The sequence below is a fragment of the Lolium rigidum genome, chromosome 1 (assembly GCF_022539505.1).
Source record: "Lolium rigidum isolate FL_2022 chromosome 1, APGP_CSIRO_Lrig_0.1, whole genome shotgun sequence".
In the NCBI taxonomy this organism is placed as follows: domain Eukaryota; kingdom Viridiplantae; phylum Streptophyta; class Magnoliopsida; order Poales; family Poaceae; genus Lolium; species Lolium rigidum.
Window position 1 is genome coordinate 115,786,363 of NC_061508.1, and position 62,214 is coordinate 115,848,576.

General features: G+C 45.4%; 5 protein-coding genes and 1 long non-coding RNA gene across 8 annotated transcripts; 1 reads left to right on the plus strand and 5 right to left on the minus strand.

Annotated features, from left to right (window-relative positions):
- Positions 1-18,215: 18,215 nt before the first annotated feature.
- Positions 18,216-21,092, minus strand: LOC124650513. The gene is made up of 2 exons (XM_047190025.1): positions 20,987-21,092; positions 18,216-18,871 (listed from the first exon to the last, which is right to left on the minus strand). Exons 1-2 carry the CDS (start codon positions 21,090-21,092, stop codon positions 18,216-18,218), a joined length of 762 nt encoding a protein of 253 aa, XP_047045981.1.
- A 4,228-nt stretch (positions 21,093-25,320) lies between these two features.
- On the minus strand, positions 25,321-26,013 carry LOC124680555. The gene has a single exon (XM_047215610.1). The coding sequence runs from the start codon at positions 26,011-26,013 to the stop codon at positions 25,321-25,323; it is 693 nt and encodes a 230-aa protein (XP_047071566.1).
- An 8,017-nt stretch (positions 26,014-34,030) lies between these two features.
- LOC124680563 lies at positions 34,031-34,723 on the minus strand. Its single transcript, XM_047215623.1, has one exon. The coding sequence runs from the start codon at positions 34,721-34,723 to the stop codon at positions 34,031-34,033; it is 693 nt and encodes a 230-aa protein (XP_047071579.1).
- A 1,062-nt stretch (positions 34,724-35,785) lies between these two features.
- LOC124680570 lies at positions 35,786-36,496 on the minus strand. The gene has a single exon (XM_047215635.1). The coding sequence runs from the start codon at positions 36,494-36,496 to the stop codon at positions 35,786-35,788; it is 711 nt and encodes a 236-aa protein (XP_047071591.1).
- Positions 36,497-42,429: 5,933 nt separating this feature from the next.
- Positions 42,430-46,848, minus strand: LOC124661013. Of its 3 annotated transcripts, none has more exons than XR_006990092.1 (4): positions 46,564-46,848; positions 43,899-45,213; positions 43,689-43,787; positions 42,430-43,104 (listed from the first exon to the last, which is right to left on the minus strand). It is a non-coding gene; the product is annotated as an uncharacterized LOC124661013 (long non-coding RNA). The 3 variants fall into 3 exon arrangements; XR_006990076.1 differs by lacking the exon at positions 46,564-46,848 and having other exon boundaries at positions 42,430-42,469; positions 43,006-43,104; positions 43,899-46,270; XR_006990075.1 differs by lacking the exon at positions 46,564-46,848 and having other exon boundaries at positions 43,899-46,270.
- Positions 46,849-49,610: 2,762 nt separating this feature from the next.
- LOC124680579 (basic blue protein-like) lies at positions 49,611-50,118 on the plus strand. Its single transcript, XM_047215647.1, has 2 exons — positions 49,611-49,782; positions 49,913-50,118. The coding sequence occupies exons 1-2, from the start codon at positions 49,611-49,613 to the stop codon at positions 50,116-50,118; spliced, it is 378 nt and encodes a 125-aa protein (XP_047071603.1).
- The last annotated feature ends 12,096 nt before the right edge of the window (positions 50,119-62,214 follow it).

Consider the following 62,214-nt stretch of genomic DNA (forward strand, 5'->3'; position numbering starts at 1 on the left):
TGGGGGAAGGGAGCGCCACCGCTGCCACAACCGGGGTTTGGCCCGACGGCGCCGTCTGGAGGCAACGAGGAGGGGGCCTAGTAAGGAGAGGCTAGCGTTCCCTCCCATCGCGGGATGGAGGTTTTTGTTTTGACAAATAGTTATTCTTAGGTTAGGTTATATACTCTTGCTTATACAATCATTTTTTAATGCTCCTACTCAATAGCATAATGTTTAAATATAGTGTCATGCCCATGCATAGTCTAAACTACGCGAAGACGCGCGTGGCGAGCGCCCGTCTGCATTTCGTTTTGGCATGTTAAATATATAAGCAAATTACCATATGCAATAATCCGAACTAATAGTTGACTAATCATAACTACAGAAAAAATAAATGAACTAACCATGCAGATCATAGTAGATGAACAAATATCATCTAGACAAGATAAATCTATTGCATGTACTTCAAACAACAGTACTAGAAACTCTAGTAAGATCTGAAACGAGGAGGTAAAAAATGCCACTACTAGGAAAATGCTTAGTGTCGACGCACCAAAAAGCACTACTGCCGGCGCACCAGCGCCCGCCGGTGGGAACGGGCCGGTGGTAAAGGCTTATTGCCGGCGCACAATCTAGTTCGCCGGCGGTAACTCGATTTATCACCGGCGCACCAGCCTAGTGCGCCGGCGGTATGTTTTCCAGGATTAAAAAAGCAGATCTAGATCTAGATCTAGGTCGGTCGTGTTCTAGGTCGTCGGTCAAGTTCTAGGTCGTGTCTTGGAGATGTACCGCCGCCACCATGGTCATCTGCTTATAAAGAGGAGGTGGTTGCCGGTGTGGTCGTCGGTGATCGTCGGGGTGAGAGGAGGTGGCCGGACCAGGGGTGAGAGGAGGTGATGCTTGAGGAGGTGCTCGCCGGTGAGTAGCTTGAGGAGGTGCTCGCCGGTGAGTAGCTTGAGGAGGTGCTCCGGTGAGATAGCTTGAGGAGGTGTTGCGGTGAGTAGCTTGAGGAGGTGCTCCGGTGAGTAGCTTGAGGAGGTGCTCGCCGGAGGGAGGGATTAGAGGGGTAAGAAGGTAGAAGAGGGGGAAAAGTGGAGGAGAAGAGAAGGTGGCCGGAGGGAGGAAGAGAAGAGGAGGAGGAGAAGTGAAAGAGAAGATGGGGGAAATGGAAGAGAGAGAAGGTGCGTCGGGCTGGTATGGCATATATAGCCTAAGTTACTGCCGGCGCACCTGTATGGCGGTGCGCCGGGGGTATTTTTTTATTTTTTTCATCAAAATCTAAAAACCTAAAAAAAATTCCTGTATCTGTTTTCCAATTGAAGAATCCATTTTTTGTCCAAACGGCCGTAGGCGGTTGAATTCGGATAGGAAATTTCGCGTAGATAGATTTTAATATAAAAAAGTTTTTCATCGGAGGTCGTATGCAACTAGAAATCCCGTTTTACCGAAAGATGACGCCATTTTGCATAATATATCAAAATTCATTTTTTAAAATTTTCACTAAACCCAGATGACATATTACATGGGCATTTCAAAGGATTTAATTTTTTAAATTTTCTATCATTTTTTCGAAAACTGAAAAGGTGTCCCGGGGGTGGGGAACTAAAATTGCAGCTCCTCTTACTGCCGGCGCACCACCATGTAGGTGCGCCGGTGGTAAGCAAATTAACACCGGCGCACCAACATGGTGGTGCGACGGCAGTAAGGGGAGCTGCAATTTTTAGTTTGGCCCGGACCTGATTCTGCCTTATTCCCGGCGCACTATTTTTTTCCTGCGCCGGTAGTATGGGGTCATCACCGGCGCGGCCGAAACATGGCGCGCGGTAGTATTTAGCACCGGCGGGCATCCTTTCTGGTGCGCCAGCAATACTATTTGCAGCTATAGGTCTTTTCCTAGTAGTGTGCATAACGTCCAGCGTTGGCCGTAACAGCAGCAACGATATTGGCAGCAATAGGATCATGGTTGTCCCCCATGTTGAGGTTGCCGAAGAGGTTGTCGATGTCCGGGAAGAAGTTGTCGTTTGGGAACTCGTCGTTGGACGATGTCGTGTTGCCAGTAGTCGCGCGTAAGCGCTCCCCAAAAACCTGATTGCCCCTCACCCGTACAGGTCTACGAGAGGCAGGGGTCCGGAGGCCTACTGTCCCGCCGCTCGGTGCACGCCGAAGGACAGGATGAGGAAGGCGAAGGCGGCAGCGCAATGTAATGGAATGAGGCGGTCGCATATGGTTTCTCGTACAACCTAGGGTTATATAGTCCGGTTCGGGAAGGTCATGGGGCACAGCTCATGTCCGAGTCGGCACAACCACGATCCAGAAAAACTGAAACGAAGTTAACACACCCGTTAATGACTCGTAATTAATCACACGATTAATTTTCTGAACAGCAAAAAGATAAAGCTCGGCTCGGCGAGATTCCCGCATCCCTCGTCGGGACGAGGCGAGCGGCGGAGGAGGAGGAGTGCGCGAAGGCTCTTTCTTCTCACTCACTTACAAGGACTAAAACAGTCCACCTTATATACCACTCCAACTCTCTCTCAACTAGGAATGACTTTAGTCCCACCTCTTGCTATTTTCACATGTGCCAAGAGAATTTCAGAATTTGTATTGGGACATGGGATAAGACCCAAAGCCAAATTCCAGCACGGCATGACGCGGCGAACTGATAAGTCATCTTACATGGCATGATATTGGCATGAAACACCAAACCAAAAATAGAAGCAATCGTCTTACACATGAAATTTCCCCTCAAAGCTTTGACACTACGACACATGAACAGCTTAATCAATATAATCTTATGTCTAATGATTACCCAAGTTCTTCACTAGAGTGGAAAATATATTGTATTTCTTCGCACGAGAACATTGTGTTTGAAGGAAGAACCTGAATCATCAAATGGTATTGATGATTTTACAGGCTAGGGCATATACCTGGGAAAATGAGCGGAAAATACTATTGCATCGTCTCCTGCTCTTCACGCGTTCTTCAATAAAGAAATCACCCCATGGGAAAGAAAATGTGGATAAAACTAAAATAGAAGTGAGTGTATGTACGTATTTATGAGCATCTACGTTTGTACTGTGTTTCACAAAAAAAAATAAGAAAGAGAAAGTGGACAAAATTAAAATAGGTCGTATAATTTTTTATTATATTAGTAATTAAGAAATTAGTAATTAAGAAACAAAGGCATCACAAAGGTCTTTGTGGCAGCAGCCTCCTCCTCCACTCCACCGCCTCCTTCCTCTTTCAGTACGATAAACTTGAGAATATAAAAGCAATTGAAAATTATAAAACCAAGGACAAGGAAATTCCGGTTTTTTTTTAGAAAAAGGAAATTCCAGTTGAGAAATAAACGAATGTTTCAGATGACTTTATGGGCCAAGCTTACCGGGCCAAATGGAAGCCCAAGGGGGGTACTAGCTTCTCCACTTCCTCCGCCGCCGGTGAGGGCAAGGAAAAGCGGAGACGGAGAAACCGCGCCGGCGCGTGGCCCCCCCCCCGTAGGTCTGGACACCACGGCCGCCGGAAGAGCTCGAGACCTTCATAGTCCGACCGTGGTACTGGTACGCATCTAGCTAGCTCTTATTTCTCTATGTGCTGCAAACCAAGTGAATTTTTCTAATTCATTTTTTCGACTGTTCGCAGCAGTGGGAGATGGACGACTTCGGGCGGCGAGGCGTTAGGCGACGCGGGTGGCGGCGGCTTGGCGCCACGACGGACGAGTGCCCCCTGCGACGACCGGCGAGATTGTCACACCTGACGGTGTACCGTAGCTGGACCGTGTACCGTGGTGGACTAGAGTTTCAGGATTGTAAGCGTTGTGTGTGTGAGTGTGTCCCGGGCTGTCTGGCTCGGTGGGCATATATGCCACTGGTTGTATCTGAGACAAACAACCCTAAAGAAATAGAACAGAGTTCAAAACTTTTTTGCTCTCCTTCTTGTTTCTCTCTTTCTTCTTCCTCACGAAAGAGGAGAATCCTAGCACCTCACGCCGGCGATCACTGCCGGCAAAGGGGATCACTACACTTGGTATCAGATTTGGGCGAATTCCTGGCTGCTCTCGCTGTGATTCGTGGGGTGTTTCACTCTTGATCTGAGTTGTCATTCCAGGGTCGGGTAGCGCGATTGGGGATCTCGATCTCGATCGAGTTCGTCAAGCGGGCAGTAAATCCTCGCGCTGGTTGCTCGATTTAGCAGTTGTTCACCACGGCTCCAGCGAAGCCCTCACCACAGACCCAGTTCGTCTTGGACGCGATGGGCGAGGCAGCGGAGGAGACGCGTACGACGCTCGACCGCCTCCAGTCCAGTCTAGATCTCTTGCACGGCGTGGTGGCAGGGATCGACACCACCCAAAAGCAGATGCGCGTCCAGCAAGAGCATCAGGCAGCGGCGATTGATGCGAGCGCCGCCAAGCATGACGACACCGCGCGCATCCTTCAGTCGCTGCTCCTCAAGCTGAACCTCCTCGACAAAGGTGAGACGACGAGGCCACCGTCGGACGACCACAACCCCGACTCAAGCATCCTCATCAACGCGGGTCACTCCATCACCCAGCCTACGTCTCCGCACTGGGTGGGGGACACGGTGGGCGCCACGTCGAGCGGTGCCCCAAAAGGGAAGGCGGTGGGTATAGGCCCTGAATTTGACCCTGGTGGCGCTGGATTTCTGGGAGGTGGAGCCATGGGAGGCGTTGGCGGTGGTGGATTCGGAGGCGCTGGTGGCGGTGGTTCTGGAGGCGTGGGCGGTGGTAGATCAAGTTCTGCTCAGGGAGATCAGGGAGGGCGAAATCACATGCCGAAGATGCCGTTTCCTCGCTTCGATGGAGAGCACCCGAGTATCTGGAGAGATAAGTGCTATGACTATTTCCGTGCATTCAACATTAGTGCAGCTCTGTGGTTAACAACAGCAACGCTGCATATGGATGGGAACGCTGCAATTTGGCTGCAATCTTACAAGAAACGCCATGAGTTGGGGAACTGGCCGCAGTTTATTGCAGCGGTGGAAGCTGAATTCGGTGCAGATGACAAACGTCGCAGCATCAAAGCATTGCTAGCGCTGAAGCAGTCAGGCACAGTGGAAGAGTACCAGAAGGAGTTCCAATCTCTAGTGTACCAAGTCTCCATGTACAATCCTCATTATGATGAACAATTTTTCATCTCACAGTTCATTAAGGGACTCAAATCAGAACTGCGCGGTGGCGTGGAGTCTCAAGTGCCTGAAACTCTGGAGTGAGTATTTTTGCCTGCACGAGTTCAGCAAGAGGTCTTGGAGGAGACCAGGAAGAAGGGTTACAGGGCAGTACCGCATGCTCGAGGAGAAACAGTGAGAAATCGAGCTGAGGTTCCGAGTCTGCATTGAAATTTGCTACCGGTGATCTGTGGAAGGACAGACAGCTGAGGGATTACCGTCGCGCAAATAACTTGTGCTTCAAGTGCGGCGACAAGTACGATCCCACGCATCAATGTGGTGCCAAGCCAACAGCAGCAGTTACAGTACATGCTATGGAGCAACAGGAGTGTCCCATCCTGTTATCTGAAGAAGTGCTCAACATTATGGAGATGCACGATATCGCAACAGCACAGCAGCTCAGTTTATCTCTCAATGCCATGGCAGGTTCGGAAGGATCAAATTGCCTACGACTGCGTGCTCTCGTGGGCAATCAGGTTTTGCTGATTTTGGTAGACTCGGGGAGCAGCACCAGTTTTCTGAATTCAAATATGCTGTCCCGAATCAACTGTGAAACAGTAGAGGCACATCCAGTTGCTGTCAAGGTAGCCAATGGGCAGTTTATGTATGCAACAAAAATGGTGCTTGCCTTGTCCTGGTGGTCACACGGTGAGACTTTCCACACACCAATGAGGGTGCTGGATTTGGGAGGATATGATGCAATCCTAGGTATGGACTGGCTTGAGTCCCACAGTCCAATGACTACAGACTGGGACAAGAAGTACAATGGCAAACAAGTCACACTTCATGGCGTTCCTAAAGCCAAAACTGAAACTGTCCACGAAATGTCAGTGGAACAACTCGCCAAGTGGACTAAGGGCAACGATGTTTGGGCCATGGCCGTGGTGCACCAGGACAAGATCACAACGCTGGATAGTGACATGGACATCTGCTCGCCAGAAATTACTGCTTTGTTGACGGAGTTCGACCAGGTGTTCGCTGAACCCAAAGAGCTGCCTCCACCACGTCAGTATGATCATGCGATCACCCTCAAACCTAACGCAGCTCCTTTCAACGCGCGTCCCTACCGCTACTCACCTGCTCACAAAGACGAGATAGAGAAGCAGGTGGCGGCCATGCTCGCAGCGGGCATCATTGTGCCGAGCATGTCGTCGTTTGCATCCCCGGTGCTCTTAGTGCAGAAAAAGGACGGCTCCTGGAGATTCTGTGTTGATTACCGCCGACTCAATGAACTCACTATCAAAAACATGTTTCCCATGCCCGTCATTGATGAGTTGCTCGATGAGCTCGCTGGAGCCAAAGTGTTTTCCAAATTGGACTTACGAGCAGGCTACCATCAAATCCGTGTGTTGCCAGCCGATGAGCCCAAAACGACCTTCAAGACACATCAGGGACATTACCAGTTCCGCGTCATGCCGTTTGGGTTGTGCAACGCGCCGGCGACGTTCCAGTGCGTCATGAATTCGGTTCTACGCCCATGCCTGCGCCGCTCAGTGCTCGTCTTCATGGACGACATCTTGGTGTATAGCTCGTCCATAGAGCAACATCTGGAGCATCTCCGGGAAGTCTTGGCCCTGCTCCGCGATGAGAAGCTGTTTGTCAAGCGCTCCAAATGCTCATTCGCCTGTCAATCACTGGAATACCTGGGACACATCGTGTCAGCGGATGGCGTCTCTACAGATCCTCGGAAGACGCAAGCGATGCAGGACTGGCCACAACCCACAAATGTTACTGAGTTGCGTGGATTTTTGGGATTGACCGGGTATTACCGTAAATTCGTCAAGAATTACGGGATAATTGCTCGCCCCCTGACGAATTTACTGAAGAAGAAAGGGTTCATCTGGTCTGATCAAGCAACTGCAGCTTTTCTAGCGCTGAAAGCGGCTATGACCTCCACGCCGGTATTGCAGTTGCCTGATTTCAATAAGCAGTTCGTGGTTGAGACCGATGCATGTGACCTGGGGATTGGTGCGGTTCTCATGCAAGAACAACATCCACTGGCGTTTCTCAGTAAACCTCTCAGTACGGCGCATCAGCAGCTATCAATCTACGAGAAGGAGTTTCTCGCGCTTTTGATGGCAGTTGAAAAATGGCGACCTTATTTGCAGCGAGGCGAATTTGTGATCAAGACTGATCACCATAGTCTCAGCTACCTAGATGAGCAGCACTTGCAGACACCGTTACAGCGCAAAGCTATGGCACGCTTCATGGGTCTTCAGTTCAAAATAGTGTACAAACAGGGTGCTCAAAATCATGCAGCTGATGCTCTGTCTCGTATTGGCCATCTCATGACTATCCAAGGGTGCTCTGAAGTGAGGCCAGTCTGGATGCAAGAGGTACTTAATTCCTATGCAACTGATCCTGATGCCCATCAACGACTGGTTCAGTTAGCTTTAGCTAGTCCAGATGAACACGGATATGAGCTGTCGCAGGGATTAATCAGATTTAAGGGGCGCATTTGGTTGGGGGCTAACTCAGCACTGCATACTAAGCTCATCTCTGCACTTCATTCAAGTGCCGTTGGAGGACATTCTGGGACTCAAGCCACATACCAGCGCATGAAACGCCTTTTCGCGTGGCATGGCATGAAGGCAGCTGTTGAAGACTTTGTGAAACAATGCAGCGTGTGCCAACATGCAAAACACAGCAACACACACCCGGCTGGTCTGCTTCAGCCTTTGCCAATTCCAACTGGCGCCTGGCGTGATATAACAATGGATTTTGTTATGGGGTTGCCCAAGTCTGAAGGTTTTGAGGTTATCCTTGTTGTCGTCGACCGCTTCACAAAATATGCGCATTTCATGCCAATGCGTCATCCTTTTTCTGCTCCAGGGGTGGCCAGAGTCTTCGTCGACAACATTGTCAAGCTACATGGTATGCCGCACTCCATTACCTCCGATCGGGACTGCATCTTTACAAGTAACTTTTGGAAAAAACTGTTCGCCACTTTGGGTACGAAGTTGCAGTTTACCACAGCCTATCATCCACAGACCGACGGACAAAGTGAGCGGGTAAACCAGTGTTTAGAAATGTTCCTCCGTTGCATGGTGCAAGAAAATCCAAAAGAATGGAAGAGTTGGTTGCCATTGGCAGAATTTTGGTACAACTCGACTTTTCATACATCACTTGGCTGCTCCCCCTTCAAGGCGCTGTATGGTCATGACCCAAACCTGGGTGCCTTACCAGCAGTGGATGATCAGTCACCAGTATCTGGCATGATCACAGATAGGGCAGCTCAAGTTGAGGCACTCAAACAACACCTGGAAGCTGCACAGAACCGCATGAAGATGTATGCTGATAGTAAGCGCACCGAGAGACAGTTTCAGGTGGGAGACAAGGTGCTTCTGAAACTACAACCGTATGCTCAATCAACGGTCGTCAATCGCAAGTACCCGAAGCTGGCTTACAAATATTTTGGGCCATACAATGTTTTGGAGAAAATTGGACAAGTCGCTTATAAACTACAGCTACCTCCTACGAGTCAGATCCATGATGTGTTCCATGTTTCACAGATCAAGGAGTTTCGGGATGATTACTCGCCGGTCTTTGCAGATCTCCCTAGACCTCCAGCCCTGGATGTCATTGATACAGTGCCGGAGATGATCCTTGATAGGCGCCTGGTAAAGAAGGGAAATGCTGCTGTGCCCCAGGTTTTGATCAAATGGACGAATGTGCCGAAGGATTCTGCTACCTGGGAAGATTGGGATACTCTGAAGACGAAGTTTCCGCTTGTACTGACTTGGGGCCAAGTCAGTTCTTCAGGGGGAGGACCTGTCACACCTGACGGTGTACCGTAGCTGGACCGTGTACCGGGGTGGACTAGAGTTTCAGGATTGTAAGCGTTGTGTGTGTGAGTGTGTCCCAGGCTGTCTGGCTCGGTGGGCATATATGCCACTGGTTGTATCTGAGACAAACAACTCTGAAGAAACAGAACAGAGTTCAAAACTCTTTTGCTCTCCTTCTCGTTTCTCTCTTTCTTCTTCCTCACGAAAGAGGAGAATCCTAGCACCTCACGCCGGCGATCACTGCCGGCAAAGGGGATCACTACAGAGATCCTGGCTCCGTAGCGCCGCCCGGCGGGTCGGCCTCTGCCCCCGGCAACGCTCGACAGCCAGGTAAGTTCTGGGCCCTCTCTGCTTCTAACGAGGAGGAGGGCGTGGTGGTTTCGGCATCTGATGGCTCGGAGGAGGAGGAGACGGACTCCGACCTCGAGGCCCTCCGGCGTAGACGGCCGGCCGCCAGCATCCTGGAAGATTTCATCCGTCGGGCTCAGGAGCTTGGGGGCTCCCTGCAGTCCGTGCGTTGGCCGTCCTTTGCCCCGGGCGGCAAAGGATCGAAATTTGGGGGCTCGGCCCCGCCGGCGACGCCGCGGTTCCGCGGCTTGGGAGGCCACGCTAGGGTTGCGCGCAGATCCGCCTCCGCGTGCTCTTGGCAGGCACGGCCTCCCCCCTCGCCGGTTTCGAGCCCTCCTGCCTCGATGGGGGCTCCGCCGTCGGGGCCTTTGGACTGGCCTGCCCTGGTTCCTAGCAGGATCGGTTCTGCTTCTGACCCGCGGCCTGGGGGTCCCGCGGTCGGCGGCGCGCGGGGTAGGGCCTCGTCGCCGTAGGCGTTGCCGGCGCCAGGTGCCTGCTGGATCTGGGAGATCCAACATTTTTGAATTCGGTGGGCCTTGGGGACGACGTGCGGGAGGGCCCCGCTGATGCCGCGCTGTCCGTTGACTGCGTCGACTCCACGCCCACGGCTCTGGAAGGTGGGACCATCCTCCCCCTGGGCTGTGCGGTTGGCTGGCCTAGTTCGACGGTTTCGACCCACTGCCTCAGCCCACTGCCCAGCCAAGTGGCCCAGCGACCCTGCCCAGCCCGTCAGCGCCGCTTTACTTGGCTTTGGTTGCCCAAGGGCTGCTCAGATCCCAGTTTAGGGTTTCTAGCCAGATCGCATGAAGTTAGGCAGCGCCTCTGCGACCCCTATGCGTTGCGACACCACCTCCTTCGCCCAATCCCTGCTCCGCCGCCGCTCTCCCGCTCCTTTGCGGCTACGGTCATGGCGGGCGGCTACGATGATGGAAGGAAGCGTCGCTTCGAGGAGGGCGAGACGGCGAGGCGAATGGCGGAGGCGGCCGCCGCAATGACGGTGGACGCGCGTTTCGACAGGATGTGTTCGCCAAGACGGCGGCGGGCGCCAGGACGGCGGCGGGCGCCAGGAAGGGGGCGGACGCCAGGACGGTGGTGGCCGCCAAGACGGTGGTGGACGCCAAGATGGAGGCGGGCGGCAGGACGGTGGCGGTGGCCGCCTCGACGGAGGCTTCCGCTACCAGGTAGGCGCTCCTCGCCCGGACGCTGGTGGCTCCCGCTACCAGGATGAGGACCTCCCCTGCCGCGACCAGGAGGGCGGCCGTGGTTTCGACTACGGGTCCCCGCCACCGTGGTGGGACGAACAACGCTAGAGGGAGGAAGCGCTGGCAAGCCGTCGTGCAGAAGGGGCACCGGCCAGGGGCGGCGAGCGCTTTGGAGCTGCGGGTCAGGGTGACCGCGCAGGGCAGGGCCAGCGTCCTCATCACAAGAACAAGGCCAAGAAGCCTCAGGGCGTGGGAGGCCAACAACAGGCAAAAGGGAAAGCCAAGCAAAACCCTCCGCCACGGACAGGGGCTCCGGCGGCGGGGGAATGCTTCAAATGCGGCAGGGTAGGCCACTATCAGTCGGACTGCACATTCGAGCCCCTGTGCGTCGTCTGTAGCGGCGAGGGCCACTCTTCGACCAACTGCCCTTCGAGGGGGAAGGTGCTGCGGCTCCAAACCATGGGCCACGCCATCACCGGTGGGGGTTTCTACAACATCGACGCCGAACCGCTGCGCACTGGGCTGGGCAATGGGGATGTCTTTGCTGCCATCATCAAGTTCAACTCGACGCCTCTGTCCGAGTCACAGCTCTCTGACGAATTGAAGCACCTGGTTGACGAGCTTTGGGACTGGCAAGTGCAGCGGCTCTCCGACTCCGAGTTCTCGGTGGTCTTCCCCACTAGGCAGACCCTGAGACTGAGCACCGGGAGCGGGAAGCTCCACCTCCCCCTCAGCAAAACCGACATCGAGATCCGTGAGGCCTTCCTGGCCCCTAAACCGAGCCTGGTTCTCCCCTCCACCTGGGTGCGCTTGTCGGGGGTTCCAGAAGATCTCATGACCAGGGACCGTCTCATGGCGGGGTTCACCATGATTGGGAGGCCGTTCGATGTGGACGAGCTCTCTATCCTGAAGCGCGACCGGGAGCCTATCTGTATGCGTTTCCACTGTCGCTTTCCCGACCGCATCAAAAGGCTTAGTCCAGGTTTTCGTGAATGGAGAAGGCTACATGGTTGGAGTTTAAGCGGAAGCACCTCCTCGTGATACTCCAGGTGGTGGCTCAGGGGACCCTCCACCGCCACCCAACAATGGCCTTGACAATGACGACTCCGATGACATCCCTTCGGATAGCGAATGGAACAAGCACCGCCACAGCCAGGACAAGCACAAGGAAGCGGCCAAGGACAAGGGCGAGGCGTCCGGACCATCTAGCTCCAACCCCCAGCTGCTGTGCTTGGCACGCAGGGGCTGACAGCCAACCCGCCCCGGCCCTTGTTGGATCCGGGTTGGATCAATATGGCTCAAACATGGATGTTGCTGCGGAGATCCTTCCCTCCCTCTCCCTCCAAGAACCTGCCAGGGGCAAGCTGCTCGTGCACCTCGTGCTGACGAGCGTGGTGGAAGGGTCCATCCCCCTTGGCGACGACTCCATGGACTCCGCTGATCTCGACTCGCAGATCACCGACCCGGTGCCCTCGTGGGTTGACGACAGCCAGCAGGCGGAGGGCCCGCCTGCCAAGCTGGCCAGGTTTTCGCCGGCTATGAGCCCTACTACCTTGGATGATGTGGAAGTGGTGGACGCCTCCGAAGACGAAGAGCTGCCGCGGCCCATGGGAGATGGTGTCCACAACAACCTGCTGTAGGAGATGTCCGAGGCTACCCCTCTGGTGCAAGCTCGCCGATCCAAGGCCGTCTACTCCAAGCGGGCGACCTCGGCGTTGGCGGTGAGGAAGAGCTCTCGGACCCAGGGCGCGGCCGCCGGCACCTTGGCCCTCCTTCGTGCTCAGCGGCTTACGGCTGAAAAGAACCTGGAGGGCAAGGCCGGCAACAACACCGTCAAGGACAAAGGTAATGACTTCGCGATCCTCGACCTCCTCCCCGATGAACACTTATCCTCGGTTGTTCGCGATAGCTGCTTAGTTTTCTCTCCCAAGTTGGGCTGTCCGGGTGAAGCCCTATCCATCATTAGGGCAAAAGAAAAAGTTCAAGCGGCGCTTGCTAAGACCTCGCGTCGCCTAGAACTGGAAGCCAAGGCTGCCCCTGCCGCCAAAGTTGCAGCTACTGCCGGGGCTTTGGTGGAGGCTCCTAGGGTGGAGCTTGCCGCGGGCGAGGAGGCTCCTTGGGCGGAGCTTGCCTCGGGCGAGGCCGCGCCTCCCGGCAAGCTGGACATGCACGGGGCAGGGGCCCCGGCGTCTGCTTCTAAGGCGCACGCGCTCACCGCGGGGCCGGATGCTGTGTCTGCGCCTCCATGCTCCCGTTCAAGACGTACGTGTGCTAAGGCCCTTGCTCTGGCTGTCTCCAAGAGACAGTACAAGAAGCGCGCTCCTAAATGAAAGCCCTAATCTACAACCTTCGGGGGTTTGGGGCACAAGGGCGTCGCACCCAGCTCCGCGAATACATGCAACGCGACAAGATTGACATTCTAGGCCTTCAAGAGACGGTCCGACAAGATTTCTCGGACTCGGAACTTCGAAGCCTGGAATGCGGCGGCCAATTCTGCTGGAACCGGTTGCCGGCCACAGGACAATCCGGGGGGATGCTCCTGGGGTTCCGCGACGAATGCTTCGAGGTGGGGACCTGGAGGAAGGGGAGGTTCTTCATTAGCGCCGACCTCTTCCATCGCAGCCGCATGGTCAAGTGGACTTGCATTCTAGTCTACGGCCCGGTTGATCACTCCAGGACTAGGGAGTTCTTGGAGGAGCTTTCTTCCGAGGTGGTGAGCTGTAGGTTCCCTCTCGTTGTTGGGGGCGATTTCAATCTCATTCGTGGACCGGGGGATAAGAGCAATGACAATATTAATTGGCCAAGGGTGCGCCAGTTCAACGACGCCATTGCTTCCCTTTCCCTTAGAGAGCTCAACATGACAGGGGGCAGGTTCACCTGGACCAACAAGCAACTCTCCCCATCCGCTCGGTCCTGGATAGGGTCTTCATCTCTCCTTCTTGGTAGACGCTCTTCCCTCTGTGCTCTCTTACGGCGGTCACTCGAGTGGGATCCGATCACAACCCTCTACTCCTTGACGACGGTGAATAGGGGATTCGCCGGCCGGCGAGATTCTTCTTCCAATCTTGGTGGCTGAGGGTAGCCGGCTTTGAGCAGATGATCAAGGATAAGCTGATCTTCTGCATCCAGGAGCGGGGGCCTCACCGATGCAGCATTGACCTTTGGCAGTGCATTGCGAGATGCCTCCGCCAACACCTCCGCGGGTGGGGGGCCAATTTAGGCAAGCAAAAGAGGGAGGCGAGGGATAACCTCCTCTCCCAGATTAAGGAGCTGGACACTCTTGCTGACTCCTCTGGTCTAGATGAGGAGGGTTGGGCTCTCCGTTACTTCCTAGAGGATCAGATTGTGCAGCTCGACGGCATAGAGGAAGACTACTGGAGGCAGCGCAGCAGACTCCAATGGACCCTTAAAGGGGATTCATGCACGGCCTTCTTCCACGCTTTCGCCAATGGGAGGCGCAGGAAGTGTCTCATCCCTCGCCTGGTGACTGATGACGGGGAGATTTCGGACCAGGTCGATATGATGGGACACGTCTACCATTTCTACCAGGGCCTAATGGGCGCTGAGGGGGAGGAAAGGGCTTTCTCCCTAGCTCAGGACCTTTGGCCCTCTGTCCAGAGGATATCCGATGAGGAGAACAGGAGTTTGGATCTCACCTTCACTCCGGACGAGCTGGATGAGGTGCTTGCGGGCATGAAACCAGACTCGGCCCCGGGCCCTGACGGTTTACCGGTCCTCTTCTTCAAGAAATTCTGGGACATTCTTAAAGGACCTATCCTCCGGATCCTCAACGACTTTGCCCTAGGGAGGGTCGACATCGCGCGCCTTAACTTTGGAGTCATCTCTCTTATTCCGAAAGTTCAGGGGACGGACACCATCAAGCAGTTTAGACCTATTGCGCTAATCAACGTTATTTTTAAATTCGTTGCTAAGGTTTACGCTACCCGCCTCGCCCCTCTTGCGCATAGGACTGTCGACTGCAGCCAATCGGCCTTCATCAAGGGGAGGTGCCTGCACGAGGGCGTGCTCGCCCTTCATGAAATCGCCCATGAGTTGAGGGTTAAGAAACTCAAGGGCCTCCTTCTCAAGCTAGACTTCGAGAAAGCCTTCGATCGGGTCAGCTGTGAATTCCTGAGAGAAGTTCTGTTGAGGAAGGGTTTCTCCCCCATGATCGTTCATCCCATCGCTTAATGCAGCTGGTCTCGGGTGGCCAGACCGCGGTCAATGTGAACGGTGTTATTGGGGAGAACTTCAGGAACGCCCGGGGTGTGAGGCAAGGGGACCCTCTCTCCCCAATCTTGTTCGACTTCATGGTGGATTCCCTGGCGGCTATCATCGCCAGGGCCACCGAATCTGGGCACCTCAAGGCAGGGGCGGGCCCACTTCAATTCAAGGGTATTCAGTTGAATACCCAAATACTTTGAAAAATACATTGATATATATATATATAAATAGTGTACATAATATACAAAAAGTAAAACGCTCCTAGAATTGCATGATTGTTGAAGTAGCACAAATGGTTTGTAAAGAACTGTCTATTAATTAGGTCTTGAGTTCAACCCCCATGTTTGCATTATATTATTCATTTTTTGCAAAATATCTTTTGTGCATGTATTTTTGTTATAGGAAGATCATATCGTGTTTTCTCTACTCTTACGTTTTCATGTTTACTCCAGTTGTTAGAAATATGTAAGAATTTACAGATTCGATGAACTTATGTTGGTAAATTCATATGTTTCTAAAGCAAAAGTATTCTTCATTGCGAGAGTTTATGTTGTGTTATGGAAGATCATATAGTGTTTATTCTACTCTTAATTTTTCATGTTAACTCTAATTGTTACAGTTTTGTAAGAATTTACACATTTGATACACTTATTTTGGTAAATTCATATGTTTCTCAAGCACAAGTATCCTTCATTGTGATGGTTTCTCAAGAAAATACGAGATATACGTGATCATTATTTCATACTCAAATAATTTTATAAACTTTGTTTCGTATAATAATTATTTTTTATAATTTTGAATACCCATAATCAATATTCTGGGCCCGCCCCTGCCTCAAGGGTGTGGTGCCCCACCTGATCCCGGGAGGGATCACCCACCTCCAATATGCGGATGACACCTTGATTCTGATTGAACCATCCGATATTGGGTTGGCCAACCTTAAGCTCATGCTTCTCTGCTTCGAGAATATGTCAGGGCTTAAGATCAACTTCGCTAAGAGTGAAGTCGTCGTGACAGGGGTCTCCGACATGGAACGTCAGAGGGTGGCTGACGCTCTTAACTGCAAGCTGGGGAGCTTGCCGTTACACTACCTCGGCTTACCTGTCAGCGATCGCCCCCTCTCAGTTGCTGACTGGAACTTCCTCACTGAGAAGGTTGGCCACAGGGTGAGCCTTGGCAGGGTCTGTTCCTTGCATCAGCCGGCATACTGGAGCTCACCAACTCCTGCCTCTCCAGCCTTCTGATGTTCGCAATGGGTCTCTATCTGCTGCATGACAGGACGCATGCGGTAATGGACAAACACCGGTCCCGCTTCTTTTGGGAGGGAGTGGGACCCAAACGGAAGTACCATATGGTGGACTGGGCCACGGTGTGCAAACCACGAGAGTTTGGAGGGTTGGGGATCCTCAACACCAAGTTCATGAACATCGCCTTAATGTTAAAATGGATCTGGAAGATCTATCAGAATGTGGAAGGCCTATGGGCAGACCTTCTTAGGGCCAAGTACCTGGGGGACCACGACCTGTTCTCCCCTGCGGTACCCACCAAAGGATCACAATTCTGGAACGCCATCCAAAAGATCAAATGGTACTTCAAATTGGGTGCGAAGCACCAGGTTTGCAGTGGGCAGAGGACCTACTTCTGGTTGGACTGGTGGACGGGCATGGGGCCCCTTCGCTTTACCTTTCCTCGGCTGTTCGCCTGCTGTGACAACCACTTCGCGACCGTTCAGGGGGTTAGGTCCAACGGTGGCTGGACGATTCGTTTCCGGCGCACCTTTGGCCTTGCAGAGAGGGTGGAATGGGACAACCTCTGCAGAATCTTCGACCTATCGCCGGCCTCTGAGGGCGATGACGTGGTTCGATGGGCGCTAGAGCCATCTGGGGAGTACTCCACCTGCTCGATGTACTCCAAGTTGTCCCGGGGTGGGACGATTACACACTTTAAGGAAATTTGGCGCACTAGGGTTCCGCCAAAAATCCGGGTCTTCCTCTGGCAACTCATCCGGGGGAGACTTCCCTCGGGGGACCAATTAGTCAAGCGGCATGGGCCATCGAATGGGCGATGTGCCCTATGTGGCGAATGGGAAACTTGCGACCATATTTTCTTCACTTGCCACATCGCTAAATTTATGTGGGCAGGAATCAGAAATCTCCTCTCCTGCTCATGGAACCCCCAGCAGGGGCTGCGGACTTTGTCGCCATTGCCAACGGCTTGTCGGGTAGACTCCGTAGGATAGCTTGGTTTACTTTCGCAGCGCAATGCTGGGCGCTCTGGAACATCCGCAACAAGCTAGCTATCGAGGGCTCCCTCATCTCCAGCCCGGCTGACGCTATCTTCAAAATGTGTATCTACATGCAGAGCTGGAGGGTACTGGTCAGACCGAGGGACCGACCACTGCTGGACGTAGCGCTGGACGAGGTTAGGAGGCTACATGCGCGGATCCGGGCCGGAGGACACTGACGCCGTCGACGACTGCACGCTGCCTCTCCTACCCGCTCTGTGTGCTATAGTTTCCTTATTACATCTATGAGTTTATCTTGGGTACCAGACTTGTCGTATTTGTATTGATGTATCAGCACTTTGGAGGTACCAGTATGTGAGGTGTGTGTTGTATCGCTACTCTATGGTTGCCGTGATGGCTTTATATATAAAGCCGGGCCAAGGGCCTTCTGTTTAAAACCTACCTGCGCTGATGAGCGATCGTATTAGCCAGTGCAACATTATGGGTCCTTCGCATCTTATTAGTTGATTGGAAATCCTCTTGCTCACATTAAAATTCATCCGGTCTGTACACCACGCTGTAATACACTATGTGCTCAAATGATATGGATCCTTTGTACATTAACATTAGAACCACACGATGTTTGCAGATATTTGTCAAATTGTTTTACAACCACCACAACTGGGCCAACGAACAAACTGAATCTGTTATCTCTTTCATTGTGTTTTCTTAACGGAGAGCTCATTTTTCATAACATGGATGCATAACGCAAAAAACAGTCTTGGCTGTGTGATTGTGGAGGAAATCTGTCCAGCTAATATGTTGTCCTAATTGCAAGCTTGCCTTGTAGACCTGGTATGTAACTGCAAGATGCTTCAAACAAAATTATGAGCTTAAGAAGGCGTGATGTACAAACTTAGTTGGCAAAATCCTCATTTGCCAATATTGATTAGTAAATCTTGGTAGTTAAATGGATTTTCTTTACTAACAATAGGCTTGGCCTTTATGACTTCAACCTGTCATGTTTAGTGTATGGCCCAACAAGATCCACGAACCAAGGATATTGCAACTAAGTATATACTTAGATCAAATAACACATCTTGAAGCATGCAATGGGAAAATGGATCAAAACTTTGGTATCTCCCTATTTTAACTTCCTGTGCATTTATATTGTATACATAATTACATCTTGGGAAAATTGTACCAAGATCAGCTAGTCCTCAAAAAGGCGGATGCCAATCACAGTGTGCCAAGAACGGTGTGGAGTGTCTATGAGCTAAGAATGTTTAGGACAAAAACCCTGATCTGGACTAATTTCCTGAACAGATGTCCTGCCCCATTCTCAAGATCTCCAATACTGCACTCTAACGCCTGAAATTGCTCCTCCTCGCAAACAACTGCCTTCTTCTTATAAAATACTTTAGAGACTAGTGATTGTTTAGGCATCTCGATTTCCTTCGACAAGAGATGGACTGTGGACTCCATGGGAGATACAGATATCTCTCTAGCCTTGGTCAGTAGCATGACTGTCCTGCAACCCACAGAAGTAGCCTTCTTCGCGGTGTTCTTGAAATGTTTCTTGGCCTTCTTCGCCAAACGAGAATAAGACTGGATCTTGGCTTGAGCAGCTGCATCATCTCCTTTTCTTAGAGCCACTTGCAACTCTTGAATAATGGCTTTCATCTCCACGAAGATCTCTTGCATGGTGCTGCAGAGATCCAGCAGCTCAAGAGAGCATTCCATATCTCCGGCCAACATCTTCACGACTTGGTTTCTTGGCAGGCTAACAATCTCTTCAACACTACTGTAGATGTCTCCTAGCCTCCTCAGACCATCACACATCGTGCTAATGGTGGTGGAGGAAGAGATGCTTGCCCCTAGGCTTAGCAGCTCTTGCTCGAGTTCGGCCTCGTTGGCCTCGAGGCCTTGAAGGCAAACTTATCGATCTTAGGTGGAAAGCCATTTCTGATCTCGAAGCTTTTTCTCTGTATTGTGGTTGAAGAGAGGAGGAGGACAAAGCACTTATGTTTGATGTGTCTACCTCTCCTCTGAGGCCTATTTGTACCGAAGTATCACACAAGCAAGACTATCTGATTGGTAGACACTAAGAATCGTGCCATTTAATTTTCCAGATGCTGCCTGCCATGGATGGAGATCTGGCATAAGGCTAGCGATTACAACAGCAAAGTCATCTCCTGTTTACTACATATTACAGATGAGCCAACACAATATTATGTTCCTGCAATTGGAAGCAAGAATTAGCAGTGTGGTAGTCTGCTGGTGGAACTTGCCATGATTGCATGCTCTAGATATTATATAATTGATTGCTAATCCAGCATTTAGCTGTGACCATGTCAGCTGGCTTCTCACCTATCATCAATCAATCGGGTTTCATTAGTGATAGGGCAAAGATGTCCGATCTTTCGATGAGATGGGGATAAATCGATTTGTTGGTGGAGTTCGTGCTTGACGATCCGACTACACGTGCAAAGCTCGTGCGCCAATGCAATCGCTAGGACAATCTCCGGGAGTTACTGATCTTGCGGGAGCACGATCAGCCCGACCAACAAGGGTCTTAATTCCTACCTGAAATCGAGAACAAGTAAGAACTAAAGATGCAATCAGAATATTGCGAATAGAGATGAAAGCTTGATTGATAATGGTGGGATTCCAAATAGTCGGTCTTGTTCTGGGCGTTGGCCTCAAAAGAAGTACACGAAGTTGCAGCAATTGGCTAACTTTTAATCTAATCAAAATCCAAGTTCTAATGACGGCTACAGAGGGATATATATGGGGAAGTGAAGGGATTTTCGTCCAACCAGCTAGGGTTGGCCAAAAACACCCCTAAATGGGCCTTCCTCCACATATATGGCCTCTTAAAATCCCCTAAAATACCTAAACCGAAAATACATGGGCCTGGCCCATTAAATAAGGTGACGTAGCACCAATAATAACTCTTTGGACGAATTTTATGATGGAGTAACTTGTATAATTCATCCAAGCATCATTGCTTCACTATGGTGGCTTCAATGTTCTGAAATCCTCGCTTGCAATGCCATCCTGAATCCTTGCAGGTCTGCTGCCATCTCCATGCACGTTCCTAATCCAATGCTTGGCGTCCATGCTAGATCCAATCCTAAATAATATAAATACATTTGATTTAGGCAACATCATATTCTCATAAATATCAGGAAGGATTCCTAGTAACGAAGGTACCTGAGATGTGGTTGTAGGAGTATTGGTTGTATCTATCATAGCGATGTCCTCATCATCCTCCCCTACTTGAATTGAAGTCGTCCTCGACGTAGTCTCATCTTTTTCACCAAAATATGCCTTCAGATCGCAGGTTATCATGTCCTCATCATCCTCCCTTTCTTGAAAGAAAAGCCGTCATCGGCGATGTTTATTCTGTAAACATGCTAACAAAATAGACAAGGTATATGCATGGTATATGTATATGTCATCCGTTTTAACAGATCTCTCATGTTTCCCATTTAAGTTTGTACATATTCCAGTATTGTAGTAGCGTAGAAGCTTATTAGTCCCCATTAAACATTTATCACAACTCAGTTTGCAGATATAAGTGAAGCACATATTTACTCCTTTCAAATTATAATGCTCATCATTAAACCATCCCAAAGTTGGTAAACCAAAACGTAAGGTCTCAAATTTACTAGCCACACAATGTTGAATTAAACAATTTTGCAGCAAGTTATTTGGCATAGAATGAATACCAACATTGGAGGTCATATCAAAATGAGAAAACATATACACAAATTCAGTTTTATTGGAACTATAAGAATCATCACACATGATGCAAATCCTATGTACCATAAAAACATTGGTGCTGACATACTCCCCAACCAAATGAAAAGTAACAACAGGGGTGTAGACACTCTTTAAGCAAGGAAGTTCATCAATTTTATGTCTAGCATGTGACAAAGATATAGGTGGATCCATCACAACAGAAAACAAAGAATTAGCATGAGAAATCTTAGCCAACACTTCATTGTTCATAACCAGTTTTATATGATCCATACTAGAGTCATCTTTCAAGTCACAAGGTGCATTATCAGGAGCACGAATTTCAGTTTGTGCACTCATAGACATGGAAGAATTAGCTTGTACAGTAGGTGTACTCAACATAGTTGGTATATCATTTACACAAGTTCCTAACACATGGTCATCATTGGAAACAAAATTCTCCGTTGGTACACTCATATCAATAGAGGAACGAAAAACAGCACATGGTACACATAAATCTGTAGGTTTGTCATAACTAGAGTCAACCAAAAGATTCCTAGTCATATCAATGATAATTTCAGTGGGTGTTCTCAAATTCCAAGACAGATTAAAGTGATCAATTGGTTCACCCAACCCAAAATATCTCTTAGCATCTAACTCATTTGGGGCACTCGAATTGATAGATGCATGAATATCCGCAAAAGAAGCACCCAAAACATTTGGTATTGTAGCATGCAATTCAGTGGGTGTACTTAAATCAATAGAAGAATCCAATTCAGCACTAATAATTTCAGTGGACGCGCACATCATCAAAGAAGAATTGAATACAGGACTAATTGCGCTCACAACAACATCAATCTCAGTGGTACTATCACATGCTACTTGCAAATCAGTAGTATGATCCTCTAATATAGGCGGTGTGGCCAAATCATCAGTGAACTCAACACATGGTATATTAATATCAACATGGCAGTTATCAATTTCAAGTTCATGAACAAAACTAGGCAGCATCTCCATTGTTATATCAGAAGATTGATTCAAAGTGACAACTCTATCCTCAATCAACTCAATAGACAAATCATCACATGACATATGTAGAACATCATGTAATGCATCAGTCACATGTGGAAGGACAAAATCAGTACCTTCATTTTTACCTTGTGACTCCCACGTAGAAGATGTTCGCAGCGACGTGTCACAAGTCTGTGGCTGGGCGACTCGCACAACAATATTCATGCGTGGAACGTTGGAAGAAACAACCGGTGCTAGTGTGCATGACTTGAAGGAGTTGGAATGGTCCAACGTTTTCTCCTGTATGTGCTTCTCAAAAGAACAAGCTCGAACATATATACCAATAGTAGATTGAGGAATATACGTAAACAAAACCTTAATATGAGGGTTCAAGCCATTGAAAAACATGTTTCTAGTACTTTCCTCAATTTCCTTTATATCACAACGGTACATGTAAAATTTAAATTCCTGATAGTAAACATGCACAGTATTACTACCTTGTTCTAATCGTTCAAGTTTGCGGAGCAGTTCACGTTGATGAGAAAGAGGCACAAATTTACGTCTCAAAACAGATTTTAAATCTACCCAAGTAGTAGGTGTATTATCAATATTTTCTTTATAATTCCAGTCCCACCAAACGGAAGCAAGATCAATAAAAGTTTGGGCGGAAATTTTTACTTTCTCATGTTCATTAAAATCATGGCATCCAAAAATATTGTCAACCTCAAACTCCCAATCAAAATAAGCATTTGTATTATATCTACCCTCATAAACTGGTAAGGATATAACCTGATCATGATCTCCTGTAAATGGTTGCACATGCATCTCCGTAGTCGTCATGGTACTCGGGTCGATGGTGTGGTCCTCAATTCCTGTCATGGTTAGTACCCAAAAAGCACAAATGCATATGCCTACAAACTACAGAATATGGTGGTTCACGCGCAATTCGTCAAGCAAAATACAAAGCTCTTACAAGTTCTTACCAAACAGGAGGAAGGTGATATGGCAACCAACAAGGATCAGCTTCTCCCCGAGATTGCACAAAGCGATTACCAGGTGTCGACACAAAGCACGTGGAGAAATCTGTGGAGCTCTGGGAAGGCAAAGTATAGTGATATGGTGGCACAGTAATCAAATCAGCGATGCAAATTGAGTAAACGCTCAACGAAGGTACTGTGCTGGTCCTAGGCTAGATCGTATTAGAGACGCGAGTCTAAATCACCAACGAGGTCACGACGCGGCACAAGATGCAAGAGGCAGTGAAACTGGTGCTGGAGGATAGAGGCACCTACGGTAAGGCGGCAAGTTTTTTTTTTGTTTGACTCAACTTGGCGCAAGACACTAGAGGTCTCTATGGAAGGGCGTCCATTTTTTTTTTTGGATCAACCTTGGCGCATGACCATAGAGGTCTCTATGGTAGGGCGCCCAGAATTTTTTTTTTTTTGGGATCAACCTTGGCGCATGACCATAGAGGTCTCTATGGTAGGGCGCCCAGAAATTTTCGGATTTTTTTTTTTAGGATCAGACTTGGCGCATGACCATAGAGGTCTCTATGGTAGGGCGCCCAGAAATTTTCGGAACTTTTTTTTGTTTTGCAGATAGACTGCTATCAGGATTCCGACGGAAAACGCGAAATTGACCAGAAAAATGGATCTAAAACTCGGAAAAACTCAGAAACGAAGATCAAGAAAGACCCTACTATGATGGGAACCAAAGGGGAACAACAAAGAGTTGATGGCAGATGTGGCAGAAGTGTATGGTGGCGGTGATATGGCGAGGACTGCAAGCGGAGATGGTGCGGCGGCGACGCGACTACTATGACCAGAACTCGAAACTCTAACGACTCTAGATGCTAAGACCAGCACGCGACACGACAATTGCAGACGAAGACTCAAAAAACAAAAACTGAAAAGATCATGCAATGGCTTGGCAGGGGCTATGGGACGGATGATCTAATCTAACTTCTTTTTGTGGGGCTTTTTCTGGGTTATAGGTAAAAACAAATCTACACTAGGAAAACTGTAAATCTCACCGAGCAACCTGAAATCTGATACCACTTGATAGGGCAAAGGTGTCCGATCTTTCGATGAGATGGGGATAAATCGATTTGTTGGTGGAGTTCGTGCTTGACGATCCGACTACACGTGCAAAGCTCGTGCGCCAATGCAATCGCTAGGACAATCTCCGGGAGTTACCGATCTTGCGGGAGCACGATCAGCCTGACCAGCAAGGGTCTTAATTCCTACCTGAAATCGAGAACAAGTAAGAACTAAAGATGCAATCAGAATATTGTGAATAGAGATGAAAGTTTGATTGATAATGGTGGGATTCCGAATAGTCGGTCTTGTTCTGGGCGTTGGCCTCAAAAGAAGTACACGAAGTTGCAGCAATTGGCTAACTTTTAATCTAATCAAAATCCAAGTTCTAATGACGGCTACGGAGGGATATATATGGGGAAGTGAAGGGATTTTCGTCCAACCAGCTAGGGTTGGCCAAAAACACCCCTAAATGGGCCTTCCTCCACATATATGGCCTCTTAAAATCCCCTAAAATACCTAAACCGAAAATACATGGGCCTGGCCCATTAAATAAGGTGACGCAGACACCAATAATAACTCTTTGGACGAATTTTATGATGGAGTAACTTGTATAATTCATCCAAGCATCGTTGCTTCACTATGGTGGCTTCAATGTTCTGAAATCCTCGCTTGCAATGCCATCCCGAATCCTTGCGGTGTCTGCTGCCATCTCCATGCACGTTCCTAATCCAATGCTTGGCGTCCATGCTAGATCCAATCCTAAATAATATAAATACATTTGATTTAGGCAGCATCATATTCTCATATATATCAGGAAGGATTCCTAGTAACGAAGGTACCTGAGATGTGGTTGTAGGAGTATTGGTTGTATCTATCATAGCGATGTCCTCATCATCCTCCCCTACTTGAATTGAAGTCGTCCTCGACGTAGTCTCATCTTTTTCACCAAAATATGCCTTCAAATCGCAGGTTATCATGTCCTCATCAATTAGTGTATCAATGATGATACAAAAACGAGAATATTTGCGGTCCCATCTTGATAACTAAGAAAGGGCAATTTTTTGTGTGGTACTAGGGTACATGGTTGTGGCTTTATTTTGGTATCTGGATTCATAATATTGTAAACTCTGTCATGCTTGGGTGATATGGATGTAGATTGTATAAATTCATTTTATTTAAACAAATTAAATATGCATTCTGAAACTAGAAATATTCAACTGCACTCCCAGACTGCCAATCCATGTGGTGGAGGAGGTGGTGGTGGGTAATCTTGGTATTAAATTGATTTATTCTGCTTATAATGCGCTTAGCCCTTGTGACTTCGACCTGCCATGTTTACTGTATGCCCAACAAGATCCATGATACAATGATCTTTCAAGTAAGCATATACTTAGATGAAATAACACATCTTGAAGCGTGGAATGGGCAATTGGATCAAAACTTTTTTTGTCTCTCTATTTTAACTTCATGTACATTTGTGCTATATACATAATTACATCTTGGGAAAATTGTATCAAGATCAGCTAGTCCTCAAAAAGGCGGATGCCAATCACAGTGTACCAAGAGTGGTGTGGAGTGATCTATGAGCTAAGAATGTTTAGGAGAGAAACCCTGATCTGGACTAATTTTCTGAACAGATGTCCTGCCCCATTCTCAAGATCTCCAGTACTGCACTCTATCGCCTGCAATTGCTCCTCCTCGCAAACAACTGCCTTCTTCTTGTGAAATGCTTTGGAGACAACAGACTGTTTAGGCATGTTGATTTCCTTTGACAAGAGATGGACTGAAGACTCCAGCAGAGATACAGACATCTCTGTAGCCTTGGTTAATAGTGTGACCATCCTGCAACCTGCAGAGGTAGCCTTCTTCGTGGTCTTCTTGAAATGTTTCTTGGCCTTCTTCGCCAAACGAGAATAAGACTGGATCTTGGCTTGAGCAGCTGCACCATCTCCTTTTTTTAGAGCCACTTGCAACTCTTGAATGATGGCCTTCATCTCCACGAAGATCTCTTGCATGGTGCTGCAGAGATCCAGCAGCTCAAGAGAGCATTCCAACTCTCCAGCCAACATCTTTGCGACTTGGTTCTTTGGCAGGCCAAGTATCTCTTGAACACCATTGTAGATGTCTCCAAGCCTTCTCAGACCATCACACATCATGGTGATAGTGGTTGAGGAAGAGATGCTTGCCTCTAGGCTCAGCATCTCTTGCTCGACTTCGGCCTCGCTGGCCCGAGGCCTTGAAGGCAAACTTATTGATCTTAGGTGGAAAGCCATTTCAGACTCGAAGTTTTTATCTGTATTGCGGTTGAAGAGAGGAGGAGGAGAAGAGTTGCCTATGGTTTGATGTGTCGACCATTTCTCTGAGGCCTATTTATACAGAAGAGGCATACAAGCAGGAGCATTTGATTATTGGACACAAAGAATCATACCATTTATTTTTTCAGATGCTGTCTGCCATGGAGGGAGATCTGGCAGATGCATAGCGATTGCAAAGTCGTCTCTTGTTTAGCTCTTTTTTTTTCAGTCTGTTGTCCTCTTAATGAGCCAACATATTATTGTCATAAATTGGCAGCAAGAACTAGTAGTATGGTATTGTCCGGCCATGTATCGTGGTGAAATTGCATGCTCATGCCATCATGTGAACTTGGCATTTTCTGTGAGCTGTCATACTGGCTAGTCCCTGTTTTCAATTCTATAAGATATGTTGTTTGAGTGATAGTATTGCTAATTACGAATTGAATCCTCGTCTTTTGGAGCTGGCATGCTTAGGAGATGGAAGACAAGATCCACTACCCAGGATCATGTATTCATGGGCTTGTTGTTGGTTCATAATTTTATCCCCACTTTTCAGATTGAACCACCCACCATGTGGAAAGCATCACCATTTTATGTCAAAACAATTATAGAAACGAGTTTTTGATGTGTTTGTCCCTGGTGACGACATTTTATCATCATGTTTATTTATGAAATCTTGTTGCTTGATATCCACCCCAGCTGATTCTCAAAGACGGTGTTCTTTATTTTTTGCGAAGTTTGAAATAAATAAATTACTCTCCTTCTCTGTTCTATTGCTTTTCTGTGGCCAGCCAGATCAACTATATGCTTGAAAAGTGGCGCATAGAAGAACGCACCTCCCAATCGAGAAAACACCAAGTGAAATATTCTGGAAACATATGATGGGTAGGCAAAATTGTATGTTCACTGATGTACATTTTATCTTCTTTGGATACTGAAATCTATTTGAATGATTGATTAGTGATTCCTTTCAAAGGTGGACTCCAATCACATAGATACTTAGTGTAGAAGTTTAGGTTAAAGTGTCATACCCCTTTCGGGGCACACCTTGCGTGTTTATATAGGGAGTTTAACCTAACAACTCCAAAAGGGATATACATGATTTGTTACAAGGAACCATCTAGAACACAACCTAGATAACCACTCAAGCCTTATAATTCGGCTGGTGGGATTACAACACACGCACGCCTAACTACTTAACACGCCCCCTCAATCACAACCTATCTAGGTTGAGATTGTTACGAAAGGCTTCGAGTTGGCGAACCGTCAAAGGTTTTGTGAATCCATCTGCAACTTGATCTCCTGTTGGAATAAATTTTATATCTAACAATCTTCTAGCCACTCTTTCTCGAACAAAATGATAATCAACTTCTATATGCTTAGTTCTTGCATGAAAAACTGGATTAGCTGAAAGATAAGTTGCACCCATGTTATCACACCATAATCTTGCAGCCAAAGGATGAGGAATTCTCAACTCAGTGAGTAATGTTTGCACCCACATGACTTCTGCTGTAGCATTAGCAAGAGATTTGTATTCAGCCTCTGTGCTAGATCTAGAAACCGTGGCTTGTTTTCTTGCACTCCAGGATATAAGATTAGGACCAAGAAAAACAGCGAAGCCACCTGTAGACCTTCTATCATCCGGGCAACCTGCCCAGTCTGCGTCAGAGAATGCACTTACAAGCATAGAGGGTGATTTATTAATCCTCAAACCAAAATTAGGCGTATCCTTAAGATATCTCAAAATCCTCTTAACAGCAGTCCAATGAGAAGTGGTTGGTGCATGTAGAAATTGACAAACCTTGTTGACAGAGAAGGAAATATCTGGCCTTGTGAGAGTCAAATACTGTAGAGCACCAACTATACTTCTATATCTCGTGGCATCCTCTAAGCCAAGGGAATTTCCTTCATATGCTGATAATTTCTCACTAGTTGACATGGGTGTACTTGTAGGTTTGCATGTTAGCATCCCTACTCGTTTTAGAATATCTGTAGTATACCTTTCTTGTGTCAAGAGTAGACCATTATATGTCTTCTTCACCTCAATGCCAAGAAAGTAATGAGCATCACCAAGATCCTTTAAAGCAAACTCCTTCTGAAGATCTCGAAGAAGAGCTGAGGTTGCTTCACGACAAGAACTAGCCACAATTATATCATCAACATAAATGAGCACAAAAATAGAAATATTTCTCTTGGAATAAAAGAATAGTGAGGTATCAGCTTTGGAAGCCCGAAAACCAAGCGCTTGGAGCTTCGTGCTCAGCCTTGAGAACCATGCTCTTGGGGCTTGTTTCAACCCATACAAGGCCTTATCAAGTTTGCAGATGTACTGAGTTTTTCCTTTGACTTCATACCCAGGCGGTTGTCTCATATAGACATTTTCCTCCGAACACCATGGAGAAACGCGTTCTTCACATCCAGACTGTCGAAGATTCCACCCCCGGAGACAGCAATAGACAATACAAGACGAATAGTAGCTGACTTAACTACGGGACTAAACGTGTCCTCGTAGTCAATACCATATCTCTGCTTGAACCCCTTAGCAACTAAGCGTGCTTTATATCTATCTATACTACCATCAGCTTTGTGTTTAATTTTATAAACCCACTTACAATCTATTATATTTTTGCCAGCATGGTTTGGTGGAACTAGGTGCCAAGTTTTATTCACCATGAGTGCCTCATATTCCTCATCCATTGCTTGTTTCCAATTTTCATTTTTTAAAGCATCATCTAAATTACTAGGTTCTCCTGAGGTAGCGAGATTTGCATACCTGACCATATTCTTGTACTGTCTTGGCTGTATTTTCCCGGTTTGCAATCGAGTGGTCACACGTGGCACAGTCGATGCAGTATTCTGAACCGGCACAGAAGATCCAGCCGCATCTGGGGTGGATCCCGGAGCAGATCGTGTCGGAGCAGCAGGATCTGCCGAGGTCTGCGCCGAATCTGCCTCGGAATCGGCGGTCTCCACACGGGATCCAGACGTGCTGGTGTGGCTGGACGCAGCAGTAGCAGGCGATGCAGAAGATCCAGCACCGCGTGTGTGCGCGGACGCACGACCCGGCGTGGCGCGCGCTGAGTGAAGGTGCGGCTGACAAGAGGAGCTAGGCGACGCGGTTTCGCCTGCAGCGGGTCCCGCACGACCCTGGGCTTCCGTGCCATGATGGTGGAGCATGCGATGACGCTCCGAAGGAATTTCCACTCCATTTTCTTCTCTGTTTTCTTCTGCATTGCTGTGCACAGTCTCAAGATTATTGTTAGCTTGTTAGCTGCAACAGTAGTATGAATATCATCCTCAATTGGATCAATTCTAAATTCGCCCCCATGATCAAATTGAGATGGATTTAGGAGATGGGACGGTAGGAGGAGGATTTCTGAACGGAGACGTTGTCCTGCATTGGCATGTAGTTTAGCAAAGGGAAATATTGTCTCATCGAAGATGACGTCCCGAGAAATATAGACTCGACCAGAATTAATATCAAGGCACCTAAAACCTTTGTGAAGATTGCTATATCCTAGAAATACACATTGGATAGATCGGTATTCTAGTTTTCTAGCATTGAAGGGTCGAAGATTGGGATAACAAGCACACCCAAAAATGCGCATGGACTGATAATCGGGTTTAATTTTTTCAAGAACTTCTAGAGGAGTAGAAAACTCAAGGAGTTTTGTAGGGAGGCGATTGATAAGATATACCGCAGCGATGAATGCTTCATCCCAGTATTTTAATGGCATGGATGCTTGAGCAAGGAGTGAGAGGCCAACTTCAACAATATGTCTGTGTTTTCTCTCAGCAGCGCCATTCTGTTGATGGGCATGAGGACAAGAAACACGGTGAGTGATGCCAATTTGTTGAAAAAAGGAATTTAATCGCTCATATTCTCCTCCCCAGTCAGATTGGAGAGTGATGATTTTTCTATCAAAGCGTCGTTCAACAAGAGCTTGAAATTGATGAAATATATTGAATACTTCAGAGCGATGTTTAATCAAATAAATCCATGTAAACTTGCTGAAATCATCAATGAAGCTAACATAATAGTTCTTACAACCAAAAGAATCAGGGGCAGGCCCCCATACATCGGAGTAAATCAACTCTAAAGGATGATGTGAGACACTAGTGGATCTCGAATAAGGCAATTGATGACTCTTTGCCTTTTGACAAGCCTCACATATCGACTCACTATTCTTACTAGAACAAGGAAGTTTATTGTGACTAATAACCCTCTGAACTATGGGAGAGGCCGGATGGCCTAACCGACTATGCCATCTATGATGAGATGGCTTGGAGACTCCATAAGCTTTCTTGGGTGATGGTGAAAATGATGATGACTTGGGGACAGGGTAGAGACCATCGCGGCATGGTCCATCAAGCAGCACCTTCCTCGTGACCTGATCCTTAATGCAAAAGAATTCAGGATGAATTTCAACAAAAGTGTTGTTATCTCTGGTGAGTCGATGTGCAGAGGCAAGATTTTTTTGTAGCATCAGGAACATGTAGGACATTTTTTAGATGGATATTTTGATCATGAGCGGGAATAATAGAATTACCAATGTGAGCAATATTCATACCTGCACCATTAGCAGCGTGCACCTGATCAACGCCATGATAACGTTCATGGGCATGCAGCCTTTCTAGCTCGCTTGTGATGTGATCAGTGGCGCCGGTATCGATGTTCCAGCCACCGCTGCCGTTGTTGTTGCAGTTGACGTTGCCGGCTGTCCGCTCGCGAGGAACAAAGTCCTGATCGAAGCGGTACCAGCAGTTCATGGCGGTGTGGCCCGCCACATTGCAAAGCTGGCACGGTGTGCGATCACCACCACCATGGTTGCCACCATTGTTGTAGCTTCCTTGGCCACCATCACGGCCACCGAAGCGGCCACGGCCTTGATCACCTCGGCCTCCACCACGACCACCGAAGCGGCCACGGCCACCACAAGTAGCGGCATTGACAGAAGATTGAGAGACGCCACGAAGCATCTGCTGACGACTTTCATAAGACAGAAGCTGCGAATAAAGTTCGCTCACCGTGATTGGCTCGGGTCTGGTGAGGATGGCTGCGACTAGCCCGGTGTAGGAGTCGTCCTTGAGGCCTGCGAGGATGTAGGAGACCATGTCTTCATCTTCAAGAGTCTTCCCGGCGGAGATCATCTCGTTCTCCAGAGACTTCATCATGGTGACGTATTCACCCATAGATTTGTTGCCCTTTTCAGCACTAGCAAGAGCAATACGGGTGTTGGTGGTGTGTGCACGCGATCTGGCCGCGTACATGTCTTGCGGGATCTCCCAGAGCTCGGCCGCCGTCTTCACTCCAGCGGCGTAGGGGAGAACCTCTCGTGAGAGAGATCCCACGAGAAAGCTAAGGACCTTCTGGTCCGACGCCACCCGATCTTCATAAGCCGGGTTCAGCTCGGTGACGGTTTCGTCGCCCTTTTTTACTTCAATTTCTTCCTTGGGTGCCTCGATGGATCCATCTAGGTATCCCATGAGACGGGCACCCCTGACCGCCGGCAGAACTTGGGTTTGCCAGAGGATGAAGTTGCCTTTGCCCAGCCGTTCCGTCACGCCTGTGCCGAAGGTGGAGCCTCCCGAAGTGATCTGGGTTGAGGAAGAACAGGAGGACATGTTGGCCGGCGGTGACGTCGTGAGATGGGATCTCGGCGGCGGAAGGCTTTGTCGCTAGATGTGTTTTAGGAGGATCAGCTCTGATACCATGTAGAAGTTTAGGTTAAAGTGTCATACCCCTTTCGGGGCACACCTTGCGTGTTTATATAGGGAGTTTAACCTAACAACTCCAAAAGGGATATACATGATTTGTTACAAGGAACCATCTAGAACACAACCTAGATAACCACTCAAGCCTTATAATTCGGCTGGTGGGATTACAACACACACACGCCTAACTACTTAACACTTAGAAGTGTATCTAGAAGCTGATAGTATCCTTGGCAAAAAAAGAAGCAGCTGAGACTATTCAGAATTGGAACACGTGTTCTGGATCTATTTTCTGATCAGACTCTGTCGATCTCCATGTGTTTAATATCCAACTCTAGTCTGATGCTTATCATTTCAATTTGTTTGGGTAGAAGCTGCAATATTTGCTTAAGTAGCGAGACGGTTGTCTTGCTCTCTCATGTAAGTAATCTGGCCGTTCTATTTCATATTCCTTCTAACTAGATTCAAAGTATTTGCCTTCTTAACTTCCTTCAGTTATTCTTGTGGCTTCTTCACAGAGTGGATGCAGGAAGGACCGAATCCTTACTCGAACAAACAGTTTACAGTCATTGTTTTCTGGTGTCCCACTAAAGAGGTCAAGCAGCTAGACAACACTCAATACCTGCAGCTATTCGCCTGCTCCGATACTATCTGTGAGATCAATAGAATAAGGAGGCAAACTCAGAGACCGTAGATGGAAGCAAGTGTGATACTTTCAGTTCAGCAAGCCCAGTTCGCTTCTTTCCACCTTCCGTCTGTATGGAGCTGGAAGAGAAGAAACGATGAGGATCAGAGAAACTCTTGACGTATCAGCGCCATCCACCATTCTATCCTTTCTTTGGCTTCTCACTACTTATAAGGGCCCAGCAATCTCAATCTGAGTTGGCAGACAAGAAGAATCTTGTGTTCATGCACAAGACAGGCTGGTACTGTGTTATTTAATGTTTTTCTTCTGCAGTTGTGTCTCAAGTAAGGGTGACAGAATTTGACTAATTTGATCCGTTCATGCATCATCCCTGGCATTGTTTATGCTCTGAAACATTTGGTATCTGATCTGAATATCATAATGTGATGCATGTTGAGATCTCAACAGAAGCTATGTGCTATGCAGATTCTTTAACTTTTCGATGTGCCATAGCTGCTCGCAACAATTTTGAAATAAATATGAAAATTGTGAAGATGAATAAATACCGTCTAAATATTTAAGTTTTAGTACATGAATTAATTTATAGGAACTGGATTGGATTATATTGATTTTTAACGTGTATCTTGTTACTGTTGGCCAAGCCATGAACTAATCTGGTCTGAGTCGCTGGGCCCAGAATGTCAATGCTATTTTTATTCATGAGCTAGGCTAGTTTTTGCATTGTTTTGAGCGGGTGATGGGGTGAGCCTGAATGGTGGACTCTTGCCACAGAATGCAGAGGGGAAAACGACAAGGGGTAAATGAAGAAACAGAAGTGGTGGCGCCGTGGAGCCTGCCGTCTAGGTCACCGATGGCGTCCAGCATGCTCTCTTTGTGTCTTCACGAGGTCTGTCTGTACTCCCTGATCTTCCTCTACATATCTGTTTTTTGCTCTGGGCGCAGCTCTTGTTTTTCTACTAGTCATAAATATACAGAATCACTTTGTAGTAGTGTATTGAGATTTGAGAATGATATGAAAAATGTGCGAAACATTCCACTTGGGGAACTTTGCACTATCTTTACTGTTCTAAAATTAATGTTTGAATTGCATAATCCTTAAGAACGAGCAAAAGATGCTGATGTACTAGGATACATGGTTCATTATCTAAGAAAAACTAGGGTACATGGTTGTGGCATTTTTTTGTGCTCCTGAATTAGTAATACTATGCACTGTAAAATTCCAGCGTGATATGCATGCTGAAGATTGTAAATTTCAGTAAATTTGTGTATGCATTCTGAAACTAGAAATATTTAATTTTAGTGCCAGACTGCACATCCGTGTGGTGGTGGTACAACTGGTACCACTCTGGGTTATTTTATATATATCAGTTTATTATGCTAACTGCAAGTTAGCCCTTGTGGCTTCGACCTGGCATGTGTACTTGACACACAGCAAGATCCACAGACCATTGATATCGGAATATCATAAAGCACATATTCAAACACGAAATGCTCAAAATGGATCAAAACTTTGGTTTCTCTTTCTATAATTTCTGTACATTTGTACTGCATACATATTGGAAAAATGCATGAAGATCAGCTATTCCTCAAAAAGGTGGATGCCAATCACAGGGTGTCAAGAGTGACGTGGAGTATCTATGAGCTAAGAATGTTTAGGAGAGAAACTCTGTTCTGAACCAGTTTCCTGAATAGATGTCCTGCTCCGCTCTCAAGATCTCCGATACTGCACTCTAACTCCTGTAATTCCTCCTCCTCGCAAACAACTGCCTTCTTCTTGTGAAATGCCTTGGAGATGAGAGACTTTTTAGGCATTTCGATTTGCTTCGACAAAAGATGGATTGTGGACTCCAGTAGAGATACAGAAATCTCTCTAGCCTTTGTCAATAGCATGACCATCCTGCCACCCTCCGATGTAGCCTTCTTCATGGTCTTCTTGAAATGTTTCTTGGCCTTCTTCGCCAAACGAGTATAAGACATGATCTTTGCTTGAGTAGCTGCATCATCTCCTTTTCTTAGAGCCACTTGCAGCTCTTGGATGATGGCCTTCATCTCCATGAAGATCTCTTGCATGCTGCTGCAGAGATCCAACAGCTCAAGAGAGCGCTCCATCTCTCCATCTAGCATCTTCCTAGCTTGGTTGCTTGGGAGGCCAATAATATCTTCAACACCATTGTAGATGTCTCCGAGCCTCCTCAGACCATCACACATGGTGCTGATAGTGGTGGAGGAAGATATGCTTGCCTCTATGCTCAGCAACCCTTGCTCGACTTCGGCCTCGTTGGCCTGAGGCCTTGAAGGCAAACTTATCGATCTTAGGTGGAAAGCCATTTCTGATCTGGAAGCTTTTCTCTGTAATTTTGGTTGAAGAGAGGAACTATTAGTTTGATGTGTCTACCAGGCCCCTGAGGCCTATTTATAGAGAAGTGTGGAAGCACTGGTACTTAATTGGTACACCTAAAGAATCATGCCAGTTCATCTCCAAGATGCTGTCTGCCAAGGATTAAGATCTAACAGCTGCGGAACAATTATAACACCGAAGATGCCTCGTGTTAAGTACAGTATTTGTTGCGTCCACTTTCCTCGAGATGAGCAATCACATTCCCATGTTCCATTAATTGGCAACAAGAATCAATAGTATAGTTGGTTCTGTTGGTAGACGTGGAGTTCAGTGGTGGACAGTGGACTTTCAGACCTTGACATATTTGCATGCTCAAGCAACCATATAATGGCTTGCTAACAAAAAAATGTATCTGTGACACATGTGTTGCCCTAGACTCTCCTAGCTGTCCAGCTCTCAGGTTGAATTCTGTGGTAACTGCGAGCAAACCTTGTAGTTTGGAGATAGCTTGTTTAGCTGAATAAAACAAAGATGCGCTGCATCCAACAAAAAAGTTTGGCACCTTGAGTAACAGCTTCAGTTAATACCAAACCATTTCGAAAAAATGAAGGAATTTCATATCAATGATCTCACGCGACAAAATGATATAAAATTATTGTAAATACCGTCGATACCCAGATATTAATTTTTAGAGTGATTTTTTTTTGTAGTAGCTTGATTATTTTACATATGCATTCAGTTCTACACAAGAAAATGGAATTGCAGTTGCACAATCATAGTGACTTTAAATTGGCATGTTTCATGTACACCAAGCAAGATCCACCAAATAAGGATATCAACCAAAGTATACTGACCGTTGCAAAAGAAAAAAAGAATTATGACATCACAAAACTATTTGCGAGCTTGAAATATATCAAAATTTTGGAATTGCGTCTGTAATTTTCTGTACATCTGTATTATATATACATATCAGGCAAAATATGAGATCAGCTAGTCCTCTAAAAATTGGATGCTAATCACAGGATATTGTGAGTGACAAGGCTCTTGGAGATCTATGAGCTAAGAATGTTTAGGAGAGAAACTCTGCTCTGAATCAATCTCCGGAACAGATGTCCTGCTCCACTCTCAAGATCTCCCATACTGCACTCTAAGTCCTGCAATTTCTCCTCGCAAACAACAACTTTCTTCTTGTGAAATGCCTTGGAAATAAGGGACTGTTTAGGTGCTTCGATTTTTTTTGACAAGAGGTGCACTGTGGACTCATGTAGAGAGAGAGCCATCTCCCTGGCCTTGGTCAGTAGACTGACCATCCCGCAGTCCATCTTGTCAGACGTCTTCTTTGTGGTAGTTTTCTTGAAATGTTTTCCAGCCTTCTTCAGCAATTGGATATAAGACAGGATCCTGGCTTGGATAGTTGCTTCTTCTCCTTTTCTTAGAGCCAATTGCAGTTCTTGGATGATGGCCTTCAGCTCGACGAAGATCTGTTGCATGGTGTTGCAGAGATCCAGCAGCTGGAGAGAACATTCCATCTCTCCATCCAGCATCTTCCTGTGCTGTGAGGAGCAAACCTGGTTGCTTGGCAACTGGATGATCTCCTCAACATCACAGTAGATGTCACCAAGCCTCCTCAAACCATCACACATCGTCTTGATGGTAATGGATGATGAGATGCTTCTCTCTAGGCTGTACAGATCTTCTTGTAATTCCGCCTCTCTGGTGTGATGCCTAGATGGCAAGCTTATCGATCTTAGAGCAAAAGACATATCTGTTTCTGAAACTAATCTCTGTGTTGGGCTAGAACTAATGAAAGGGAAATTGTTGCTTGTTGGTTTGATGTCTATGTGTAGCCTTCTCTTGAGACCTATATATACAGAAGATGTATATGAGGCCACATCGGTTTCGATGGTAGACAAAAGGAATCGTGGAAACTTTGTTTTCCATATGCTGCCGATCAAGGTTCTTTATCTGGGAGCAGCATAGTGATTTAATTATTAAAGTGGTCTCATTTAGTGTGTAACACTGGTGCGCTGGCTATCTTCCTGGTGAGTTGTCATGATGTCATGTTCCAGATATTACCAACAAGAATCATCATAGTGGTTTATTATAAAGATGAATCCTGGCATAACTGGGTAAGCACATGCATAACTTATTTATGTATTTTTGTTTTGCTTGTACCGTCGGTGCAAAGCTGTTCCAATTACAATGTCAAACCTTGATGTTTAGAGCTGGCATGTTTAGGTGGCAGTGAGCAAGGAAAAAAAAGATCCACTGGACAAGGATAATGTGCTTGTTTGGATAGTGACACAAAGTAGATAAGCAGAACGGGGGCATATCTGGTGAAAATGGACAAGTTCTGCAAATCTGCAAATTCTTGTTTCTAGCCCTTGGATCATGTACCAACAGCTGGATTGAAGTCTTCTTCCCACCACCAATCAGTCTAGGCACATTTGCAGAAAACCACCTGGGCCAATGTATGCCCGTAGAGTAATTTGTACCACTGAAGAGTCTTCTTCTCGCGGTTGGGGGATGGGCTGGACAGACCAGTTTGTATCACTGAGGAATGCTTAATATTTAATCACTACGAGATCTTAGCACAAATAAAGAAAAAAAAATCCTGCTTTCGTTGATGTCACGAATGACTAGAACGAGCGCAGACATAGATCATGCAGTTTGGATTTAAACCAGGTCATGAGCAAAAAAGAAGACGCATCCATATCCATCATTTGATTCCAACAGTAGGCAAGCACCATTCATACGTAGGAAGGGAATCGTGAACACACACGGAACCAGATCTGGACAATAAAAATAGAATGAACATTCCACCATTTAGATCGGGCAAAAAGTCCCATAAATCATGAGCAAATCAAATGAGGAAATCAGGAAATCTTTAGCTGATTGATAGTAGAACGGGTCAAGAAATTTCATAATTCAAGAGATGAATCAGAACAGGCACGCAGACAGCCTGAACAATGAATCTAAGCACGAACTCCAAACTCAAGAATATAAACACTGCAGCTGGATGTACTGCACTAATCCTGCAAGAAATCGATATGGCGGCCGGAATTGCTGCGAGAGCATTCCCAGTGGGTCGTTGGAAGAGGCGGCGCCGGTCATCACCTGTAAACACCTCCATGGGCAGCCAAATCTGAGGGCTGGAGAGAGAGAGAGAGAGAGGAGGGGTCCAGTGGGGACACGATTGTTCTTTCTTATGACTGCAAGGGTTGTTCTATAAAATGGGTGGAGGTGGGACTGAGGCTGCTGATCGGATGGTTGGTACAAGATCCAACGGCTCTTACAGATATTTTCAGATTTTCAGGAACTGTGTTGTTTTCACCTGATACGTCCCCTAAGCAGAACCTTGTTACTGAATTGTTCTGAAAAAATTGATGCTGTTTTGTTTCTCCTCGCTGCAGAATCATCTTGAACCGAGTTTATTGCCAGCAAAGTCACCTGCACGAGGATGATGTTTGTTCATGGATCCAAATTGGTGGTATTAGGAACTTATAAAATTAAAAGTAGGAAGCATCCTTATTGTTTCTTTGTTGTACCTACTAGTGATAGGAGGAGTGGACTTCATAACTATTAGCTGGCCTGTTCCTCTCGAAATAATCCACGTGCTCTACAATTTTGTAGTGCATTACGTGCATCTGGCTGAGCTATCACATTATGTTCCAACTATTGACAACAAGAATCGGCATCGACATCGAGCTGGTATAGTTTTAGATGGCTGGCTACCTTGTCAAGATTGTTGGTGTGTGCGTGTACTGGTCATGCAATCTGGTTGTTGGTCATTTGGCACACCTGTTTGATCTTATCAATTCAATATTTTGTCCCGTTTTGATTTCCTGAGGCATTTCCCAGGTGAATAACATATCAGTTTCCGATGGAACCACGTAAACAAATTTCAAAGCGTGTTTCTGGCTACATAATTGTGCTGATCTTTAGTGCTACTTTGAGTCATGCTAAATGCTTGTCCATAGTAAGTGAGTATTTTTATTTTTATTTTTGAAAAGTAGGCTAAGAAAACATTATCCTATCCTTGGTTGCTCCACGTTTAAGGTGATCACTCCGTTGCTAGCTATATCAACAACAATGCTGCTGCCTTGGAATCTGGTGCCATCCCCTCGCGGGCACAACCAATGGAAACATTAAGAAGGTCCGGCCTTATCCAGGGCAGAGCGTCGGTGCTATGTGCTGCTCATTTCGCTAACCCTTCGCCAATTGCCCATAGAGTGGTTCAATCCCTATTGGGTCCCCGCTTTGCCATGCAAAGATCAGGTTTGTCAGAAAGGAATAAACGATCAAGGTGACCGATCACATCAAGGAACAATGTTCGCGCCAAGAGGGTCAGAGACACTTGCCATGAAACAAAGAAATACACACATTCTCTCCCCCTCGCCAAAGGTCTCGTAGTCATTTGTTGACTTAAACTCCTTCGAAGATGGACTTAAATCCTAAGAGCATCCCCACTCGTTGGCGCTCCTCACGCCTAAATCCGAACGAAACAACCGCCGGATTGGACGAAATTAGTCGTCCACCCGGAGTTCGGCGGATAGAGTTTAAATTCAAACAAATCGTCGTCCCGCGCTACAAGTACGGCCAGTTGATCGGCAAAAGGAGCAAAAGGATCAGCCACAGATCGGCGATCGGAGGGAAATTACACGGAGACAGGCTCGTCGGCAGTCCCGGCCGGCACGGCGGTGTCCGACGGACCAGTTTCCTCGCACGCCGCGGCCGAAGCGGCTGCGGCGGGCGACGATGAAGCAGCGGCAGTGGACGTCGAAGCAGCCGCAGTCGACGAGGTAGATGGTGAGGTAGACGAGGTAGAAGCCGGCGGAGACGACGAAGGACTGGCCGTAGTGGCTCGGAGAATGTCGCTGCGGTGGCCCTGGTACCAATTCCTCGTCTCCTCGTCCATTTCCATGTCGCCGCCGCCCATGAGGAACGCCAAGTCTGTGTTCCTCTTCTTCGCCGCCGCCGTCATCTTCAGCAGGGCGATCCGGACGCCTTGGTTGGCGAGCATCTCCCGCCACCTGCCGTCGAACTTGTCGTTCCTCCCGTCGGCGTGCGACCTCAAGTCGGCCCAGCACTTGTCGATCGACGCCTGCATCCTGTCGGCGGGATGGTCCGTCCGGTTGAGCTCTTTCGGCTTCTTCTGGCCGAGTTCAGGGCGCCCTTCCGCCGCGCAAGCCGCCGGAGCGTCGGGGTTGTACTGCTCGGTCTTGCTCTTCGAGAGGGTCGTACGAGTTTCCTTCCACTTCTCGCAATTCTCGAGGCGGGCGTAGACGTTGAGGAACTTGAACTGCAGGCCGGTGTCGTCCGTGTACATGTCCAAAGCTCGGCGTAGCTGGGAAAAAAAGAGCACGACGATACGGGTCAGCTAACGACGATGTACCTCGGTGATGCAGGGTCGGCCGAGCATACCTTTTGCTCCAAGTCGTGGCCGCTGATCGGCCGTTTGTCGACCTCCTCCTGTATGCCGTGCCATTTGCTGCATGCCGTCTGCATGATCCCCCAATGGGTGGCCATTGCCTTGTCACCCCGGTACACGTTCATGTTCGTCTTGTTGAAGTAGGGATCGACGAGTTTGCGTTCCTCGTACGCCTGCCTCACTCGAAGCCGTATGTGTCGAACGACCGATTGGCCCCGATTATGCCGTTCGTGGACACGGTCATCCAAGCTTCGGCGAGGCACTCCTCTTCCTTCGGCGTCCATTTGATACGCGGTTCGGCGGGCGGCGAGTCCTTCCTCTTCTTCTTCCCCTTCGACGAGTTGGCGGCGGCTTGAGTTGGCTCTTCTTCTTCCTCGTCTTCTTCTTCGACGGCTTGGCTTCCGTCGGCAACATCCTCCCGATGCTCGTTGCGCGCCGCCACACGGCTGCCGTCGCCCTCGTCTCCTCTTGCATGAAGAACCCCGGGCACGCAGCCGGCGGCGGCCATGAAGAACCCCGGGCTCGCAGCGGCGGCCATGGAGCCGGAGGTGATCATCTCGTGGATCTCCTCTTCGTTCGGCGCCGCCATCGCACCGAACGGGAGCGGCCCTCGTCGCAGGGCCGGCGAGGTGCCCTCGAACAGGTCGCCGCCGCCGACGTCAAGCTCGGGCGGCGACGTCGTGGACCTGGACGGTTGGACGTAGGCGCCCTCTTGGAACACGGCAGTCGGCGACGGCGAGTACACGAAGGGGAGAAGGACGACGGGGAACTGGTTGTACCTTGCGCCGGCCATTGGCCGGAGAACATGCTGCCGCCGCTGAAGGCCATGCTGATCTTCCTCGCTTGTTCGTCCTGGGCCGCCGCCGCCGCCCTCTTGGCGGCGGCTTTTTTCACCCTCTCCGCCCCGCCGCTTGTTTCCACCTCGCGCCGTTTCTCGTCCGCCGCCCACTCGGCGTTCGACATGCCCGGCGGCTTCGTCTTCTTCGCCCGCATCTTCCTCGCCGGCGCCTTCGGCGGCATTGTGGTGGACGAGAAGACGAGGAGGAGAGCGGTGGTGGACGAGAAGACGCCGCCGGGAACTGGAGCTAGAAGACGAGGAGATTGGGGAATTTCGGCGGGAGAGAATGGGGATATGCAAGCAAATTGGAGGGAATGGGGATATGCAAGCAAATTGGAGAGAAAATCTACAGGATTTGGTTTTCCAGTCGCCGACTACGCGGGTCCACACGACGTTTCGCGCCAAAATCTTTCGTCCGGAGTCCCCGAGCGCGCCCCGGGGGGGCCGGGGATGGCGTGGGCTCGCCGGATGGATGAAGGGCAAATCCGGACGAAAACGAGAAACCGGGGACGCGACTGGGCCGAATTTCGCCGTCCGGATGGAAAAAACGTCGCTCGGGGGCCTCGTCGGGGGGACGAGTGGAGATGCTCTAAGGGGAAGGGCCAGCTTGCAACCCTTTGTTAAGAGAGATACAAGAAGCCTTTATCGCTTGCAGGTTCAAGCCACCTACACTAGAGAAATATGATGGAGATTCCAACCCCATCAATTCTTAGAATTATACTCCAATGTTATTTATGTCGCGGGAGGATGACCATTGAAAATGTTCAAACGTTTTTGTATTACGATGGGATTAATACCGCAGTTTTGTTTCTTTTCGGGAGTGTCTAACCATCATCTAGATGAAAATGCAATTCGCTCCAAGTCAGATTTTATAAGTACTCACTGATCTCTTCAGTCTCCGTTTCCATAACAGATACTCCATTTTCCCTAACAGATACTCCATTCCGTTCAGTCCGGGAAACCAAAAACACAAACAAATTAATTCCGATTAGTCCGGCCAGCCTGGTTTTTCCTGGGTTTTTTTTTTCATTAGCCCACTGTTTATACATCTGCCTTTTTAAAACTGGGCTCTTGTACATAATAACTGGAAAAAGAGTATAGCCCATTATTTATACATCAGCCTCTGTTGAGGATTTCACAAAAAAACAGGAAACTGGACCTTCTACTTCCGTTGGCCTGGTCCACCAGTTGCCTCCACGTCACCATCTCCCTCTTCTTCTTCCTCCCCATGCAAAAGCAGCCTGGTTCAGCGACGACGGGCACCACACAGGAAATCAGGAAAAAGAAAGAGGAAAAACAAAGAAATCTCGGGCAAGAAAAAGATAGATCCACATCCATGATGGACGGAAATGAGGAAAACTACGGCACAATGAAGAATGCAAAATATTTGGGCAACCCGTTGTACTTCAGAAACCTCCTTTCTTTTCTTGATCAATCGTGTACATCTCCCACCGAATTGTCTTGGGTCTGCAAGGTAAATGCTTGATGGTATCAACAAGTAGTGAAAACCACAACATCCTTCGGTGTACGGGCATATCCCTAGGCCAGTCATGTTAATTGTCATATGCACGTCCAACATATTTCAAAAAATGGCTATGAGCTAAAACTGAAGAAAGGGATGATATTATGCCACCAGCCTTACTATGCTGCTGCCACCTCTCGGTTTCTGTGACTCTTTCTGTCAATTTAAGAATGATTCAAAAATTTCCTATGTCACCAGGCGGTCATAGGGTAAAACTACAATGGATGCTAGTATGACCTAAGCCTACTTTGCTTGGTGGAGCACTGATAAAAAACCGCCAAAGTTTATGTTTCTATAGCTATATGTTTGCCACATGATCATGATACGACTGTATGGAGAAAAGAAGCTAGGAAGAAGGCAACTCATAAAACAGCTACTATTCTGCTATTTGTTATCAGCTTATTGATCAATTGAAACAGATGTAGTAACATGGCATGAAGATGTGTTCATATTTCATAGAGTAGGAGCGGAGGACATATACCAGGGGGTAGAATTTCCTGAGATCTCTGGCTTGCCTTATCACAGCTTAGTACTCAGTACTGTACCGAGTTAGGAAATGCATGTCCAGCTTATACGATTTCTGCGAGGAAAGATATTCAGAAAAATTTAGCAAAGGAAAGTCATGATATCCCATTACTGAAAATATCATAGGACAGACCCAGCATCACTACAAAAACAAAAGGTGAAGAAATACTTCATTTCCTTGGTAGGCTTAGGGAAAGGCGTAACCTAGTGTAAAGTTCCACCAATGCTAACTAGCAAATCAACCAAGGCTTCTGCGCTGGTGAGTAGCATAGTAACTAAACAACCATGGTGTCACGTCACCTACCCAAATTTCCACTACCTAAACATGCTTCTGGGAAATAAGTAAACACTATGAGGTTGAAAAACGAGAAACTACATGATAAATTATGAACATTGCAAAAAGCTAAGCTACAATGAGCTAATAAGATACAATGAGAGTATACAGAGCTGAGGAAATAAAAAACATTTAGGTGTATCTTTCTACAGACTTAAGAAAATAGACTAGCAATGACAAGAGGGACATTGAAGTATATCTTTCTGCAAAACTGATGAAATGGACTAAGAATGACAAGAGGGACAATGCAAATCTAAACTGACAAACAAAGAATATTATACTGAAAATCAAAGAAACAGACTAACCTTGTTGTTCCTTGTAGAACCGAACAAGCATCCACTGTTTGATCTCCTCCTCTGATCTATGGCAAAAGTGGACTTGTATCCACCATCAAAATCTACCGTCTACACTAAATTGAAGAGATGTTGAATACTAAGTGGATGGAGAAAGAAACATCGAAGATAATCAGAAAAAAATGAAAACAGAGAAAATGATTTAGCAGCCAACATTCTCACCATCAGCGATGTTGTTCATCATCGTTTAAGCAGCCAATATTGTCTGATTTTATCAACGGGTAACTTAAGATTCAAGATACAAAACAAAAATGAAATGATCAAACATTTTGCAATGCTTGATGAATCATCATTGAGAGACTTAAGAAAACAACTGAGGCAATAATATACTGAGAAACAAACTAATGAGGTACTGCAAATTGACTGGAGAAAATAAAATTGAATGAGATCATCAATAAATGAGATTAACAACGAATGAGATGACATGATAACAAATTACAGGTGGTTGAGAACAATTCATTTGTAGCATGATGTTGTATATTATTAGCAATTTCCACCCAAGCGAGATACCTGATTATTGGAGCGCCAGACTGAATGGTTGAATATTGCCAAACAACAACTTGTCCTAACAGAGACAAGAGGGGCTAAATAGGGCGTTCAACATCTCTATACCTGAGAGAGAGCCCGCATCCATCTAACTTAAGTATAGACGTAGGCAGAAGTCCCCATGTTAAGATACAAGTAAGAATGCAAGACTAAAAAATCAGAAACTTCATAGAATTTTCATATGAACTGAGGAAATCGGAGGAATGAAAATGGAAAAAGGAGCACTGAGAGAATAAGACTGAGAGACCAAGGAATAAAAGACTGAGCAAATAAATATGAGAAGAGACTGAAATAAAGACTGAGTAAATAAATTAAAACGAGCAAATTAAACTGAGAGACTGAAGAAGGAAAGACTGAACAAATAAAACTGAGAAGAAGAGACAGAGAAGGAGGGACTGAGCAAAGATGCCTGAATACTGAGGAGAAAATAAAAATAAAGAGACAAAATGAGATAAATTATAGGACTAAGTGACAGAGATAATGAAAAGGACGCCGGCAGCAGCTCTATTAAAATGAAAAACTGAGAAAATAAGAGACTAACATGAAGAAATAAAGAAAAGAAAGTAGTAATGAAGAAACTAAAGAATGAATACTATAATCAGAGAGAGAGACTGAGGTAAATGATAAACAATGATAAACTGAGATAAAAATGATTACACTGAGCTAAACAATGAAAAGAGATAAAAACTGAGAAGAATGAGAAATGAGAGACTGAGGTTCCCATCTCTGGGGGTCTATCTACGATGTATGTAGATAGTCACTCATTGTTGCTTCAATCAGAATTGTCTTATGTTGTAACTTCTACCATGCTATGATTCTACGCTAATTGAAATTGCAAATATTGTACTGCAGATTGATTCAGGGATATACTCACAAAGCTTTCCAGCAACACGATGTTCAAGATGAATCTTCACACAGGCATGCACCAATACTATTAGAAAAAATGAGAAAAATATGTTTCAATTAGCATAAGAGAAATAATATGAAATTGCTATGAAATTGTTGCAGGAAGGATTCTCATACAGAGGGTTGCTTCTTGGTGGTCAAACAAATCAAGGATCAACTTCTAAATTACTCGGAGAATATGATGATAATCCATGGGATATAACTATATAAGAATGTTTAACAACATGCAGCTAGTCCAGGTGATTTTCTTGAAGAAGCAATTTTTTTTGACAAATTAGTACTGATGCATAGATTACCTTTCGAAAATAAAAAAGATATTACATGCATGCAGGTTGATGATAGTGGGATTATAGAAATTTGCCGGCGAAAATGTCCATAGACCACTAAAAAAGAAAACTCTCAGAGGAAGGTAGTGATCAAAAAGCAGAATGACAATTTAATTACTGCCCGTGAGACTCATACTGCAAGAACCATGACTGGATGGAAAAGACAACACAACAGGAGAGGCAGACACTAATATACAGAGTCGGTGGTGATAATTTGGACTGATAGTCTATTTAGCTCCATTCAGCAATAAATTCAACCAGGCCCGATTCGATCAATTCGAGCCTGTCACAACGCACTGGCCATATTCATGTATTTGTACCAACAAAAAGCATCCATCTCAGAGAGGAACCAACTTCGATACCTTAATTAATTCTGCTTTTGACGTGCCCATACACTATTATGTTACACTTCTAGAGCTGTTGCTGAGGACAACCGGCCAAGTTGGCCTAATCAAACAATTAACAACACACTTTATGAACATATTTTACCCTACTGATGCCTTAATGAAAACATTACCAAAGCAATATCCCATATAACAACAGGTGTTCTACAGATTATAAATTCACAAGAATTGTCAGGAAAATGAAGGTTACAAATAGCAACCAGCACTGCAAAAATACAAAGAGTCAGTTTCACTCGATTGGTCTTTATTTTTCTAGCAGTCTTTCCAATAACTAAGTAGATGAAAACAGGTGTGCAAAACATAAACTACTTGCAGTTAGGGAATCAAATCTGCTATTCCAGTGTCTACGGACAGTAACTTCAGATACGAGTTTGACCAAGCTAAAAACTCATTGCTGCTACTCGCTATCTTCACCATTAACGTTGTTAAATCAAGGACGTCCCAAAAACACTAGCAGGGGGAATATCATGGGGGAACGCATCCTAGAATCGCCTCACAAACCAATGAATTCGCGTTCTGCCCAGCACCACCTAAGAACAACACAAAATTACCAGATCCGCGCGTGAAACTGAACACTAAGATGTGAAGGCGCACATAGAGGAGTAAAAGACAAATAGAAATTGGAGCAACGAAGAAGAAAGGTACCAGTCACGCCGGCGACCCAGCCAGCAGCCTTCTACCATCACCTCGAAACAGTGGTCGCTCCCTGGAAGCTCCGGCATGGAGGAATCCAGCTCCTTGGCATCCTTGCAAACCCATGCTTTTCACTTCCACAGAGCGATGGAACACGAGGACGAGAGCGAGCGGAATCCTCCCGGTTCGTCACTCGGTGGCCTTCACCGATTTCTCCGCCGCCGCACGGGGGAACCCAGGGCCTCGCCGGGAGATCCCACCACCACCGCGGGAGAAAAGCTCTCTCAGCTGCCAGACAAAAAAGAGAAATGAAAATAAAGTGAAAAATATCTACCGACAAAGGGCATGGACGCTGATATACAAACCGAAAAGGCCAAAAAGAAAAACCAACCGTCTGAAAAACCAGTATAAAAAACTGGATAGAAAACGGAGGGCGACGGGCGAGAACCGAGCGACGTGCCAGCGCCAAGATTCGCGCTAACGTTTAGAAGGTACGGCCAGCGATCTGACCTGAGCCGAATTGGCATTTCAGCTAGCTGAAAATTAGGAAAGGTGTTCTTTTCTACCAAAAGAGGAACTCAATTAGGTCACGGGATCACCCGAATGTTTTTTTTTTTGGTCGCAACCTTGGGAACTTCATGCAACCTTTGATGTCTGACGGACACTCTCAAGCAAAAGGTGAGTCTGTGACTCTGTGTGAAGCTATTTCCTAAGGTACTCCAAGGTGCAAAGAACCAATGTCCCAAGCATGGCAGTGATCAATGCTTGCATTCAAGGTTTACTTTCGTTGAAGTAAATTAATCACTCAATCAGAATTCCCCAAGAACCAATAAGGTGTTGGAAGTATGTGTTAGAGGAAATAATGTGATAATGCTATTTTCCAATGTATCCCTAAGTTATTTGTACTTGCTCCGTACCAGTTTATTAGCTGGCATGTAGTTCAAGACAAAAAATTAAACATAATTTTGGTTAACAAGATAAAAAATTATATGTCACAAAAATGTGAATCCAATGATATAATTTTGTGTGTTAAACTATAAGTGGATTGCCTAGCTCTTTCCATCAGATTGGTCTTTTGGAATAGTTGGTTAGCGCATGAAGCTTAACATGGTATCAGAGCCAGGGTCTCGAGTTTGAGTCCTGGTTTTCACAATTTATTCTATAAATTGCTGTTACTCCGCTGCGTCACACGTGAGGGTAGATGTTAAACTATAAGTGGATTACCTAGCTCTTTCCATCAGATCGGTCTTTTGGAATAGTTGGTTAGTGCATGAAGCTTAACATTGTGACATATAATTCATATTTTGTTAACCATATCTATGGTCAAACTTTTTTTTTCTTAAACTACGTGTCGGCCTGGTAAACCAGTACAGAGGGAGCATTGTCCTTGATCATACAATTTTGTGAATTGTTTGCGAGATTATATATTGCATATATGATAATTGTTCTAATAGTCGCTGCCTGCTGCCTAGTCGGCGAGATTATGCAAACACGTACCCTTTGACTAGTACATGATTGGTCATATATATGCTAACCAGATAGTATGAACTCCAGAATCTAGATCAACAAGTTGGACATACCTGCCGTGAGACACGACGAGATGCTTGTCATCTGTTAGTCTCAAGTACAACTTATATTCCATTTCCTAGACTTGGGGTCTTCACATGTTCTTGAAATGTGAGGTCAACCTGGGGGAAAGACCCCATCATCCGTAAAGAGTGGGAAAAAAAACACCAACCAAAGTAAAATTTCTGGCACTGTTATGGGCGCAGTAGGGTCCGACTTGTTATTTCTCATTTTCTTGGAATCTAATCCAAAATCGGGCAATTCTCAATCGATGTTGGAGCTGAAGCCCTCCTGCAAAAAAAGTACTCCTCCCCAGGGATTGTACAAGACAATCTGAGCTGAAGACCTTCTTGTACAAGACAATCTGATGAAAGTGTAGTAGAGGGGGTTTATCATGTTCTCCACAGGGATTGAATTACAAGAAGCTAGTGTTTCAATTTGCAACTACCAAAAAAGATCTCAAGTGTTTACGAATTGAAGGGAAGATAAGCTGACTGAACAGATCAAAACCCCTCCACTACACATGCCGTGTTAGTTTACTGGTAGTGCAGAGGATGTGGTTGGGTGTATACCCCACTATACCTAACCTAAGTAGAGCACATCGCCATGATTGTATTGGCCCATGTACATACTTGGATTTTTTTGCCGACAATACATACTTGGATTTGTAAACATTGTAACTTGATTGGCCATTGTAGTGGGATGGGTGTACGTCAAGGAAAAAAAGCTAGCTAGCGCAGCAAGAAGAAGCAGAGACTAAAATAAATAAAAACCGGGGGAACTTGTATATAGCTAAAAAAATGAACCATGTGGAAGCTGAGCCCAAAGTATCCTAGGACGAACCTACGTTTGTTCATAGTGGGCTGGTGGCGGAAAAGTCCCAGTTGAACCTGGGTGCACGTGAACCCAGGTGGGAAATGTATTTTCCAAATGTTAAAAAATTCTGAAATAAAAATAACGGGTACGTATTCATGTTCCATACTTCCATGTGTGCGTAGAAAGTTTTCGCGGAGAAACCAAATTTTTAATTTCAGAAACTAAAAAAAGACAAAATACGTCACATATATACTGCTATATAGCCCTGCAAAATTTCACTTTTTTGCCGAGGCAAATTAAAAGGTTTTTTCGTCACGAAACTAATGTCCAGGGCACATGTTTGAGATCACCTTTGCACGCATTTTATGTTTCGATTTTTAAAACATATTTTTACATCACAAACGCACTTTTAAAAAAGTGGGTTCACATGCACCCAGGTTCTGAAAAGCCAGTCTCGCTGGTGGCCTACTACACTACTACCTTGGTGGGGGCAGGGTCGATTATCCAATGCTAGGGAATGAAATAGGCTGTAACTGTGCACTAAGAAGACCCAACAGCAGACCACTATAAATACCACCATGAGCTTGTTGAAGATTGCAAGACACTTAGCATAGATAAAACTACACTACACTCACTGTACCTTTAAGATCTTAGGTAGTTAGGTACATAGTTAAGCCATGGGAAGATGCAGTGCAAGCCTTGTGGCTCTGGTTTTCGTGATGTTTCTGTGTTCGACGACGACTGTGCTTGCTGAAACCCATGTCGTGGGTGACTCCAAGGGCTGGGGCTTCTCTGTTTCTTATGACAGTTGGGCCACTGGAAAGGCTTTCGCGGCTGGTGACACGCTCGGTAGAGACTCTCTCTTGCGTTCCCTTCCTCTCTTACAAGTAAAAAAAAGCCAATTAAAAACATGGAGTGTGCAAGCTTTGTTCGTCGCAGGATCTAAGACAAGCATAGTTAATTATACTTGTGCGTGCAGTTTTCAAGTACCAGCCAGGCGCGCACAACGCGGTGGCCGTGAGCGCCTCGGAGTACCGGAGCTGCAAGGTGCGCAGGGCCGCTGACGCGGCAGCAACAGCGACCGGAAGCGCGACGCTGAATCTCAAGAAGGGCGTGAACTACTTCATCTGCGGCGTCCCCGGCCACTGCGCCGCCGGTATGAAGCTCCGAGCGGTGGCCAACTGACGAGCGATTGAGCATGTGGTTATGACTTATGATGCATGCTTATGAAATCCCTTACAACATGTGCACTCATCGCATGCATCCGTACATGTTGATCGATCTTAGGTGATTCACTGTGTGTGGAGTGCTCGAACAGTATGGGTGATCAGTCATGCTTCTTATGGAAGTACTGGAGTACTAAATAATGACCCAATCATGTACTGGGTGACTTAATTCGTGCTTTTTTTGGAACCTAGCCTTAGAGCATCTCCAACAGGCGCACTAAAAATCGGTGCGGTATACCTCGCGTCCGCCGTGCTGCAAACGGATGGCGCGCGCTGGGCCAGAATTTGCCTCGTCGGACGCGCTAAAATGCAGCGCGTGCGCGGGCGGTAAAATTAGCCCTCCGCCGGGCGCGCCATAATACAGCGCGCGCGGGCGCGGAAAACATATTTCTACACTACTATTCATTCAACAAGATCAAACACTCACATATAATCATGAAACAAAATGATGTACCATTGTTTAAATGAACACAAAGTGCAACACACATCACATAGTTCAAGAACGACACACAAAATGACGTAGTTCAACAACGACACACAACATATGGTTCAAATGGACACAAAGTGGAACACACAATTTGCATATCACAAATGCATCTCACACTTCCGCATTTTCTAAGTCAACACCTTCTTTTGCTTCTTCTTCCTTGTCATCTTGGGTTGAAGGAGGAATAGTAGGATCCAAGGACGACATGAATACTCCCGGTGGTGCTCCCATAGTCCCATACACACCACTCACCGAGCCTCCCATATTCCCTCCGAACACTCCTCCATAGCTTGGTCCTCCCATGCCGGCCATGCCTCCCATGGCGGGCATGGACATTCTTCCCATGCCGGCCATGCCTCCCATGGCGGGCATGGGCATGCTTCCCATGCCGGCCATGCCTCCCATGCCTCCTCCAAACGTCGGCATGCCTCCTCCAAACATGGCGGCCGTGGGTGTGTTCATGTTGGCTATCAACAATCTCTTCTTGGCCAACACTTCGTCGCGAGCAAGGTTGATGTACTCCTTTTGCCTCTCATCCATTTGGGAAGTATCCTGTGATGACCCAGCGTACCACTGCATGGTGTAGTACACAAGTCGTTGACATAACACAAGTGAAACACCGTTCCACTCATATTACATCCCTCAGAGTGGTACAACAGAAACATATGCGAGTCCAAGGTATGTCTATAGAAGGATACACAAGCTGTTTACAAAAGATCAACACAGCCTCTTATTTACAGTGAGGTAAAACTTCAAATAAAGCTCCAGAAGAACGATTTGTAATCTAACTTATTGCTAACTTAAACTTCAGAGCTACTAGGCTTGCTATAGAAATCTAGCTATTTAGGTGCTAGGATTAGGGAAAGGCTCCCTTCTATTACTAGTCTAAGTTTCCACTCTAGCTGATGCCGAAGTTGACTCCATTGACTTCTTTGATTGTATTCTTCATCTTGTTGCAGTTGACTTCTTTGTCTTCGAGTTCCACGGTAGTTCCTCCTCCGGTGCCTCCATAGCTAAGCAGGGGATTTAAGAGTGGGATGAGTACAAGCGTACTCAGCAAGTTCATATTAGGAAATAGGTGTATCATGCACTAGCTACGACCACGGACCAGAAAGTCATAGGCGAATGCAAGTTTTCATAAACATTTCTTCAAAAGATTTATTTTATTCCGAAAACTATGCCCGTCGGTCTTCACGAGTTGACTAGAACTTCATGGAGTTCCTTTCCTGCCGCGTTCGCAGTTCCCTTCCCGGAACAGGGAGTGACAGTCACAATTCAGTATCCTCTGCAGAGGTGCGTTACTTTTCCCATAAGAGAACTTATCCTTGATACCTTACCGAGACGCGTTCTCGTCCACACTTCCTTGGTGTGGGGCCAGGTGTAAGATCCAAGCCAATCACTGCCTTCTCCGCGACCCTGCAAACCCACCCTTTTGTCCATCCGTACACCCCCGGTAGACATCTCCCGATCATACGGCTTTACCCCCGGTGTACTATGGACAATCCTTCATAGACGGTAGAGCCTCTCATCCAAACGTCCGGATGGGGATTTTGAAGGATTTCCCAACCTACGGCAGTGCCTCCAGCACCCCGCCAGGCTCTATCAAGTCCGTTGGCGTGCAGGTGGGAAAAGATACAGCTGACTTCCCCAGAGCCATTATAGATCTTATGCTCAACGCGGTATGTACGGCGCTAGAATCACTGGACGGCATTGGTACTTAGTCCTAGGTGAATAGTACCCGTGCAATGGAACCTCCACCATATCCACACATACCATGGTTCCATTGCCCACCACATAGTCATATTCATAATTGTAAAATAATATTTGCTTTTCAATGCAAGAGTGATAAGTATAGTACTTTGCATATAATTTGATAAAAATAATCAAATGACATGAGCAAGCGATGAACTTGCCTTTCTTGACTCGCAAGATTATGCGGGCAAAAGCTTTGATACGTGAGAACTCCAAATTCTGAAATACCATCATTGTCTGGTAAGGACAATGTTTAAAGAACTGGCAAAGATGCTTATAATGCATAGTATGAGATGCAATCGTCCCGAGCGTAACCTAACCTCGATGATTTAGGATGTATGAGTTGTAAAGATTTCTTCAGGGTTTGTTGCACCTTTAGGATGGTTCTCAATCAAGGTTCTTATTAGGGTTGGTGACATTATAGTATAAACAAGTGATATAATGCATCAGAACAATCATATACACAAAGGATAGTAGTGGAATAGAATGTAAAGAACAGTTGTCAATTTTTAGGTTCTACAAGACATGGTTGATGATTACTTAAATTATACTTCAAAAGAATAACTTTTGAAGAACATGTTAATTAAGAAGTAATAAGTATAAATAAGAACTAGGGTTTCTATGGTTGGATTGACACTTGTACTTCAAAAGAATAACCTTTGAAGAACAAGGTTAATAAGTATAAGAATTACTTCAAATGGGAGCTATGGTTTCTAGGGTTTACTATTGGTTTCATTTAGTTCACTAAGTAATTACTAATGGTTTCTAAGCTAAGTGGTTTATTACTTTCTAAGTAGGGTTTAGTTGAATAGGAGCATATGATGTGAATTGCTACACAAGGTTGGTACTAGGGTTTATCATTAGGGTGCTATTAGGGTTTGATGGTTTAGGTTGATCTTAATGGTGTGGTATATAGGAGTGGTGATCAATGGCACTACTCTAATTAACAAACTAGTGTTTTCCTCTAGGTGTCGTTAGTGGATTATACAGGTTTCAATTTAAAAATAGGAACATGAAATGATGGTCTCATGTGAATTGATTTTATTTTAGTGGATCATGAGCATGCATATATTTGTTGCTTAGCAAGGTGTTATAAGTAAAGTGAAGTTTAAATAATCATATGGGCTAAACCTCTAGGGTTTTAGAATTGAAACTAATGTGGAATGATCACATAAAATAAAAGGATCAAAGTTTTATTTATATTAGAACTAGGATTTCTTATTATGATAAAATTCTTAAAGTAATAATTAGTACTAAAATTAATGTGATTAAGTACTTTGCACAAAATTAATAATAGCCTTAGCATTTGATTATTTCAAAAGGTTTAAGAATTAAGACATATATTAGTTAGGGTTTAATTTCCAGAATTTAGGGTTTTATAATTATGATTAGGTTTTAAAATAATAACTTGATAATTTAAAGAATGTTTAAGTTAAAAATTTTGACTTATCAAAATAATATTAGTTGTTGGTATTTTCTTGCTTTATTATTATTTAAAGAAATAGTAAATGGTAATTTGCACATTAGGGTTTATGAATTACCACTAATATTTTCATTGATGAAAATATGATAAAAATTAATCTTCACATTTTATTTACTTACTTCTAGCTAGTATTTAATTTTTAAACTTTACTAATTATAGAATTTAAATGGGATTTGAAACAATTGAAAGGGCATAACCAATAAAGTTAAAAATAAATGAATTTTTATTTTGACACACATTTTTGTTTTATATTTTATTTGAATAGAGTTTATTTTTTGCGAGCATTTTGATATATTATTCATATTTTTCTGAGATAAAATGAATTTTATCTATTTATGCAAAGTTTCAGCTATTTTCGGTTTTTAAATTAAAACGAAATACTATTTGTACCGATTCAGATCTACCCGCAGAGACAGACAGGTGGGCCTGTTGACTGAGTCAATTGCCACGCGGGCAACGACCAGTCAACAGAGCTGAGGTGGCGGTGCCACGTCGATCTCGTCGGAGAGAACACCAGCGATGCTCCGGAGAGCAACGGATCGACCGCTAGAGACCACCAGAGACATCCTAACTAGATGTGTTCGAACCAGTACTCGATGCTGAGTCGACGAGCGTGAACGCCACCACCCAATGGTCACCGGAGCATCACCGGCGAACATCTTTGCGGCGGCGGGCTCCGGCCAAAATGCTAGAATAAGCTACAGACGATGAGGCGATGCAAAATAGGGGTCCACGGATGCGCAATCTCACCCTGGAAGCGATGGTGTGGTCGGCAACGACGATGGATGACGGAGACAGCGAGGCTTTCGCCATTCCCAGCGATCTACTGCAAGGGGAAAATCCAAAATTGGTGTCGAGCTCCTCTTGATGCTCTACTCCTCCAGGGTACTCCTTGAGTCCAGGCGCTCCTCCTGGACCAAGCTATGAGCTCCGGGGTGGCTCCAGTCGACGGCGCCATGATGGTCACCGGCGACCAGTGGAGGAAGAAACCGAGGGTTAGAGGGGTTCTGAGAAGAAACGGAATGGCGGAGGTGAACAAGAAGTGCACGGCGATGTCCTCCCTCTATTTATAGGCCAAGAGAAGCCCTGTGGCCTCGACACGGTGACGGCCATGGTCGGAGAGGTGGCGGTCTCTGGAAGCTTCTAGCTGGCAAGGATGTTCTCGTCCGCGGATAATCTCGGACGCAAATTGAGTTGGGCGCGGTTCTGATAGGTCCTGCAACGTCCGAGCATGCTTATCGACGAGGAGGTCGTGACCTACTGGCGCTGCCGCGGTGTCGAGCTCGAAGAAGAAGACGACGACGTGTTTTTTCCTCTCGCACGAATTTTAAAGCTAACGAAACGGTATTTGGATGTGGGCTGGACTGCTCCTGGGCTGAGGATGGGCTGTTGTGGTGGGCTGCTGCGGTCCAAGTAAGCCAGGTAGGTTTCCCTCTCTTTTCCTTTTTCGAATTTCTGTTTTCTTTTCGTTTTCTATTTTGTTGTTTGAATTCAAATTTGAATTCTGTTTTATTTTGCAGGTTATAAAGTATTTGTATGTCAAAACAATTTGATAATGCTACCTACTGTATTGTTTTGTTTATAAACAACCATTTTATAATTGTTTAATTTGGGGTTCTTATGAGGCACAAGTTAAAATTAAAAATAGATATAAATCTTAGGGTTCAACCCAATTGCTTTTAATTTTAGAATCAAATCTGTTTAAATGATTTGAAATTTAGAACATGTGCATGGTGAACATATTATACTTTTCTATTTCTTAACCATAGTGATTACTCACATATAGTTAAATTATGGCTAGGGTTTAACAAATGGAAAAGGGTATGAAGTTGGTTCATGATTTTATGTGTATGATAGTTCTTAGGGTTTAAGAAGATAGTTTGATAAACTCTATCTTTAATAATCTTGCTTAGCAAATTCTAGCTTGGATTACTTAAGATAAATCCCAAGCTCATCATGGTTTATTCACTTGCTAAGGTTATGGTCCAAACTATAATATAATATTTCTATTGGTCAACTAAATAAATTACTTGGAAGGCAAAATAGAATTGGATATTGGTTTCATTCTAATCACTTAAATATCATTTAAGCTTAATTATAACTTGCTTGGTTTATACTTGTGATCCATGATACACAAGTTAGGACTTATTATTTTATGTGGAGTGGATCCCATATGAAATGGTTTAGGGTTTTGCATAAGCTTTGTTAAATTGAAATACAAGTAGGCATGAGGTATGACAAGGTTCTTCTTATGATCCAAAGTAATCCATGGATTGGAATTCAGATGTGGTCTAGGGTTTTAGTGGTGATCACCCATGTGATACACAACTAGGATTATAATATGGGCACAAGCTTTGGTTATGTTTCACTAATAGAACATGGCTCTCACCTCCAAGATTAAAGGTTGGTTTGAACAAGTAGGATTTAATACTACTCTAATATTCTCTAGGATGGACATGGATATATATAGTTAGCATCTATAACCACTCTTACTTCTAAATGTCTTGGAAAATTCCTAAAGTCCTACTCAAGAGATGATGATATGATCCTCTAAATATATGGTTTGCCTAGGAATTCTACCTTGGTATCTTATGTAGCTTGTTCTTCTGAAAATCTGATAAACCTGCATCTTGTGGTATGCCTCCACCTCCTAGCTTCTTCATCTTGATCCTAGCTAATGTATGGAGTGGCTCTATGTGTTGGTTTCCTTGTGTCATGCTACAAGATGATCAAATGGATGAAGGGTGTGGCTCCTTTTATAGGCTTGGGCAAGCTCTAGTATCATGACACATGGATGGTGACTCTTGTGTTGGTTTGATGAGTAAGGTGCTTGGTTGTCATGCCCTCATCCATAGCAATCCTTTGAGTATGAGGTGGCAAAGCTTGGGATGCAAGTCATGTAGATATTTTCATCCTATGTGGCATGGTCATTATCCTCTCATATGAATTAATTATATTTGGATATCCAAGTGGCATTTGTTACTAAATATCTTGTGGATGGTTTTATTATTGTGGATAAGTCACTATATCATATTTGATTGGATTTATATTATAATATTGGTCAAAAAAATCAAGGTTGAAGGTTATTCCTCTATTTTGAATAGTTGGTGTTTGATTGCACCAAGGCATGATCATATGAGTTTCAAAATACTCATGAGTAGTTTTATTCAAATAGTTTGAACTATAACTTGTAATGTAAATGGATTCAGTTTTATGATATTCCATATATTTAATAAGTTATGATTTAAATAAGAATGTGTGGCCTTTATGCACTTTAGACCCTGTGATTTACCTTATTTATTAATAAGTTTTGAATAGAATTATATTACACACAAAATTAGTTGAAGATACACCATGAGAATCACGGTAGAAACATTTATTTAGTAAAAGACATGGAAAAGATAAGTAAAGAATAGTTTCTTAATTATTCATGTGTTGTTGTAAGGAATGTCATGTTGAGATCTTTTATAGAATCTTGTAGTTGACCCTTACTTAAGGTGTTGTTTGTTGTAAAGCTAATTCCATTTGATCTAGCTCATAGATCAAATCATCTCTACCCAAAATAGGGTTTTAGTAAAGATCACAGTGAAGTTTATAGCGCTTGACTTGATGATCTACTTCAATTCCAGCAAGTCAAGTGAAACTTCAGTTACTGTGGTAAGTTTTATTTGAAAGCGCGAAAATTCCCCGGATTTTCTATGCATGAATGCAATGCACACTTCAGTGTTCTCTTATTTTATTGCCTCTAAACCTGGGATATTACAGCCTCTCCCCCTTAAACTGAACTTCGTCCCGAAGTTCGAACGCTCTCATGTTTCGGAATGTGGAACTGACTTGAACAGATCACAATCCTTTCAAACTCCATGGTGATCTCATTAGATATAATTGGATATATCCCTTGTCCAGATCCTTCCTGGAGTCTTCTGATGTCTGGCACTGATACTTTCTTCTATTCTATGCTTTCTTCCAACACTCGAAGCTTATAGGCTTACTCTCCAAAGATTCTTGGATTAGGACATCTTCTTATGCTAATGGACTTTACTAATGGTTGTGGTGACATCTTCCTATTTGGGTACTCAAAGCTTGGTTCTGCCAGATGCGGTAATCCAGCTGCGGTGCCCAAACCTTAAGTCTAAAGGATTGGTTTAAAGTAAGGTATTGTTTTTCCCTTACTACCATAACGAATGTAATGGTACTTCGTAAGGTATTTATAATAGGCATGGTCCTAGTTGTTTAGTCCTACGAATGGATTAGACTCATTTAGCACATCCAATCATGGCTTCTAGTTCATACTAGTTATCTTCCTTTTGGTTTCTTTAGGTTCCATGAAAGGAATCTTTCTAATAGGCTTATGTTTTGGTATGGTCAAACCCTTCGGTCTTTTGTTTTCTTAGACTTTGATTGTCCTCCGACATCTTCTTCATCCAACTACATTAGCTTAGACTTACTTGAGCTCTTCTGCTTCTGAGTAATTATCAATTACCCACTCAAGTTAAGGTATAACCCTTACTTCCTCGAGATATAAACCTCGGCTTCTGGTCTGACAACCTCCTGAGAGTACTATTATATGGATACTTCCACCAATCTTATGAAAATAGGATCGGACTTCCTCTCGGCTCAGACCTTCTTCTTCGTCTTTCATACTCCAAATCATATCTTAATACTTATCCTTCAATCTTCCTCTCCCCCTTGGAGTTTACTAATGATCTTCAAACTCCTTTTCTTCTAATCATTGAACTCCAAGGTAGAAGATTGGTTTAAGTCTGGTTTATATTTTGTACCTTTCTAATGTCTCACGAAGAATTCTTTGCGCTGTATCCACACAGTTGTGGGTATCCGATGTGAATCCTCCGACTAAATATTTATTAGCTACGGAATACCAGCTACGGAATCCCTCTTTCCTTTAGAGTGAAAGAACGATTAAGCTACGAACTATTTGTTACCAGCTGCAGACTATCTAACACCAGATGTGGCTTATTTGATACCAGCTGTGGACTATTTACGGTTCTAGTCAACATCTACCTACCAGCTGCGGATACGTTTATAGTTTTAGTTAAGATATACCTTACTTTTCAATGCTTTCTCTTCATATTTATCCTATATCAGTTTCGGTCTTATTACACCAGCTGCGACTTTACTGGTCCATTTTCCTTCTTCTAGGGTTTGTTTTGCAAGAAAACCACTAGTTGACACCATAAAAATAGTATCGTAAGTGACTTCACTTGCATTCCCTTCTTCCAGAATGAATACGGCTCCACTTCTACTACTCCATATTCAATATTTTTCTCACTTTCATGGTACTTCCATGTTGAAGTACTCCTCAATAGAGGATAAAAGTGAGTTTTGATTGGTCCTTACTTTGAAATATTGTGGTTACTTCCCACAACTTTATTTCCTTCTTCTAGTGAACCTTCATCTTGTCTTCAAAACCTTCGGAGTTCGTCACTTCCTCACACGAATACCTTTACCCTCTAGACCTATAACATCAAGTAAGAGCTTGATATTGCAACATGCATTTGCATATCAAAGTCAAACTTTGTGTATGGATCTAGTCAAACAATGAAAATCCAATAATATCCAAGAAAATCCAGCTTTGTGCATACAATACACATCCTTATATGCCTGAATATCATAGTTGGGTAAGACATCCCTAAACATCAGGCTCAGATGTGTAGTATATAACACCACATAAGATAGGTTTTGGTTGTGATACTTAGCACATATATAGGGATTTCTATTATTTGTCTCAATATTTACCTCGATTGCTCACTTGCAATCAAATAAACTTGAGCAAATTGGTCCAGAATAGTTGTGGTTGACCTAATTTTCCTTGGAAAGTGCTAACTTACCTTCCATTTAATTGAAAACTAGCCTCACATGATCTCTCGAGACTATAACATGGCTACTCTAAACACAGGATTGTTAGAATATATCACCTATAACTCCAGGATTTCTCTATGTGATATGCTCTAATAAGGTCTTCTTTAAACTAAGGACTCTCATTCTAGCATACTTGACATAGTTAACATGATTTTAAGGCATGAGTTTTCGAACTATTCCTTAAATCCTACTCCTTATCACACTCTTGTACTTCACTTATGATGTTCTACTCCATCACATCATGACTCTCAAGTGAATCATATATGAGTACCTAGTTTATTATTGAAAGTAGACTCATGTAACTCCTATCACTCTTCCTTACCTCCCATGATTGACTCATCATGGTTATATACTACCTTATATACTTATTTCCTTTACTTAATATCAGTCATTTGACATTTGAAATGACTTTTACTTAACCATAACAAACATTGGTATACTACTCCAATAGGATATCTTCCTTATGGTTGTATCCTCTCTTTGGACTACCATGAATTGTATACCAACTATGGTCTACTACCACCCAATTATCTTAAGCTCCAATGGTGTTCTAGTTATTTGGGAATGAAGCAAGATAACTAACTTGCTTCACTTAAGAAAGATTGATAATAAAGGTTGACTCAAGTGTGTCAGGATTATTCTCAAGTGAATATCCATCTCAAGTCAAAAGAATAATTGGTTTAGCATAGTTGGCTTAGCTAAGACTACTTCCTATAGACACTACCAAACCTATAGGTCTCCTTTAAAGGGTTTTAATCCTAGGGTCAAAGCATTTGCTCCGATACCAGTTGTGATGACCCAACGTACCACTTGCATGGTGTAGTACACAAGTCGTTGACATAACACAAGTGAAACACCGTTCCACTCATATTACATCCCTCAGAGTGGTACAACAGAAACATATGCGAGTCCAAGGTATGTCTATAGAAGGATACACAAGCTGTTTACAAAAGATCAACACAGCCTCTTACTTTACAGTGAGGTAAAACTTCAAATAAAGCTCTAGAAGAACGATTCGTAATCTAACTTATTGCTAACTTAAGCTTCAGAGCTACTAGGCTTGCTATAGAAATCTAGCTATTTAGGTGCTAGGATTAGGGAAAGGCTCCCTTCTATTACTAGTCTAAGTTTCCACTCTAGCTGATGCCGAAGTTGACTCCATTGACTTCTTTGATTGTATTCTTCATCTTGTTGCAGTTGACTTCTTTGTCTTCGAGTTCCACGGTAGTTCCTCCTCTGGTGCCTCCATAGCTAGCGGGGGATTTAAGAGTGGGATGAGTACGAGCGTACTCGGCAAGTTCATATTAGGAAATAGGTGTATCATGCACTAGCTACAGCCACGGACCGGAAAGTCATAGGCGAATGCAAGTTTTCATAAACATTTCTTCAAAAGGTTTATTTTATTCTGAAAACTATGCCCGTCGGTGTTCACAGAGTTGACTAGAACTTCATGGAGTTCCTTTCTGCCGCGTTCGCAGTTCCCTTCCGGAACAAGGAGTGACAAGTCACAATTCGAGTATCCTCTCGCAGAGGTGCGTTACTTTTCCCATAAGAGAACTTATCCTTGATACCTTACCGAGACGCGTTCTCGTCCACACTTCCTTGGTGTGGGGCCAGGTGTAAGATCCAAGCCAATCACCGCCTTCTCCGCGACCACCGCAAACCCACCCTTTTGTCCATCCGTACACCCCGGTAGACATCTCCCGATCATACGGCTTTACCCCCGGTGTACTATGGACAATCCTTCATAGACGGTAGAGCCTCTCATCTAAACGTCCGGATGGGGATTTTAAAGGATTTCCCAACCTACGGCAGTGCCTCCAGCACCCCGCCAGAATCTATCAAGTCCGTTGGCGTGCAGGAGGGAAAAGATACAGCTGACTTCCCCAGAGCCATTATAGATCTTATGGTCAACGCGGTATGTACGGCGCTAGAATCACTGGACGGCATTGGTACTTAGTCCTAGGTGAATAGTACCCGTGCAATGGAACCTCCACCATATCCACACATACCATGGTTCCATTGCCCACCACATAGTCATATTCATAATTGTAAAATAATATTTGCTTTTCAATGCAAGAGTGATAAGTATAGTACTTTGCATATAATTTGATAAAAATAATCAAATGACATGAGCAAGCGATGAACTTGCCTTTCTTGACTGCAAGATTATGCAGGCAAAAGCTTTGATACGTGAGAACTCCAAATTCTGAAATACCATCATTGTCTGGTAAGGACAATGTTTAAAGAACTGGCAAAGATGCTTATAATGCATAGTATGAGATGCAATCGTCCCGAGCGTAACCTAACCTCGATGATTTAGGATGTATGAGTTGTAAAGATTTCTTTATGGTTTGTTGCACCTTTAGGATGGTTCTCAAACAAGGTTCTTATTAGGGTTGTGACATTATAGTATAAACAAGTGATATAATGCATCAGAACAATCATATACA

What these genes read in the sequence shown, in the direction of transcription:
- LOC124650513 (XM_047190025.1), bottom strand. Translation starts at nt 21,092, where the DNA reads ATGTTGAGTACACCTACTGTACAAGCTAATTCTTCCATGTCTATGAGT. An exon ending in TGACTTGAAAGATGACTCTA is followed by an intron (nt 18,872 to 20,986) that starts GTATGGATCATA and finishes TTTGCCTTCAAG; the next exon opens with GCCTCGAGGCCAACGAGGCC.
- LOC124680555 (XM_047215610.1), bottom strand. Translation starts at nt 26,013, where the DNA reads ATGGCTTTCCACCTAAGATCAATAAGTTTGCCTTCAAGGCCTCGGGCC.
- LOC124680563 (XM_047215623.1), bottom strand. Translation starts at nt 34,723, where the DNA reads ATGGCTTTCCACCTAAGATCGATAAGTTTGCCTTCAAGGCCTCAGGCC.
- LOC124680570 (XM_047215635.1), bottom strand. Translation starts at nt 36,496, where the DNA reads ATGTCTTTTGCTCTAAGATCGATAAGCTTGCCATCTAGGCATCACACC.
- LOC124680579 (XM_047215647.1), top strand. Translation starts at nt 49,611, where the DNA reads ATGGGAAGATGCAGTGCAAGCCTTGTGGCTCTGGTTTTCGTGATGTTT. An exon ending in CGCGGCTGGTGACACGCTCG is followed by an intron (nt 49,783 to 49,912) that starts GTAGAGACTCTC and finishes TTGTGCGTGCAG; the next exon opens with TTTTCAAGTACCAGCCAGGC.